The sequence below is a fragment of the Aptenodytes patagonicus genome, unplaced genomic scaffold (genome assembly GCF_965638725.1).
Source record: "Aptenodytes patagonicus unplaced genomic scaffold, bAptPat1.pri.cur scaffold_43, whole genome shotgun sequence".
NCBI classification, from domain to species: Eukaryota; Metazoa; Chordata; class Aves; order Sphenisciformes; family Spheniscidae; genus Aptenodytes; species Aptenodytes patagonicus.
Genome location: NW_027472001.1, coordinates 320,558 through 385,494, shown reverse-complemented (window position 1 = coordinate 385,494; position 64,937 = coordinate 320,558). Strand labels below are relative to the sequence as shown.

The 64,937-nt window shown below is 56.4% G+C and overlaps 2 protein-coding genes and 1 long non-coding RNA gene across 3 annotated transcripts in view; 1 reads left to right on the top strand and 2 right to left on the bottom strand.

Annotated features, from left to right (window-relative positions):
* Nucleotides 1-16,877: 16,877 nt before the first annotated feature.
* Nucleotides 16,878-35,237, bottom strand: LOC143173256 (adenylate cyclase type 10-like). The gene is given in 26 exon segments (XM_076363469.1): nt 16,878-17,122; nt 17,807-17,985; nt 18,144-18,251; nt 18,645-18,853; nt 19,632-19,970; nt 20,654-20,908; nt 21,898-22,014; nt 22,874-23,010; nt 23,641-23,924; nt 24,361-24,447; nt 24,996-25,188; nt 25,906-26,059; nt 27,529-27,581; nt 28,444-28,633; nt 28,937-29,013; nt 29,660-29,781; nt 29,896-30,087; nt 30,657-30,745; nt 31,063-31,156; nt 31,588-31,793; nt 32,557-32,700; nt 33,330-33,368; nt 34,233-34,337; nt 34,607-34,763; nt 34,765-34,881; nt 35,085-35,237. Coding segments are annotated over 26 exon segments (3,978 nt in total). The 3' UTR covers nt 16,878-16,944.
* Nucleotides 35,238-38,304: 3,067 nt separating this feature from the next.
* Nucleotides 38,305-39,944, top strand: LOC143173292 (uncharacterized). The gene is made up of 3 exons (XR_012997522.1): nt 38,305-38,366; nt 39,637-39,739; nt 39,842-39,944. It is a non-coding gene; the product is annotated as an uncharacterized LOC143173292 (long non-coding RNA).
* A 15,750-nt stretch (nt 39,945-55,694) lies between these two features.
* The window catches only part of LOC143173255 (adenylate cyclase type 10-like), an 18,383-nt gene continuing 9,140 nt past the window's right edge, over nt 55,695-64,937 (bottom strand). Inside the window, 12 exon segments of the mRNA XM_076363468.1 lie at nt 55,695-55,939; nt 56,620-56,798; nt 56,957-57,064; nt 57,459-57,667; nt 58,456-58,794; nt 59,478-59,732; nt 60,722-60,838; nt 61,698-61,834; nt 62,473-62,756; nt 63,193-63,279; nt 63,828-64,020; nt 64,738-64,891. Of these exon segments, the coding sequence (XP_076219583.1) occupies nt 55,762-55,939; nt 56,620-56,798; nt 56,957-57,064; nt 57,459-57,667; nt 58,456-58,794; nt 59,478-59,732; nt 60,722-60,838; nt 61,698-61,834; nt 62,473-62,756; nt 63,193-63,279; nt 63,828-64,020; nt 64,738-64,891 (2,240 nt within the window). The 3' untranslated portion in view covers nt 55,695-55,761.

The window sequence follows — 64,937 nt, the reverse complement described above, 5'->3', positions numbered from 1 at the left end:
GGAGCTTTTGGTATGGATTGACTTCTGGGAAGTAAGACCTGAGTTCCTGTGCACTCTCATACGCAGTGCTGCCTCCCAAAGTAGGCCGGCCCTCTTCCACTTCTGCTCCTTCCACGCTCGTATGGAACAAGGAAATGCAGGAGTGTGCAGATTCAGTAATTTGCTGGCAACGGGTGTTCGCTGGGGAGGCCTGGCGTAAGGCGTGGCCCAACGGGGCCGTGAGGTCTCAGAGCCCGTGGCCGCAGCAGCAGCAGCACGGTGTGAGAGTTGGGGGGCCGTGGTCCTCACCCGCCTCCTCCTCTTCCTCCTCCTGGTGGCCCTGCAAGCCCAGGACACCCAGGCTGCTCTGAGACGAGCACAGGGAGCAGGTAGGCGGGCAGGGGGACAGCACCCAGCCCCAAGCAGTGCGGCGTGGCACCCACCGCACCTCAGCGGGGTGGCAGTGGGGCCAGGGCTAGGGCTGGGTCCGGGAGAGCAGCTGAGCCGGGCTGGGCCAGGCAAGCCAGGCAGGCACCATGGTGCGGGCAGGGGGGGCAGACACCCCGCGGGGAGGTGTGGAGGGTCTGCGGCCACTTTGGGGGTGTTTTCCGGGCAGGCGAGGGGGCCGGGAGCAGTGGTGCGGGGTGAGAGACCTGGGCACTGAGTCCCTGTGGCTTTCAGCCTCGGGGACGTCCCGGAGCGGCGTGCTCAGATGATGTCTGCTCGGGAAAACAGGAGCGTTTCTGCTCTAGTCCTGCAGCCCTGCTCCCCTTGGACGAACTGCAGGTCCCTGGCCCACAGGAACACGCAGGGGTAGCACTGGTGCAGCCTTTCACGGGCTCTTGTCCACGAGAAGCGTAGACAATTGCTTTTTCCTCCAGTTCTTTAGCGTGGGCTTCCTCTGTGCGCATGGAAGCTTCTCTGATCTGTGCTTGATTCCAGATGATGGCATTGGCAGTGCTTATCGAGCTTCTCAGCTGGATCCTGCTTATGGGGAGGCGATCCTTGGGGGCGTCCCAGAGGTAAGTTATCAATGTCTGTCTGCTTGAGGGAATAAACACTTATGTTTCAATAGGTTATTCATGTGCAATTTTACCTAAGATCCTCTTAAGGCCTTCCAAGAGCTTTTTGTGCCTTGCGGGCGTTGCCCAGATGAGTCATGAATATTTCTTTGCCTGAAGACCTGCTAGGTCTCAGAGAAAAGGTCACCCATGTTCCTTTTTAGCTGTGGGAACCAACACCTTGGTATGTGTGCCATGTCATTACCTCACCCCCTTCCAGTCACTGCAGGTGACTCAGGAAGAAGCAGATCAGAACATGCAGTGGAAACTCTCCTCACCTGTGTTTGATTACGTGTGTTTGGTTCCTGCAGTCCTTGTTGATCAAGCCACTCAGTGGAATCCTGTTCCTGAGCCCGGGTGGTATCCCGGAGGTAAGTATTCAGTCTTCATTTGTTACTGGCCTTTTGTCTTTGTTAATACTTGGTTTCTTATTTGTTAATCTTTTGTTGTGATAGTTCAGCCTTCCAGTGGCCAGCAGGCTCTTCTCTACAAGAGTGGTGAATGATCATTTTTTCCTCTGGTGCTCCATGCTCCCGCTGTAGTGTGGGCTTCCTGTTGTGTGGGTGAGAGGTCTCCTGGTAAGAAGGCCCTGAGAGGCCCTGTGTTTGTCCGTCTGGTCCTTGAGGGGTGTTGCACGTGGCCTGGAGACAGTAGTTTGAAAGCTGCCAGGTCCCAGCCAAGAGGTCACAAGGCCCCTCTGAGCTTTGGAAATCTCAGCCTGCATCTGGGTCCCGTGTTGTTGCCTGCCCCGCTTCCAGTCACAGCAGGTCACTAAGGAAGAGGTAGATCACAACACGCAATGGAAACGTCTTCCATCTCTGCTTGATTAGAGCTGGCCCTGTAGACAACGGCTACTTGACTTCTCAACTTGAGCCTGTCCGTGAGCCTCAGGGCGATCCCACAGGTAAGTCCCTTGAACGAATGAGCACTTACGTTTTAATTTTCTGTTCACGTGAAATTTAACTTACTACTTTCTTGGCTGATGCTCGGGCACGCAGAAGAGCAGAGAGGGAATGGGTCAGGCTCAGTGATGTGCCCCAGGGGGCTCTGCCTTGTGAAGCTGTCTTTGCCAGCTGCTCCGCCCCTGTGCTGCTTCCAGTGCTGACTGCGAAGCCAGCAGGCATGTTGGGGTTGAGCTTAGAGCTGGTGCGAGCTCCAGGGAGTCCTTTCTCCCGACAGCTCCGTGCCTGGTTAGTGGCCACGGCAGGCACCTGGTAAATGTTTGCAAGATGCTCCTGAGTGGCACGTCGTGGCTTTCTACTTCCTTTGAGAGCTGCCAGCTCAAAGCCCAAATGTCAGGCAGGCGCCTCTGCAGGTGTGAGAGTGTCACACGCCTGCATGTGTGTGCCATGTCATTACGTGACCCCCGTCTATGTTCCGCTATTCAGTTATGACGGTGTAGATCGGAACATGTGATGTTAACTTCTCAGGGGTGTTTGGTTGCAGATGTGGCCACAGGGAGGGCTTTTCCAGCTCCTTGGCTGGATCCCGGGCTGGATCCCAGCTGGCAGCCCAAGAGCGAGTAGTCAGTCTTTATTGACTTCACAGAACAAGCACTCCTTTTCAATATTTTGTTCATGTGACATTTGCCCTCATACTTTCTGTTGATGTCCTCGAAGAGGAAAGTATAAAGCTCCTATAGGGAAGTATTCCCAAAAGATATCTCAAGTTCCAAAGGAAATCCTGAAAGACTTGGAGAAAGCAGCCCCTGGTTGGTACGTTTCACGCTGTTAACCGTACGACTTTGGAAGCTGAAGTTTCAGATGCGTTTGTGGACGTGCTGTAGCCTACGCAGCAGGAAGGGATGAGTCAGAGCCTGGCTGCAGTGCCACTCGATTTCACAACTGGAGTGGGCTGGTGAGCCCCAGAGATGGTCCAGCACAGCGTCTGCTACCAGTTGTGGTTCAAGCTGAGTGCCAGGGGCAGCTGCTGCCCCAGTGGTAGCATTACTGGTCAGAGCTGCTTTGTGCAGACGCTGGTCTCCAGATGTCCGGAACCGGCGTGTGCTGCGTTTGTGTTCAGCTCGTGCACAGCCCGGCTTGCAGCTGGGCAAGTTGAAGGCAGGAATGACATCCCCAGAAATCTTGGCTGCCCTTTCCTAATGTTGGAAATCGGGTGCAGATGCTGATTCTGCAGGCATTTCTGTTTGTGATGGACTTTCAGCCTGCAGACTGATAGCTGTGGTGGCACGAGTATGACTCTTGGTGGTGCTCCCGGAGTGCGTGAGGGACTTGCGGAGGAGCTAATTGCTCACGAGGCATGAGAGGGCCAGCACGCTGCCAGTCGCTGGAGGGGAGAGGGCCCTTGGGCAGTGGAGAGCCTGCGCAGGCAGATTTCAGTGGCTGGGACCGGCAGGCTTTGCCTGCGCTGCAAGCGGGATTGATACCCCGGCTGGGATCAGAGCAGCCCAGGCTTCACAGCCTGGTCCGGCCTCGTTGCTGTCCTTGATGTCTGTGGACTCTCGGTGACACCGCGGGCTCAGGGGCGGGCCGGAGCTGGACACCCAGCTTGAGGCTGGCCTTGGGTGGTTCGTTTGGTTAACTCAGTCTTGGGTGGTTTAGCTCCCCGTTTCTAATTACATTTCAGAAAACTTGGCTGTGGTTTTCTTCTTGTTTTGGGGGACAGTGGGCTCTTCACTGCCGCTTGTGAAAGTGCCCGGAAGATGGTTGCAAGAGCTTGGGGTTCAGTCCACCGTGTCTGTCTGTAATCCTTCTTGTGTGATGGAGTTGGCAGGGTGGGATGTGCTTCTCAGAAGGGCTCTTTCCCCAGCTGAACTGGCTGCGGCTTTTTCCCATCCTCTTTGAAGGATGTAATTTAGCATCATTTTGCAGTTTGCCAAAAATGCACTACATGTAACGTGAACAGGAAGGTCCCATGCAATTTCCTGGTTTCCCAGCAGGTCAGGTTTTGCTGTCTGTACTGGTAAAGTGGAAAGCATCACGTGCTTAATTTTTTCACGATGAATGACACATTGTTTGGACTAGATGCACCCAGGCTTTGTTTTTAAGCTTTATTATTGTCTTTGGAGAGTATCGCCCCCTGAAGGTATCGTGTTCCTGCTGAGGAACGGTTCCTTCTCCTTAAACTGTCCCGCTTTCTTTCTAAAGAGACGGACCGTGAGACCGTGCAGAAGGAGGCCTTTCGGAAGGGAAGCAGTCACACAGTGCCAGTCTCAGATGAAGAAAGAGAGGCAATGCAAGAAACCGGCACGCCAGGTAATTGCTGTCCCGTGGTCACCCGGTATCACCAGTCAGAATCACTGTGTGCCTGCAGGCTCTTCCCCCGGAGCCCGCTCTTGCACATCATGCCAGCAGCCAAAGCTGGAAGTGTTAGTGCAGAGAAGGTGTTGTCAGCGAAGCCAGGAGCTGCTCTCTGAGGACGACTGTTGTCTCTGGCGTGTGGAGGTTTTTGCCAGCAGCGTGCCAGAGAGACAGTCGTAGACCTCTCTGGATGCGGTTAGCGATTGCTCACCTCCCACCACACCCAGTTCCTAGGAATCTGGGAACTTTGCCCTTTTGGGAATGAGGCCATCTGAGGGCTACAGCCCAGCCCTGTGCCGTGCTGTCCCGGGGCCAGCCTTCCCCCAACGTGTGCATCGGGGCTGGGGGTGACGAGCAAGCGGCACCGCAGGAGCCAGGCAATAGCCCGTGGGCTGGATCCCATCTTTTGGCCTCAGAGACATCCTGGAGGGGAGTGCTTGGGAGATTTCCGCTTGGGAGAACAGGAGCATTTCTGCTCTGTCCCTGCAGTGCTCTCCTTGGATGAACCGCAGCTCCCCAGCACGCAGCCCTGGCCTGCAGCCCGGAGGAACAGCCAGGGGTAGCGCTGGTGCAGCTGCTCACTGGCATGCGGGCTCTTCTCCCCGAGAAGTTTAAACAATCCTTCTAAGGTGCTAAGACACCAGAGCCAGAGGCACCAACCACTGACAAATAAACTCTCCGGGGCATGTGAAGTAGTACCCTGTGAGATTATCTGTAGCGCAGAGCACAGTAACGTGTGGCATTGCCTCTTCTCCTCCTCCAGGGGCGGAGGCTGGGAAAAAGGCTGAGGCTGCTGATCACGAAGAGCTGCGCAAGTACTATATCCCGGGGACTGCAGCAGCCTTGGGTGTGCTGCTGCCTGGGACAGTGGTGTCTTGCATAGTCATTTCACGGCGGAGGAAGAGAGACCCGTGAGTTGGCTTTTCCCCAGAGTGAGTTATTGCTGCAGTTGGCAATGAAGTATTTGCAGTTAGAGTATCCTGGAGTGCCAAGGCAGCTGCTGGCAGTACTCTGCTGAGATTTCTGCTGTACCATTTTTTAACTGGCCTCCTAATTGCTATCAACGAGTAGTCTTTTCTGAAACCCCTTTGTCCAGAAGGACCCAGAGAGATGAAGAAGCACTGGGACAAGCCGATACTGACTCTGCCTGGAAAAGTGACGATCGAGCTAATGATAAAGGCAAAGCAGAGTCAGGAGAAGGAACAAGAAAGGGTGAGATTGCCCAAGAAAATGAGATTTTCAACAACAGCTCCAGCCCATCCCCGTGGACCTTTGCAGCAGAGCTCGCCCAGCTGTACAGGAACGTGAGCGCAGACGCCTCGCCTCTGCCCACTTGTCCCAGCTGCTCTCTCACTGACGATGCCTCTTCACTGGACACCTGGATTTCTCTGGACTCACCTCAGCCTCACCCCTTCCGGCGTCCCTGTTACCAGGACCAACAGGGGTACTGTACGTCAGAAGATGATGCTTTTTTAGAATAAATAATACATTCAAGGTCAGGTTGGACGGGGCTCTGAGCAACCTGATCTAGTTGAAGATGTCCCTGCCCGCGGCAGGGGGGTTGGACTAGATGACCTTTAGAGGTCCCTTCCAACCCAAACTATTCTACGATTCTATGAAATTGTGCGCAAATGTGAAGGATCACCAAGAAGGGGGAGGAAACCACAGCCAGAACTGCAACCGACCCAAATCCAGGAGAACCCCCCCCTGCCCGCGTGGGACATCGGTTTAGAGCAACGAAGATTAACACACCACTGACCATAAGTCTGCACCACCTGCACGGGACAAGCATGTGCTGGTCCTGCACGGGACAAGTACATACCAATTATGTGAGCAATAGTAATTGATTAGCCCACCCCTTCACGTAAGTAATTGGATTGGTCTACACAACTGTACTGTAACATCTGTAAACCCTGCTTTCTTCCGTATTGGGGTCCCCCATGCATTAGGCTGGGGCACTGCTATGCACATCGCTAAAATATTAAAGAGTAAATTCCCTTGGTAATTCTATGCTAAGCATCCTTGCCTCCCTCCTCGGCCAGCGAAGAACTGGCTTTTACACCACCCAACTGCTTGGACACTCATGGAAACACCAGCTCTTTGCTCCTTGACATACTGACGCTTGTGCTGCTTTCTCCTGATGCAAAAGTACAGGTGAGCACAGCAGCCAAACATGAGCAGCCTTCACTGATGCTTACTGCATCACTGACTGCTTACAGCCTGACCTCGGTGCCGGGGAAGATTATGGAGCGGCTCATCTTGAGGGCGCTCACAAGGCATGAGCGGGACAACCAGGGGATCCGGCCTAGCCAGCACGGGTTCATGAGAGGCAGGTCCTGCTTGACCAACCTGATCTCCTTCTATGACCAGGTGACCCGCCTAGTGGATGAGGGAAAGGCTGTGGATGTGGTCTACCTGGACTTCAGCAAGGCCTTTGACACTGTCTCCCACAGCATTCTCCTCGAGAAGCTGGCGGCTCACGGCTTAGACAGGTGGACTCTGCGCTGGGTCAAAAACTGGCTGGACGGCCGGGCCCAGAGAGTTGTGGTGAATGGAGTTACATCCAGTTGGCGGCCGGTCACAAGCGGTGTTCCCCAGGGCTCAGTACTGGGGCCGGTCTTGTTTAATATCTTTATTGATGATCTGGATGAGGGGATTGAGTGCACCCTCAGTAAGTTTGCAGACGACACCAAGTTGGGTGGGAGTGTTGATCTGCTCGAGGGTAGGAAGGCTCTGCAGAGGGACCTGGACAGGCTGGATGGATGGGCCCAGGCCAACTGTATGAGGTTCAACAAGGCCAAGTGCCGGGTCCTGCACTTCGGCCACAACAACCCCATGCAGCGCTACAGGCTTGGGGAAGAGTGGCTGGAAAGCTGCCTGGCGGAAAAGGACCTGGGGGTGCTGGTCGACAGCCGGCTGAACATGAGCCGGCAGTGTGCCCAGGCGGCCAAGAAGGCCAATGGCATCCTGGCCTGTATCAGAAATAGTGTGGCCAGTAGGAGTAGGGAAGTGATCGTGCCCCTGTACTCGGCACTGGTGAGGCCACACCTCGAATACTGTGTTCAGTTTTGGGCCCCTCACTACAAGAAGGACGTTGAGGTGCTGGAGCGTGTCCAGAGAAGGGCAACGAGGCTGGTGAGGGGTCTGGAGCACAAGTCTTATGAGGAGCGGCTGAGGGAACTGGGGTTGTTTAGCCTGGAGAAAAGGAGGCTGAGGGGAGACCTCATCGCTCTCTACAACCGCCTGAAAGGAGGTTGTAGCGAGGTGGGTGTTGGTCTTTTCTCCGAAGTAACAAGCGATAGGACGAGAGGAAATGGCCTCAAGTTGCGGCAGGGGAGGTTTAGATTGGATGTAAGGAAAAATTTCTTTACTGAAAGAGTGGTGAAACATTGGAACAGGCTGCCCAGGGAAGTGGTGGAGTCCCCATCCCTGGAGGTATTTAAAAGACGTGTAGATGAGGCGCTTAGGGACATGGTTTAGTGGGCCTGGTGGTGTTGGGTTGACGGTTGGACTCGATGATCTTAGAGGTCTCTTCCAACCTCAATGATTCTATGATTCTATGATTCTATGATTCTATCCTACTATGCTATTACTGGCATCAGAGAAGTGTCCAAAATACTGCCCATTTGCTTCCTTTAATTTTGTAAGCTGTGTGCTCTGTGAGCCAATCCCAGCTGCAAGCCCCAAAATGTTGATCTTTTCCGCAAAGCGAGGAGGGAAATTAATGATCTGGCTTGCAGCTTCCAGCCTTGAAGTAATGGTGTAGGACATGCTGACCCGCCTTGCACGGGCCTGACTCCCAGGAAGAAGGCAATATTATTACATTCCAGTTTGATCTTGACTGCTGTTAATCGATGTGAGAGCTCTGTCCCTTCACTCTGCTTGAGCTGCTAACTAACCCCATCAAGCTCTGGCTGCTGGTTACAGGTGACTTGGCGGGGATAATTACACTAACAAGACGGTCAGACTCTGAAGGGGCATGGCACAACTTCAGAAATGTTTGCAAGCCTTCCGAATACCAGACACTGGAGTCCAAACCCAAAGCAAGTCCATGAGCCGTGACCGCTTGCCTAAGTTTGGCAAAATCTGTTTTAACCAAACCAAGTTGCTGGGCTGGAGTCTGAGCTGTCCCATGGGGATGAGCAAGGGCAAGCCAAATTCCCTCGCTGGCTGAAATAGCCTCAGCAAGGCTCTCTCTAACGGTACCACTCTACCAGTCACGGTCTCGGTATGGGTGTGACTGTCTGTAATGGTATCGCTGTCTCTGTCCTGGTACCAGGATCTGTCACGGTATCGGTGATGGCATCTGTAAAGGCCTTGGTCTCTGTATCGGTATGTGTAATGTTATCGATGTCTGTAACGGGATCAGTATCTGCAGTGGCATCTGCAACAGTTTCTTCAACTGCAGTGGTACCTGCAGCTGCAGTGTGACTTGCTTTGCCAATGGCATCTGCAAAGGTATCAGGAGTGGTACGGGCATCTGAAATGGTGCCTGCAGTGGTATTTGAACCTGCGATGCCATCTGCAAAGGTTTCTGCGTCTGGAAAGCTATGTGTGCAACTCTACTGTTGGCTGCAGGTCTCCAATGCAGCCATCACTGCGGAGGCAGGTACCATTGTGGATAACATTGCCAATGCTGTTGCAGATGCTGATGCCATTGCAGATAGCAGCGCTGGTGCCAGTACTCCCTGTGTCTTCAATGGCATGTGCAGCACTACCTGGGTGTGTAACGGCTCCTCCCTCTGTAATGGTACCCCTATCAGGAATGAGATCAGTGTCTGTATTTATAGGTGTAATGGAACGTGTACTCGTGTCTGTGGCTCGTCTTGTGTCTGTAATTGTAGGTGTAATTCTGTCTGTGACTGTACTGGTCTCTCTTATGGTGGGTGTATTGTGTCTGTACCTGCCATTGCGTCTGCCATTGCACCTGGCATTGTATCTGCAATTGAATGGGTGTCTTTCAAATGGTATTCTGTCCGTGGGTGTATCTGCAATGGCATTGTCAATGAAATCTGCAATGGCCTCTGCATCTGCAACGCTGCCTGCAGCTGCAAAGATACCTGCATCTGCAAAGGTCTCTGCACCTGACTTTGCCTCAGCAATGGCGTCTGCAGTGATTTCTCCAATGGTAGCTGCAGCTGCAGCAGAATCTGCAGCTGCAGCGTCTGAAATGGCGTCTGTATCTGCAATTGCATTGGTTTGGTGTCTGCATCTTCATCATTGTCAGGAACGGCATGCACATGCCATTTCAGATGCAGATGCTACTGCAGATGCCGTGGCAGATGCCATAGGAGATGCAGGTGCCATTGAAGGTACGATGGCAGATGCAGATACAATTTCAGATGCAATGAAAGGTCTCGGTATCGGTGTCTCTGCCTCTGTTGGTATCGGTGTCTGTAACGGTATCTATATGGGTACCTGCATGTCTAATTGTACCTGTATCTGCGTCCGTACTGGTATCTGTATGTGTACCTTCACACACTGCATGTGGAGCAGTACCTGTTTGTTTAACGGCACCTCTACTGGTAATGGTGTCACAAGCGGTAGCTGTAGTTGTAGGTGTAATGGAATGTGTGCTTGTGCCTGTGACTGTACTTGGCTCTGCAATTGTACATATAATTGTATCCTTATCTGTAATTGTGTCTGCAACTGTACGTGTAATAACTGGTGTGGCTGTTCATGTGCCTGCAGTTGTGCATGTTACGGTGTCTGTGGCTCTAACTGTATCTGTCATTCTATAGGGTTTATGCCTGTATCTGCAATTGAATGTGTGTGTGTCTTTAATTGTAACGGTGCCTCTGTGTGCTGGTTTGAGCTGGGATAGAGTTAAAGTTCTTCACGGCAGCTTGTACGGTGCTATGTTTTGGATTTGTTATTACAACAGTGAATAACACAGGGACGTGTTAGTTACTGCTGAACAGTTCTTAGACGGCAGCAAGGCCTTTTCTGCTTCTCCCAGTGCCCCGCCAGCGGGCAGGCTGGGGGTGCACAAGAAGTTGGGAGGGGACACAGCTGGGACCGCTGACCCCAGCTGACCAAAGGGGTATTCCACACCATATGATGTTGTGCTCAGCAATAAAATCGGGGTGGGGTGGGGTGGGGTGGGGTGGGGTGGGTGGGGAGGGGATATTTGCGGGGGGCTGCTGTTTCTCAGGAACTGGCTGGGCATCAGTTGGTTGGTGGTGAGCAACTGGGGTTTTTTGCGTCACGTACTTTTCTTGGTTTTGTTTTTCTTTGTTGTTTCCCGCCCCCCGCCCCTCCCCCCCCCCCCCCTTTTAATTAAACTGTCCTCATCTCAAGTCACAAGTTTTTGCACTTTTACCCTTCCGATTCTCTCCCCATCCCACTGCGGGTTGGCAAGCGATTGAGCAGCTATGTGGTGCTCAGCTGCCTACCGCAGTTAAAGCCAACGTGGGGCTCAAAGGGTCTGGAGTAACAAAAGATTTGACCAGAGCCTATTGCAGGGAACCTATAATGATTACATCTGTTTAACAGTTGCTGGTCGTGATGTTGACTTACCTGTTCCCGACATCGGTTATCTGATCCGTGCCATGCTCCCTTCTTTGCTGTGCTGTGTAGCACTTGGCGGTGTTTTACCTGGGAGAATGACGATAAAAGCAGTGGCCTTGAGCCTAATTTGGTATGTGGGCCCTGCACTGATGCCTTCCCTGTATTTTGGGAACCATCTGATGGAGACCATTAACACTTACTTACACTTTGTCCTTTTTCTCCTCCGAGAGCCAGTCGGTGGAAGAAACACAGAATGGCACCTTCCCCTTTTTCTCCTGTGGAGTAGATGTTTTCTCTCTTGTTACAATAGCTCTTCAGTATCTTGAACAGCCTTGGGTAACCACAATACTCCTGTTGGTACTTCCCCAGACTATTGTTTCTGCTTTTGCAAAGGTTAACCAACTCTTTAAAAAGATCAGCACAGGGATATGACGCAAGGCGGTGTGGTTATGGGTGGCAAGGTGTGTGGGAGAATATGGGCAGGTACCCGGAAGGGTTGTCACCGCCGGTGGCCTGGGACTTCACCCCCGAACAAGTGTGGGATCCTGATGAAGTGACAGAATGTTTGAAAAAAGGGTATCCTGGCCCTGGCTATGCCAAAGAGACACAAATTGTTGCAGTGTGCTGGGGCAATCCAGTGTGCTGGAGGGAATCAGCTGAGGCGGAGGTGATCTGCAGCAACCTGGTGTCTTGGGTTTACGTAGCAAGGTTTTGGTAGCGGGTGGGGGCAGGGTGGGGGTGCAGGGCTGGCTTCTATGAGAAGACACCAGGAGCTGCCCCCGTGTCGGACAGAGCCAGTTCCAGTCGGCTCCAAGCTGGAGCCCCAGCTGGCCAAAACTGAGCCCGCCAGCGATGCTGGTAGCGCCTCTGTGATAACGTATTTAAGAAAGGGTAAAAAATGCTGGGCGGCAGCTGTTAGAAAAGAGTGAGAATATGTGAGAGAAACAACTCTGCAGACACCAAGGTCAATGAAGAAGGAGGAGGAGGAGGAGGAGGAGGAGGAGGAGGTGCTGCAGGCACCGGAGCAGAGACTCCCCTGCAGCCCGTCATGAAGACCATGATGACACAGGTTGTCCCCATGCAGCCCACGGAGGTTAACGGTGGAGCAGATATCCACCCTGCAGCCTGTGGAGGACCCCACGCCAAAGCAGGTGGATGTGCCCTGAAGGAAGCTGCAGCCCATAGAGAGCCCATGCTGGAGCAGGCTCCTGGCAGGAGCAGGTTTTCTGGCAGGACCTGTGGCCCCGCGGGGGACCCCCACTGGAGCAGTCTGTTCCTGAAGGACTGCACCCTGTGGCAAGGACCCTTCCTGGAGCAGTTCTTGAAGAACTGTAGCCCACGAGCAGGACCCACCCTGGAGAAGTTCGGGCCTGTTTCCTGTGGGAGGGATGCCATACTGGAGCAGGGGAAGAGCGTGAGGAGGAAGGAGCGGCAGGGTCAAAGCATTATGAACTGACCGCAACCCCCACTCCCTGTCCCCTTGCACCGCTCGGAGGTAGAAGAGTCGGGAGTGAAGTTGAGCCTGGGAAGACGGTAGGGGTGGGAGGAAGGCGTTTTAAGATGTGTTCGTGTTTCTCATTATCCTACTCTGTTTAATTTGCAATAAATTGAATTTCCCTAAGTCGAGTCTGTCTTGCCCGTGACTGTAATTGGTGTGATCTCTCTGTCCTTACCGCGACCCATGAGCTTTTCACCACATTTTCTCCCCCTGTCCGGCTGATGGCGCGGGAGTGATAGAGCAGCTTGGTGGATAGCTAGCGGCTAGCCAAGGTCAACCCACCACAGCATGAAGCGGCACTAATTCTACCCTCTGGAGGATCTCTGTAACTCTTCACAGTTGCAGCACAACTGTGGAGAGGATCTGAAACCACCTCCCGATGACTGGATGCATCTGAAGAGTCTTGAGGCATCCTTCAGGTGATCTACACTCAAATCATAGAATCATAGAGTCATAGAATCATTGAGTCTGTAGGACTCATGCTGTAGGATATCTTTAGTCTCAGAGACGACTGCTGCTTGACATGTTTGTTACGGTTTAAACTTTGATAGAGAGTTATTGTTGGCCTGGCTTGCACTTCTGGCCCTTTAATTCCTTTTAAGTCTTGGAGCTTGGGTGTGTGACACAGCCTTTGAAGGAAGAAACACAGAAACATAGGCAGACAGGGACGAAGAGGACTTACCAGGGCATCCAGAGAGATGGATGTTACGGTCCTTATGATGGACCACCAGTGCAAGTAAATGCCTCGTGGAGTTGATGTCCTCAGGACTCGGTCATGGTCAGGCGGGAGGCAAGTAGTCTGCTCAGGTTCACACGTATCCCACGTAGGCATTTTAGTCTGACCAACTCCCCCACGCTTCATAAAACAGAAAGAACTGTCATTTCTAGGACATGAATCACCCTGTTTTCAGAGAAAGGATTAAAACCCAAAGGGAAAAACCTTCCTTCACCGACAGGTCCACGATACCCGGTTGGGAGACTCGCCAGATGGCTCAATGGGTGTATTGGGTTTGCGTGGCAAGGTTTTGGTAGCGGGGGGAGCTACAGGGGTGGCTTCTGTGAGAAGCTGCTAGAAGCTTCCCCTGTGTCCGACAGAGCCAATGCCAGCCGGCTCCAGGACGGACCTGCCACTGACCAAATCTGAGCCAATCAGCGACGGTGGTAGCGCTTCTGTGATAACATATTTAAGAACGGGAAAAAACTGCTGCGCAACAGCAGCCGGGAGGGACTCGAGTGAGACTATGTGAGAGAAACAACCCTGCAGGCACCAAGGTCAGTGCAGAAGGAGGGGGAGGAGGTGCTCCAGGCACCGGAGCAGAGATACCGCTGCAGCCCGTGGTGAAGACCATGGTGAGGCAGGTTGTCCCCATGGAGGTTAACGGTGGAGCAGATATCCACCTGCAGCCTGCGGAGGACCCCCACACTGGAGCAGGTGGGTGCCCGAAGGAGGCTGTGACCCCGTGGGAAGCCTGCGCTGGAGCAGGCTCCTGGCAGGACCTGTGGACCTGCGGAGAGAGGAACCCACAATGGAGCAGGTTTGCTGGCAGGACTTGTGACCCCGTGGGGGGACCCCCGCTGGAGCAGCCCGTTCCTGAAGGACTGCGCCCCGTGGGAAGGACAAGTGAAAAGGACCCACGCTGGAGCGGTTTGTGAAGAACGGCAGCCTGTGGGAAGGCCCCACATTGGAGCAGTTCGTGGAGGACTGTCTCCCGTGGGAGGGATGTGGCAGGGGAAGAGCGTGAGGAGGAAGGAGCGGCAGAGACAACGCGTGATGAACTGACTGCAACCCCCATTCCCCGTCCCCCTGCGCCGCTCGGGGCGGGGACAAGGTAGAGGAAATCGGGCGTGAAGTTGAGCCTGGGAAGACGGGAGGGGTGGGGGGGAGGTGTTTTAAGATTTGGTTTTATTTCTCATTACCCGACTCTGATTTGAATGGTAATAAATTAATTTAGTTTCCCCAAGTCGAGTCTGTTTTGCCCGTGACGGTAATTGATGAGTGATCTCCCTGTCCTTATCTCGACCCAGGAGCCTTTTGTTGTATTTCCTCTCCCCCGCCCAGCTGAGGAGGGGGAGTGATAGAGCGGCTGTGGTGGGCACCTTGGCATCCAGCCAGGGTCAACCCACTACAGCCATGACCAGGGAACCAGCATCAGAGAGGGCCCCACGAGGTGAGGGCGCTGCGCTGCACACGGCCCTGCGGGGGCGTGGGGGAGGGCCTCTGCTGCACACGGCCCTGTCCTGGGATGGGGCAGGGCGGAGCAGTCTCTCTCTCTCTCTCTCCCTCCCCTGTGGGCAGCCCCCACAGGGCCCCGCCCTCCCGAGGTGACAGACAGGTGTGCAGCAGGGCATGCCCCATGGGTGGTGGTTGAGGGCGGGGCCGCGCCCTGGGGGGCGTGGCCACAGTGTCCCATTGCTGCGGCCACAGGGAGCCCTCACGGCCTGGAACAGGGCCTGGAGCACGGGGCAACGCCATGGGCTCAGCCTGGGGGACTGTTCCCCCCCCAAAGATACAACAAAATGAGGTGGAATCACCACAATAATCCAGCCGGCCCGTTATTGCAGTTAAGCTAAGCCGCTCATTTCGAGAAGAGACAGCTGCCTGCTGCCAGTCTGAGCCCATTACAACATCGCCACCTCTTGCTCCCCTCCAGATTTTGTTTTGCCCAGCACCAGCGAGGGGTGGACCCACCACCAGCACAAAGGCAGGAAGCCCCACTGCCTCCGCTAGATCGAAACCGTACAAGAATAACAGCTGGCCTACAAAGATTCGCTTCCCATGTGCGAGGGCTTGGATGTCAAGGGGGAGCCTATCCAGAAGCGCGTCTACCTGGGTCTGCGTCCTCTGCAAGCCCACTGCAAAAATCTCGACTGAACGCTCCTCCCGGCTCTGGCTTGACTCAGTACCAACTTTCAGTCTCTTCACATCCATGCGGCCACGCACCCAGAGTTTAACAGAAGCTTTGGAGTTTGTTTTGCTTCCAGCTACTGAGACAGGCAAAGATCAATGGGAAAAATTTGAGAACTGCTCTGAGGTGGGTGGTTTGCAAGGGTGGGCTTCAGAGAGAGACCAGGCACAGCGTAGCTGGAAACAGAAGCCGAGCAGAAATTAAAGAAGAAAGAATGGGTGAGAGGAAAAAGAGGGAGGAAGAAGAAGAAGCGGCTATGGACAAATAGATATGATTATTTTATTTCATTTTATTTTACTTTTCCACCAAGCCTTTATGTTACTCTCAGGCGTTTGCAGGTGTCCGTTTGCAATATATATACCATTGTGAAAGGACGGAAAAGATGGTGGAGTTTGCAAGGAGCTAGTCTGAGGCCAGCAGTGCACGCCAGTGCCGGTGAAAACCTGCACCGTTCAAACAGCCAGCTGGACATCTATTTCCATACTCTGTAAGACAGAAACGTAAGGAGGAAGGCAGTTGTTTGCGGCACAGCCACAGCCTTCCTAGCTGAAGGCATAACTGGCCACTGTAGTAGATGCCACACATACTGACGGTCCCAGCTGGCAGCAGGGAGGCCGTTACCTGCAGCCAGAGGGACCCCAGTCCTGCTTAACACCTGTGTGACGAAATGGAAGCTTCTGGGCCAGAAGGCGTGGCACAGCTGTAAGCTCAGCATGCCCGATGTTTCTGTGGTGGCCGTGGAACTTGTGTGCTAAGGAGGGTGCCAGAGGAAAATCTGCATATGCAGAGCTCCTGCAGGCAACTGGAAGCTCCTTGAATGAAGCCCCTGCCATCCTGCCGTTCCCGAACCGAGCTGCAATTCGCCAGTGAGCTCCTGCCCATCTCAGTGAGCACAGCGGCAGCTATGCCCGCAATTTTGAGGTCTGCCACAAACCTACAGGTGCCTCAGTGCGAAGCGCGGAAGGTAACCTCCGGGTGCAAACCCTTCTCCTGCCCAAGCCCTTGGTAGGCAGCCAGAGGGGACGAGCCCGAGGAATTCTGCCACTAGAAGGAGTGCTGCCAGCTGGCCGGGAGGGAGGAGCGGATGTATGACCTGCCTGCGTGCTGTGTCCCCACATTGTTCCCCAGTGTCTGCGGCGCTGCTTATACACCGTAATTGTAGAGTTTTGCTGCAGACGCTGACTTGGGGGCAATGCTAGGCAGAAGGGCGTGTTGTTTCCAGTCCCCCGACGGGTTCAGACAAGGCAAAACCTTTGGCGATAGCTGTCCCAAGTCCCCTCGGCGTCTGGGGCTTTTCCTGTCACCCCCTGCCTTTTTATACAGGTTTCTCCTCCCCTTTAGCTGGGGAAAGATAGGGAGCAGCAGTCGCTGGCTGACCGTACGTGGGTGGTGAGGAACAAGAGCAACAGAGAGGGCTTCTGGTTTTAACGTGACCTAAAATCAGAAGCGTCTTCAATCACGAGTCTGCACCGGGACCTGCAAGAGAGCTGTAGCCATCACTGCTGGAGCAACAGTAGCCCTCCACAGCAACGAAAGACAGCGTCTCTTTCCGTGCCTCAGAAAGAAAGGCCCAACAACAAAGGCCATCACTGCTGGAGCAACAGTAGCCCTCCACAGCAACGAAAGACAGTGTCTCTTTCCGTGCCTCAGAAAGAAAGGCCCAACAACAAAGGTCATCATGGAGGAGATGTGTAATTAGCTGACTTCAGCTCCACCCTTCTGGTTTAAGTCTATCTGTGGCGGGAGTCTGCTGCCCGATAGGAGTCTGCCGCCCTGTCCGTGTTGGCCTTCATGCGCGCTGCCAGGCGGGAGAACGTCCGTCCGCTGGAAGTGCCCTCCAGGCTGAAGAGGTGCTCCAGTAAGGAAAGGCAGCAGCTCTGCCGCAGCAGCCAGGCTAGCCTCTTCCTCCTGCCACACAAGAGAAACTGCTGGGCCCAGAGGCTCTAGCTGTACAGTGCTAAATCGGACAGGGCCGGGGGAAAGCAGGGCGGCGGACAAGCCAGTTACACCTCCTTGGAGGAAAGGGAGCTGATGGAGAGAGGGCTGCCAGAGCGGAAGGGGGCAAAGAAGTGCTGCCGGGGGAAGCTGACCGCTCGAGAGGGCACGTTGGCACTACAGCGCCGGGGGGGGGGGGGGCCAAGCAAAGCCGGGAACCATCAGGAAAAGGGGTATCGGCCCCTGAGCTTCCTGATTCTCACACCTCACCTCCACCTACTGCTCCTTCCCCATGTCCCGGTCCTGCCTCCAGACCCCTGCCCCTCTTCAGCCTCTACTCCCTCTTTACAGCGCTCTCTTCCCAGTCACCACCAACCCCCTGCCGCAGCCAACACGTGTCAGCAGCCACATCCCCGGCTGCAAGCTGCTTTTTACCAAAAGGCGTGCTTTGTTCCCATGACTGCGCAGGGAGGGGAGGGAGCGTGGGGCTCTGTCGTTGCCTGTTTTACCCGCACATCGGTCCTTAACGCTTCGGTCCTGCTAAGGCCTATGTGTCAGGTTAGGTGTGGCCTCAAGTCTAGGCAGGTCTGGGCCCAGATGCCTGGGACCAGGTAGGAAATGGCTCTTCCTTCCCGGGTTCTCAGTTCTGCTTCTTACCGGGCCTCCTGCGGAAGGGAGGATGCTCTTCTGGCAACATAAGCGGCACACTGAAACTTTTCCAGCTGCGGCTTGACAAAGGCTCCAACGGAGGTCCGGGGAAACTGCCTTTTGAGCAGGCTCAGCGCCTTCCTGATCATTTTCTTTGCCAGCTTCAGGCGTCCCATATGACAGCAGACCTGCACAGGAAAAGGGAATCATCCCGATATGGAGTAGTTGCCCAAGAGACTGCAGGAATCTGCCAGTGGCTGGAGATGCCAGGGATATCCACTGCAACTGGGGAAGGCATCCAGCTGCGTCCCCCAGGCGGTCCCTCCAGACCTCCCCGTCTCTTTACCTCCCCTTTGAGGCTGAAGAAGGTGGCCTCTTCAAAGCGGGCTATCACATTCACTTTCTTCTCTACCGAGCTCCTCAGGACCTCCGCTTCGTTCAGCTTCATGAGGGCCTTTGCGCAAGCACACAGAGAGCAGGTGAGCGTGGGTGCAGAGCCCATGGCCAGCCTTGTCCTCCCCCGTTGCCTCTGGCATCTGTCTTAAGAGAGCCTGCTTCTCTCCCTGGTGATGCCCGCTCAAACACAGTCACCCTGGCTCAGAGCACAGGCACCAGTGATCCTTCAGACCGCCTCCCTGCTAATGCTCCTCGTGCTAAGGGCACAGTGCCCTGTGTCTCTTGCCGCAGAAGAGGCAAACCGGAGGAAGAAGTCAGGGTCTGACCCAGCATTTCCCTTCCAAGGCCCCGCGAAGGCATGCCCTCTTGCAACGGGGAAGTTGTCCTGCCCAGAGCCAGGCGACTGAGAGGACTCCGTGCACAGTGGGTCCTGGCAAGCAGGGCAACTCACCATGTAGCTGTTGGAGACATGCAGGTAGGCAGCCGCGCACTCCAGAAGGTAGTAAAAGGCTCTGGCAGCATCGCCCATTGCCATGTAGTGGCGAGCCAAAGGCACAAGCACCGATTCCACGATGGCTTTGCATTCACATGTGCCGTTGTGCTTCCCGTCGGTCTTGCTGGGCAGCTCAGTTGTCTCTTCGCTCTTTGCCAGAAACCGCCCTGCCACACTAGTCAGAGGACAGTTCCCAGGGGAAGAAGAGAGCACAGAATACACGGGCATCACCTATACTGGTCCTTCTCCCCACAGAGACGGCATCAAAAGCCCTTTGTTCAAAGCAGAGCACGAGGCCACGGGCAGGCAGGACTCATACAGGTGCTTTGTAGGTAGGGAGAAAAAGACAAGCTGGGCTTTCTGTCACCTCCCACAGGCAAAGCACTCGAGTCCCTCTCCCCTGCAGAGTTTGCAGCGCTACTCTGGAGGAACTGCAAAGCAAGGGCTGCTCCAGTGGAGGGTGACGATCACTCTGAGCCCACAGGCTTCCTCAAGCACTCTCTCATCGCCGTGGCCATTTCCTCCCAGCTCCCACCGCACAGAAAGCCTCTCCCCTAAGCTAGAGTCACAACCGGCAGCCAAATGCTGCCGCTTCCTTTGTCTCCTCTGGAGACCCTGAGCTCACTGGCTTCAAAAATAATCAAAACCTTGTCTGCTCACCCAAAATCCTCCTCCCTGAAAGCCTGCTGCTGCTGCAGAGCATCTGCAGCATCTGGAAAGAAAACAGGGGGTTAGACACCTCCTCGCGTACCCCGGGGGTAAGAGCTGCTCTTCCCAGCGGGCTTGCAAGGATCCTTGCAAGGGTCCCAACAGACTGAGGAAAGTCTGCAGTGGTCGTCCTCACCTCCTGGGCTCATCCCTAGCAGATCTACTCCCACCCGATCCCCAGCACACACCCCTGGCCTCCAGGAGGGCCCGGGCTGCAGAGCATGGTACACAGCATACCCTCAGTGCCGTGGGTCCTAGCCCTCTTCAGCTGTTCTCCTGCAAGCACCAAGGCCTCCCAGCTGCGGGAGTCGCCCTGGGCAGCAGGGCCATGAGGGCTCCCTCCGTCCTGGGTGCTGGTGACGGCGAAGCGGTGGAAGGCAACAAAGTCCCCTTGGCTGCAGCTCTTGCATTTGTGCGCGTGCTGCTCCAGGAAGGCGGCACACTTGCAGTGCAAGGCGACCCGCTGTCTCTCGGGCCACAGCTCATAGGCAGCCTCTCGCAGCAGCAGGACACAGAAGGCCAGGACGCCAGACTGCTGCTCCACAGTCGTCTTGCTCAGAGAGGGCCTCTCCACACCTGCAAGGCAAAGGGCCTTTGCGGCAGCCCGAGCTGGGGCCAGGGCTCAGGGCCGTCCCAGCCGGGGTATGAAAGTCATGCACATCCTCGGCAGAGAACCAGCGCTGCTGCACACCGAGCCTTGCAGCACGGGGAGAAAGGGCCCGCTCGCCTTGCTGACGCTAGCACAGCCCTGGGGACACAGTGCTCAGCTGCACTCCAGGCAGGAGCTGGGGATGTTGCCGCCAGCCGAAGCAAGCCCCGGCCAGCGCTTTCTCCCCGCTCTTGGCAAGGCGGTTCCCAGCCTCCTGAGCTTCCCGCCCTGGGCCACAGGGGAATCAAAGCCGAGTAAAAGCCTGTCAAAGGCCCCGGGGCACTCTGGAGGGCATCTTTGATCTGGACGCTGCAGGCGGCTGGGAGAGGATGTCAGGGATTCCACAAGCCCTCCCATGCCTGCGCTGTGAGCAGTGCTTGGAGGCAGGGGAGCAGAGGCACTTGGGACGGCTGGTGCGGACTTCCCTCCGGTGCAAAGCTAGTGTGCTTTGAGATTGACTTGTAAGATCTTTGAACAACCCATCCCGAACAGCCATGCCTGCCTGAGCTCCACCCACCCATCACTGGCGGGGGGAAGCGCACCATGCCCTGGGGAGCCCCGCCGGGACACAGCTGGGAGCTCCCTTGTCCGCCTTACTGCTACCACTTACCGCACTCTGCCCGCAGAGAGGTGGCTGGCCCCTTGGTAGGATCTTGGACATCTTCTGGCACCTCTGTGCTTTTCAGCCGCTTAAGGATGTTGTCGCTCACCAACGTGTTCAACAAGCAGTTCATCTTGGGCCTGACGCCAGTGGGAAGGATGTGCGACAGCAGCTGGGTGGTAAACACTGGCCCGATGACAGCTGCAAACTTCAAAACCATCTGCTTCAGCGGCTTTATCCGGTCCAGCTGAGCCAGCGCAATCTCTGTCAAAAAGCAGCAACACGTCTCTCTCTTGCCTGTTCCCCATGCTGAGGCTGGAGAGGCTGGGAAGTTTCAACACATGAAACGGGGTCGACTTTGGCCTCCTCTCCTCGGGACTGCACCTGCTGGGCAATCGCAACCCAGGGTAGGCGTCTTCAAAATGGCTCCGCTCCTGTTGGAATCGCAGGCCACAAGGCCTGGGGAAGAGCAAGACGCTCAAACGCACGCTCCTCCACCAAGGGTGAGGAGGGCAGGATCCAGCAGGTACACGCATCCCATGATGCGCCCTACCAGATCTGGAGTAGTGCGCAGAGAGAACAGAGAACTTTCCCCACATCAGAGGTGGACTCAGAGCTCCCCACAACAGTTGTCTTAACTTGGCCAGACGATACTATTCCTTTCTTTTGGTTGTCGTCTTTTTTTTTTGGACAAAACAACTTTTTAGCATGACGCTTCTCCAAGGTTCATACAAATGGCTATGGCTAGAGAGGAGAGACACTCATTGACAGTTCCCCCATCCAGCTCCCCTGGCTACGGGGGAATTTCCGTGGCAATCCACAGAAAAAAAACGGGTTTGGTTTGGATTAAGTGCCCTGAGACCAGCGCTAGCTGGGGAACTTAAAAAGAGAATAGCGAGGTAGAAGCCACGTTCAAAGTCGAGTCAGAGGCAAGTCAAAGATTTTTCCCAGCAAAGGCTTTGCTTCTGTGAGAAAAGGGAGCCATTTTAGTGCTGCACCAGTAAGCTTTTCTCTCCTACCCGCTGTTGGAAAGCAGGCAGCACGCTCACGGCTGGTCCACGCCCAGGAGGGGAAAAGGGCTGCCCGCAACCCCAGGCCTGTTCCTGGTTGGACTGGAGCCACCTTCCCAGCAGAGCCCCCAAGCTGAGAGGGTGACTCTGCAGCACACAGATGCCCAGCCTCCCTCTAGCCGATGCCCCGGGAAGGGGCCCCAGCACAGCCGCGAGCCGGCAGAGCGGCGCTCGGCCCCTCACCTTTCAAGCTGGCGGGCAGCATGGTGTTCTCCAGGTTCACGTCTGGTCTGATGATGCAGACCCTGCCATCATTCCCCGCGCTGGAGCTCGAGGTTGCTGCGAGGGCTGAAGCCTCGACTGCAGAAGCTGGGTGGAGCAGGAGAGCACGAATAAGGCAATTTGCAAAGTGACTTGCAGCTTGCAAACATTTCAAACTTCACCTGAGATGGGACAAGTCCCACCTTACACGGGCCAGTGTGGGCGCGCTGACCTGCCTGCGCTGAACGTGGGTCATTAAGCAGAGCAAAACAGTTTCCTTGCACAGCCCTCCCAAAGATGTTCTGCCTTCAGACCAGCTTTCCCAAACAGTCCCTCAGTCAAAGCTTCCAGACTTCCCAGGGGGCGACTGAACGCCCTGGGACAGAAAGCAGCAGCATTGCTGCCTTCAACAGCGCTACGTCCGCAGCCAGGGAAATTGCCGGTGGTCATGCAAAACGGAGCGTCAGTCCTGGCTGTTCCCAAGGCCACGGCACTCTGGCTGGCATTGCTCTCTCGGTGGCATTACCACCGTTTTCTTCCGTTACCAGCACCCTTGTGGGGATTTATGGTTTTGGATTCAAGTTTCCCGGGCCTGTCCCTCACCCCAAGCTGGGGTTTGTTCTCAAGCGAGCTGGCGTTTGGGCAAGGTAAATTACGTGCCCATTAGAATGCCTAAGGAACACCAGAAACACATGTGCTCCGGAACAATTTCCCCTCTGGTTTAGCCCCCCAACCCCCGCCCCAAGAATTTAGGCCCCTCCAAGCCACCAGAACTCGCTAGCCCCTGCTTTGGCTGTCCCAACAGCGAGGCACACAGGAGCCCACAACCTCCGCCAGACCAACTTCTGCACTGCTGCAAGATCTGACTCTGCCCAGATCCATGGGGGAACGACAGGGCAAGACTGTGCTGCAGACAACGCGCCACAGCGACTCTCTAGTCAGCAGCAAAGGTGCTTACTGATCAGGTTCTCCCAGTTGTCCTCTGCTTTTTCACCCCGCCTCCGGTTGCGGAACAAGAGCATGTCGTTGCAACAAAGGCAGCGCAGCAGCTCCTCGCAGTAATAGGGGACCCCCAAGCTTCTTTGGATCAGGAACCTGGACAGGAGCAGACCCGGCAGTGACCCCCACAAGGAAAGTAAGGTGAAACACAGTTCAGGTGGGCGGCGAGTAACTCGGGCATAGCAGGGTAGCCAGCATCTTCGTCACAGCTACACCTCACTTTTGAAAGGGACGGTCCTCCCGCTGGCTTGAGCTTTTGGGCCCCCCTGAACCCCCAGCCTTCACGGAAGTCCATCGGAAAAGAATTGCGGACAATGCCCAAAGCACAGAGCAGCAAGCCCTGCCTTTCCTCTCCTCGGGAGCCTAGATCCTCTCTGGCAGCAGGGCAGACCTCTGCCCCGGGGAATCTCCCCCACAGCCTGGCCACCTAGACCAAGGCCTTTTCACACCCCAGCCACGCTTGGGCTTGGGACTCTTCCTCCCTTCCTCCCTTCCTCCCTGTGCAACAGCGAAGGGCTGACACCTCCCACGCTCTGTGCCGAGGGAGTTGCCCACTCTCGGCTCCCACCTGCCAGGGCGAGGCATAAAAAGCAACCCGCGCCCAGTACTTGCTAGAGGCACTGATGCTTCTAGCGGCCCTGCGCTCCCTTTCCTGGGGAGGTGAGTCCCTTCCATGGTCTGCATAGGTTCAAGCCCTCAGGAAGAGCTCCCCTGCTTCGAACTTACCTCGCTAGATCCCTGGAGATGCTGACCACTCCAAGGCCCTGGCAGACTTTCTGCACCATGGCTGAAGGTTTCAGCTCGTCCAGGTGAAGACAGGTGATCTGCTGGGATGTTGTGTTCTCTGCTGCGGCTTTGCAAAAGCTCTCTGTTCGCGCGTAGCCTGGAGCTAAGCTCATGACCGTGAAGAGGGAGACGTCTTGGAGCAGGGGTGACATGATACTCCAGGAGGCAGGGTCGATGAAATGGGCATTGTCGATGACAAATATGCCAAATTCTGCTCCAATGGCCTGAAAAAAAGCAGGGTGTTCTGAGGGCAGTCCGGTGGATTCTCAAGTGTCTTCCGGGGAGGAGATTTAGCCTCTGTCTCTTGAGAGGATGCTCTGATGTCTCTCCCCAACCACTTCCCTGCTCAGAAGCTTACTGACTCTTAATTTCTTGGAGACTTTAAGGTCACACCTAACATCACTTGCCCTGCAGAAGGAGGGAGCTTGGGCAAGGGAATGCAGAAGACATCGTTCCTCCTCCAGGGCACACCTTGCGGGAGGAAAGTTATTGGGTGTGCTTGTGGGGCTGCGGGGAGGAGGTGGGGGGTTTCTCAGGCCCTGAATGGCGATAACCCAGATGCCTGGTCCTCTCACCCGCTCACACGCTGTGGTGCAGAGCCCACAGCCGGCAGGGTTGTTTTCCTTCTCCGACCCAGGAGGAAGGAGGAGAAATGCTCACCTTCTCTAGCACTTTTGCCCAAGTCGAGTGCAATTCCGTTTTCCTTTGACTTTCAGGCATCTCGCGAACCTTGTCCGAAACGGGAAACTGGCCAGAAAAGGAGTCAGGGAGAAAGATCACTCCGGGGCTAGGGCACACCTACCCACCGAGCAAGACCACAGAGCAAACCGCCTCTGCTGGCCTCAGCACCTTCCCTCTCCCCAACACAGGCGCAAGGAGCCACAGGGGGGACTTCACCTGGAGCCTAAAGCGAAGGCCCTCTGCTGAGGGTCTCTGGCAGAGCTGGGGCTTGGGGGTGGGCCGAAGAGCTGGCTCTCTGGCTGTGGGAATCTTGGGCTGACTGGAGCAGAGCACTCACACAGCAGTGACCTCAGCACGAGGTCAGCACCAGCCTCTCTCCAATGCCACTTCCAGGGTGCCGAACAAGGCACCGGGCACTGCCAGATGCAGCACGGGACATGATCTCACCACAGTCAGGGAGCCCCCCGGGCCCAGGAATGGGAAACGTGTGCTAGGACCCTTGCGATTCCCACCCCTGAGCTAAGGCACTCCCAGCAGCGTGCCCACCCGACGCCAGACCCAGAAAAGCTCGTGAGAAGGCCTTCTCCAGGGCCAGAGAGGCCTCTCGCGCTCACCTTGACAAGGAAAACGTCATTGAGGAGGCAATAGCTGCTCTCTTCGATTGTCCCTCGGAGCTTTGTCTGCAGCATGCACTGCCTGTCACTGCACAGTTCACAGTCCTGGAGGCCCAGGGCCCTGGCCGTCAGCGTACGGATGGCAGAGAAGGACTGCCTCACGTTGACCTCTAGCAGTTCCATGGCAACTACCCTGCCGTGCAAAAGCAAAAGGGACTGAGATCCCCAACAGCCCAAGCCTTCTAAGACAAAAGGGGTGGAGATGCCCTTGGGGGGAGCTCTTCAGCCACCCATCTCAAAGTGCTTCCCAGAGAAGGCCAAGCTTTTCACTCCTCCTACGAGAAAGGGCACAGAGGGGCACTTGCTGCCAAGCCACTGGGAGAGCCAGGTCCAGGCCCTGTGTCTCCGCAGCGCCAGCCCAGGTCTCGTTACGTCCCCCCTGCAGAGGAACTCACGGGGCTAAGAGGCAAGGATGGAGCAAGCGGTGAGTTTGCCTTTGGGCTCCAGACCTTAGCAGTCTGCCTCCCAGACCACGGGAAGGCTTTTCTGCCCCAGTGCTCCTTCTGGGAAACACGCAGAGGGCAAGCAGGGCTTCTGAGACAGGCCGCCCTGCTGTCTGTTGGGTCTGGAGTCAGATGAAAAGCACTGAGCTTGAGCTCTTTCCTTCTGTCTGTGCCTGGCCCAGAGGTGAAGGAGGAAAGGCCATGGCTCAAGAAGCCACCTCCAACTCCCCAAAGAGGCAGAGGCGGGAGCAGAGCACGCAGGAGCTCCTAGCGAGTGTCTCCAGGAGGCTTTTTCGGGAGGCTGCAGCCCAAGGGCCAGGCGCACTGGCAGAGGGGCTGGAGTGTTCCATGGCTGCCAGGGGACGGGCAGGGGCAGTGTCCCAAAGCTGCAGGTCAAAAACCTGTACCTGTGGCCAGCAGCCTGGCCTAAATAGGCCAGTTCAGTAAGTAAGTGGCTCTTTCCGGAGCCCATCGGGCCCTCAAATGCCAGGATGTGCCTTTCTCCTAAAGCCTTATAGGCTTTCAAGCAGCTGACAAAGAGGTCAATCTCCTTCTCCCGACCTGGGAAGACAAACAAGAAAACGAGCTGCTGGCGCGTGCTGAAAAGCAAAGAGCCGTCCCTTTTGCTGGCACCCTCCACCACAGCTTCCCTCCCCGCCACTACATCCGCCAGCCTGCCTGCACCCAGGCCTCCTTCCCGCCCGCTCATCCCAGCTTTTGCACCTCTGCCTTCCTCAGAGCAGTAGTGGGCCCGCCTGCCCCACCGCGCGGCTCCCATGCCCTCTTCCCTGCCCCGCACCCCTCCCCTCCCACAGGCACAGAGATTCAGCCGGCCCCATGCAACTCCCCACAGTGATCCAGCACAAGACTGGAAGGGATGATTTGAGTCGCTGCAGGCAGCTATGTCCCAAAGAGGCTCAAAGCATCTCCTTGCTGTACCACGAGCCACAGAGCGCTTCCCGGGAGTTAAGGCAGCGTCTTCAGGCCTGTACTGGTTTTGGCTGGGCTAGAGTTAATGTTCTTCAGGAATAGCTCGTATGGTGTTGTGTTTTGGATTTGCGACCAAACATTGGTGTCGATAACACAACGATGTTTTAGTTATTGCTGAAGAATGCTTGCACGGCGTCCAGGCCTTTTCCATTTCTCACGCCGCCCCGCCAGCGAGCAGGCTGGGGGTGCACAAGAAGCTGAGAGGGGGCACAGCTGCGCCAGCTGACCCCAACTGACCACAGGCCTATTGCCATACCATATGATGCTGTGCTCAGCAAGGAAAGCTGGGGAAAAAAGGAGGAAGGGGGGACATTCGGAGTTATGGCGCTTGTCTTCCCAAGTCACCATTACATATGATGAAGCCCTGCTTTCCTGGGAATGGCTAGACACCTGCCTGCCGATGGGAAGCAGTGAACGAGTGCCCGATTCTGCCTTGCGCACGTGCGCAGCTTTTGCTTTACCTGTTAAGCTGCCTGTATCTCAGCCCACCAGTGTTCTCACTTTTACCCTTCCGATTCTCTTCCCCATCCCACTGTGGGGAGCGAGCGGCTCTGTGGGGCTGAGCTGCCTACCAGGCCTAACCCATAACAAGGCCCAAAGCATCCGGCAAGACACCGAGTGATTAAAGGCATCCCGTGTGTCCTGGCATTTCCACATCTACACCCAGATGCTGCCAAGAAAGGAACGCTGAGGATTACCAGGGGGAGAACCTACCACCCAAACTCTCTGTCAGTCTGGCAGAAGGAAATCTCTTTCCTGATCCCAAAGACAGGGATCAGTTTAGCCCCCAGGGGGTGAGCAGCTCCATAGCTGAAAGGAACCTTCCTACCAGGTCTGGAGCACGGCAGGGAGCACCAGGCGCCTCACCCTGCTTTCCACCCCAAAGATATCAGCCAAGTAGTGACCAAGACAGGCGGCACTTCCTTAGGGCTGCTGCAGGCAACACCGTCCCTGGCAAAAGCTTCTCCCTTCCCAGCGTGGCACTAAAAGTTACCAAGGGGAAGAAACGGCTTCAGAAGAGCAAGGCGTTCTCCACCTACCCAGCAATGGGACGTACTCGGACCTCTTCTTGGTAAGAGCCATGCCAAATATGCTAGAAACAGGGGAACAGAAAACACAAGTCAATTAGCTGGTGAGAAGCCAAGGGACGTAGAGAAGCAGCCTGGCAGGGAGGGGCAGGACGTGCTGCTCCTCGGGTACCTGCTTTTCTTTCGAGCAGCGTGTTAGCCCCTGCACGCTCCCCTAGCCAACGTTCGAGCTGCACGCTAGGACAGCTGCAAGCATAAAGAAGCCCAATGGCCACGGCGCGGCAGGAGAACGTATCGAGAGTCCATCACCAGAGGCCATACCCAGAGAAATCGGAGACACGCGAGAGAAGCCAGGGTGTGCTGTTGGCTAGCAGACATTTACCACGTTGGCCAAGAAAAACAAGTGCCTTGGAAAGGAGGACTTGTGTCACTGAACGGGTTGGGATGCCAAGCACCTGGCACCTTTGGCTCAAGTCTTCCCGTAGTTTCAAAGAGACGGCAATGTTAACATTCAAACCCTCATCCAAAGAGGGGGTCAACTCCTGGCCCGGGGGAAGAGCTGAGATTTCAGCAGGAAGACATGAGGAAGAGTGTCCCGATGGTCCACGTTTCCCCATGGGAACCGGACTGGCCCAAAGCTTCCTGCTCAGAAGCAGCTGGGACAAAAACCTCCTTGGGTCAGCGTTACCAGGGCATGGGCTGGAGCAAGCACAGCACGGAAAGCACAGTCGAAAGCCATTTGGACAGAGCCAGCAGGAGACAGCAGGGGAGAAAGGCAAAAAGCCTCCCACGCGAGGGCTTCCGACCCTCTCAGCCACAGGGAAGGGAGACCAGCTTGGTCTCTCTCTGCAGAACTCCTCTTTGCTGGCCAAGGCTGCACCCTCGGTGCCACCGTCCCCTCATCCAGCCCTCTCAGAGGACACTCACCTCTCCTCGGGGATCCCCACATATTGGTAGACAGTGCCAGGATGCCTAAGGCCTTTCATCTCTCTCGCCGGCAGCTCCCTGAAGTAGTAAGGGGGCAGCCGAGAGGTGGCGTAGGTCACTGCATCACAGGACACCAGCCCGGGGTAGTGCACCATCATCCGGGCTGCCAAATTCACCTTCTGGCCAATGACTGCCAGAGAGAGAAAGAGAGAGCACGCATTGGTGTGCCGGTGCCACCAGCCCCACGGCACCCTTCCAGGCCAATGGCTGCCTCACCTCCGGCACAGGCCAACCCCACGGCGGGGTCAGGAGAACTCAGGGGAACAACCGGCCACGGAGCCCATTCTCCCGCCCCAGGCCAGGACCAGAGCTGCCTGGGCCGTTCCTGACGGGCTGCTGGGCAAGCCCTCTCCCAGCCCACCTTCCTCTTCCAGACTGCTATGCTTAAGCAGGCCCACGACAGCCTCCCGCACCTCAGACACACGCCTCGTACCTGTGTATTCATATCTCACAGGGTGGCCAGTGAGTCCGCAGAACACCGTCCCGCTGGTAACTGCAACAGACACTGCCCTGGCACACGGGGAAAGAGTGCGGCTTCAGCAGCGCCCCTTCATGAAGCCCGCCCGGCTTCATCCCTTCCCGCACCTCCCCTCGGCGCTAGCCTGGGCCACCTGCCATCCTGCCCTGCCAGCACGGGTCTCGGGGACTTGGAGAGTTCAGGGGCGCAACATACCCGGGTTGCAAGGGACAAGGGACAGGGGTAGAGCGCATGCAGCAAGTTTTGGACACTTCCCCTGAGGCCACATTCCCTGAGCTGCGACCTGCAGAAGGCCACAGCCCTCTCGTGAGCAAAGAGGGAGGGAGGGAGGAAGGCGCCCACGATGGCACCGCCTGCCATGACAGCATCTTGAGATCAGGTGGCTGGGCCCCATCCCTGGTCATGGGCCAGTCGCCCAGAAGGGCCTGCCTCTGACACCAAGGAGCCTCTCGCCCTTGCGAGGGCTCGTTCCAGCGCGGTGGCTAGCAGGGTGTGCTCGGAGGGACTCGGCCTGGCTGCCATGGGCTAAGCCCAGGGGTCACCTGCCACCTCTCAGGGCACTGCCTCCTTCCTGCCAGGGACAAGGGAGGGCAAGCTGGAAGGCACGTCTCTTCCTGGTAAGCCCCCTTGCGCCGTCCCAGCCAGCATGCACCCCCCTCACCCCCGCCACACACTCACTCTCTTTCCCCGAGCATTGTGGAGCACGAGTTGAAGATCTGAATAGCACTCTGCAAGGCGTGAAGGCTCTCGTAGGGCAGCTTTTCTCCAGCGAGTCCAAACACACAGAGGAACGTGCAGCCCTGCCAAGGACAGATGCAGCACATCTTGCTACAATGCCTAAGAGGGAGTCTCTCCCTCTTGCTCACTGCCCACCCTCTCAGCGTGGGGGGAGGCGATTGCTCCCCCACACTCACTTTATCAAACCGGAGGACTTTGTTGAGTTCGCCCTTGTGAGGACAGAGGATTTCTCGCATCATCCTGCTGGCATTGCGGAGGATCGTGTAGACTTCCACTGTGGTTTTATCCTCAGCCAGCCGCAGCTGGATGAAGAGGCTGGTGACTGGCCGTAGCTCAGAGAAGAGGTCCAGCGGCACGCTGTCATCAAGCTGGAAGACAAGAGCACGACGGCTTCACCAGCCTGCTCTCCTGGGGGCTTACTGCCCACACCAGATACCGAGGGACGGCAGGCGTACTGGCAATAGCAGGTACTACCGGAGGAAGGGATAAAGCCTCCCCTCAGTGCAAACGGCCGGCAGGCTGCCCAGCCTGCGGCAGGCAGATGCCGAATCATAACACAAATGACAAAGGAGAGAAAGGTGCTCCGGTAACACCCCATCTTGGGACAGGTATGGGCATGAGGGCCGACCCTCAGGGATGCTCTAGGGACTTCAGTGGAATCTCCCCTTTATGCCACCATCATGTCCGCAGCACCTCCAGCACCATACCCACGGAAAAGACAGAGAGACAGAAGTCCGCCTCCCGCCACCCGTGTCTCTCTGAGGACAACGCACACAATGGTGCAGCACCGGTGCTCCTTGGCTCAGTTTCCCCGCGTTGTTGTCTCAGGGTGCATTTTCTTTTGTTTGTCTGTCTTCGTGAAGACTCCATCTCTGCAATGCACCACTTCTTCTACCCTCCAAAAATGCAGCCCCCAGCAGTGGCGGCCTGGCCGTACCTTCCTGAGAGCAGCTTCTGGTATGTACTGCCTAAGCACCTCCTCCGCATCATAATCATTGGGCAAGAGAAAAGCAGGCCTCATGGCACCTGAGGAGAGAAAATGCAGCTGGTCGCTGGGAGGATGGGACTACGAGGTGTTGGAAAGCAGGGGCTGGCGCTGGAAACGGGGGAGAAAGAGTCTTCTGCGTTTGCTCATGTTGCCACCTCCAGATGCTCGGGGCAGAGCTGTCCCCTGGAAGGAGGAGGCAGCAGCAGCGACTGCCCCAGCTGAGGCACAGGAGGGCCAAAAGCAGGAGTGCTATCCGAAAGGGGGGAGAGGGCGGAGGTGGTTCCTCTCTGGCCCCTGAAGCAGCCAGGCCCCACCTTTCCGGGCAATCACAGAACAAGGTGAAGTTGGCACCCACCTTCCCCTTCCAAGCCGTGGCTCACTGAGCGTTGTACAAGCTTGCGTAAAGCGTCTTGGCATTCTGACCAAGACATCCAATCCATGCCTGTAACCTGGAGACACACAGAATGAAAGCACTGCCACTGGCCTCCCCAGGAGTCCAGGGGACAGAGCCTGCCCTCCACCGTCACTGCCCAGAAAAGGGCACAACAAGCCCACCTGGCTGGATGGGACACAAGTACTTCCTCAGAAGCACCGGAGCTGGGCAGGTATCACCCAAGCATCCCCCAGCTGTCAACAACAGCTCCATGACCCACAGAGGACATTGCTGGTGGGGCCAAAACCCTTCCAGTGCCTCCCGACCCCTCAAACCAAGCGAGCCCAGCCCACCGTTACCCCCGAGATGGAAGGACAAGAGCTTCAGCTGCCTGCCCGCTTTCACAGCTACAGCTCTCTCCACATTCCTCGGCCTTCTGACACCTCCCTCATTCATGCCCAGGTCCGGGCCCTCGGAATCGCTCTAGAGGCCGTCCCATCCACCTACCTTCACAGCTCTTTTGCCTGCAAGACGCTTGGTCCTGAGCCGGTGCTGCTCACAGAGCTCCCAGGAGGTGGCTGAGAGGATAACTTCACCTGCATTCGCAAGCTGTTCAGCCTCACAAACTTCACCCAGGGCCTGGCCGCAGATCAAGAAGTACTGCCGCCTCTTGTCTCCGACAGTCAGGAGGCTCATGGACCCTGCAGAGATCCCTGGTGAGAGAGAGAGAGAGAGAGGGAGAAGCAGAACTGACACAGGGAACATTTTGAGCTCTACAGTCCCCAGCATCTCCGCTGGTCAGAAGCTAATCTGAAGCCCAGTGGGGAGACGGGCTTTATGGAAGGGGAGGGCGTCCTCCGTCCTACTCGGGGGGATACTGACACAGGTCCCTGAAACGGGTGTCTAGAAAGAGACAAGCAAAGGTGACATTGACAATGTGTTGAGAGTGCCGGGCATCTTGCCCAGCTGCCTGCCCCAGAAGCCCAGCAAACCAGCGGGCTTGATCACCGCCTGCTCCGTTTACGTGCAGGCAGGTTGGAGCTGTCTGCTTGAGAAAACACAACAGCCTGCCAAAGCCCTTCTCACAGCCGCATGCAAAGCAGTTCCCCTTTGCTCTTTGTGAAAGGCAGGGGAGAATCCAGCAGGGGAAAGGATGCAAAGCCGCCCCCACCTGAAAAAAAGGAAAGGAGAACTACCTCCCGCAGACGTCTGTGCTAAAGCAGGCATTCAAAGACCCTAATACTTGATCTGACACCCGCTCTGCCTTTAAGCTTCCTCTGCATCTGCAAACGCACGCAAAGCCAGCAGTCCTGGTCTCCCATCCCCACTCCGACTACAGCTGGCCCCTTGAATGCTCGCAGGACATGCTTTCCTTTGGCACTAGCCCCAGTAGGGATCCCCGCGTTCCCTGCCCGTGAGAAGCACCCTATGGCACGGGAGAGTGCCACGGATCTGCGCCTGGCACAGCGCCCGTACCTATCTTCAGTTGGACCTTCTGACCCACGTGCGTGTCACGACTCCCACACTTCTTCTGGATCTGCCAGCTACATTGCAGCACCAGGCTGATGGTCTTAGCCAGCTCCTGGGGTCCTGTTCTCCACAGCACCAGCACAGCATCCCCTGGGGAAAGCGAGGGGAAGGTAAAGGCTCTGCTGAGACCTGACTCTCCCCGACCTACGCTCAGTGGCAGGGACAGCAGAAACCGGCCAATGTGCTGAGGAAGATGGGCTTGTGGGAGGGCATGGTCCTCCAGGACGATGGCACCGGGACACCTCTCCTCTCCCGGGCCAGCCACAGCAGCAGCCAGCCGGCAGCGGTGGCACCCCCTGCCCCAAGCGCTCCTCTGCAGCTGCAGCACACCAGGGAATCCTCCCCGCCTCGCAGCCTGGCAGCCCGAGCTCCGCCACCACCAGGGCCTCCCTGCCCCTCACCACCACCCCAACACACACCTTTGGGCTGCGCTTTCTAGGCGGTCTCCTCCTCTCAGCGCTTCTTTGCCCCCACCCCCAGCCCAGGGCCCTACAAGTGGGGGCAGAGTGAGGGGAGCCACAGCCCTTGCCAAAGCCAAACCGCAGGCAGGCCCGGGGGGAAAGAGAAGCCTGGAGAAAGGGCGGGGTGCATGCCTGGCCAGAAAGCTGGCTCAAGGTGCTGCACAGAGCCTCCTGAGAAGGAGAGCAGAGCAAATGGCCGCCACAACAGTTAAATGCTGCAGATGACTAGACGTGGGCATCGTCGTCCTAAGTACGTACCAGCAAACTTCAAGATGTCTCCTCCAAAAATCAGCATCTCTGTGGACAGAGGGAAGGAAAGGAAGAGTCATGTGGACACCTTCTTCCAGAAGCCACGGAGCAAGCCCCTCTGCCCAGAGAGGAGCACTAAGGAGGGAGACTCCGCAACCTCCCTGGGCAACCTGTGCCAGCGCTCAGTCACTCTCACAGTCAAAGCGTTTCCTGACGTACAGAGGGAACCTCCTGTGATTCAGTGCGTGCCCGTGGCGTGGCCTCTGGTCCCGACACTGGGCACCGCTGGAAAGAGCCTGGCTCTGTCCTCTTTGCACCCTCCCTTCAGGTTTTAGGCACATTACTAAGATCCCCCCTGAGCCTTCTCTTCTCTCGGCTAAACGGTCCCAGCTCTCTCAGCCTTTCCTCACAGGAGAGATGCTCCACACCCTTCATCATCCCTGAGGACTCTCTTGCTTTGCTCTACAAGTGCTGCCAAAGGGGTGGCCACAATGTGCTCACGGTCAGCTCGGAAGGGTCAAGATGTGCCCTGTGAAAAGGGGCTCGTGAGGGTCTCGCACACGCACACACACGTCAGTGCCAGCACCCTCAGGTCACTCTCGCGCTGGCACTTGCTGGATGCCCTCAGCCTGCTCTGGGCCCTAACGCATCACTGAGCCGGGTGTTCACGCCAGAGACACAGAGGTGGCTGCTGAGAAAGCGGGTGCCTCCTCAGCCACAGTGGGGAGCAGAAAGGACCTGCGCTGGTCCTGACTCGCCAGGAGACCCTGGCTGCTCTTCCTGTTCCTCCGGGCCACAGAAAGCTCCAGCCCTTCAAAGGAGGCAGGACCAGGCTGCCCAGCAGGTCTGCCTCCACCCTCCATGAGCAGCCTCACGGCCCGATGCCAGACAGTCCTGCAGCATGGCTCTTACCCTCCAAAATGTCACACAGGTAGTAATTGAGGGTTTGCGCCAGCTCATCGGTGCCTCTGTCTGCGCCGCTCCTCTGGATGAATTTCTCCGTCAGAGCAGTGAAACCTGTAACACGGGCACCCAGAAGTCAGGAAATGCCCACGTGGGCCAAAGGACCTGGCAGCCAGTTCCACGCTGCCTGGCCCGAGAGCCTGTAGGTCACACCTTCCCATGCCCCGGCTCAGTGCTGGTGGCAGCTGTGGTTGACCACCCAAGATAACCCATCCCGCTCTCTTTGGGCATCCCAGCAGTGACAAGATGGCCACTCTGCCTGAGGGGCAGGGGCGGGGCTCCAAAGGGCCCGGTGTGTCCCAAAACGGCTCGTGTCACCCCACCTGAAATATCTGCAAAGAGCAACACTCCGTGGACAGTCTGACTGTCGCTCTTGGGGGAGACCTCAGCAAGGAGTCTGGGGAGGAAAACTGCTGCTTTCTCCAGGCCTGAGTGGTGATGTTTCCTCTCCCAGGCAGAAGCCATTGTCAGCGCCCTGTGGCACACGGGGTACCTCAGGAGAAGATGGCCGTGCCCCGCTGGGAGGAGGACGAGGACCTCACCGCACAGTGCGAGTTGCACAGTGAGCCCGGGGCCTCTGTGCGGGACGACTGGCCCTCTGCCCTCACGGGAGTGCTCACAGTCACCCAGCAGTGGCCTCCTCTCTAGCTCATCGCTTACCCGTCAGCTGTCCTCAAGCGACACAATCAGCTAACAGTGACATCCTCCATATGTCATCGCCTGCTGAGCAGCTGCCACCGTGACCCAGGCTCCCTCCTTGACGCTGAGCCACCGACTCAGAGGCGGCCAGCGCCACCCCACTTCTTCGAGGACAGTGCCGAAGGGAGGCTCCTGCAGCGACCTGTTGCTGAATTTCCAGCTGCTTCCCCCGTTCCCAAGGACCAGCTGCCGCCGGCACACACAGCTCTTTGCTACCACTGGTCCTTCCCCTGCAGCTACACAGCCTGTCGCCATCTTCCCAGCAGGCTCGCTCCCTTCTTGCTCCCTTGATCCCTCCCCAAGCCCCCCGCTGCCCCAGCTCAGACAGGGGAGCCCTCCAGCTCTCCCATCCCTCCATCCACACAGTGCCTGTCATGGACGGTGGCCTGCCTCTGGCAGAGACAGCGGCTCCTGAGCTGCCCTCTTCCCTGGGCTGTGCGAGAGCTCCAGCACGTGGAGCCAGGCCTCTCATCCCTGGCGGCAGCCGGGGTTTCCCAATGGAAAGGGAGGCCAGGGCACATACCTAGGCTGCCCCACAGCTGCCAGGTGGCAGAGCGGAAGCCATCAGAGAGACCGTGGTGGAGCAGCAATCAAGCCTCACGCAGCTGCACGACCGCGTTCTCGGTTGTGCCGAAGCACTAGGCCCAAGTGCCACCACTCTCCCAGGGCGATGCCAGAGGAGGCAGGGGTCATTCGCAGCGAGTCAGCAGGAGGTGCTGCGCCTCCTGGGACTGGCACGAGAGCTGTGCAGCCTCTCGTGTGGCGAGGAAACCTCCCCGGGCTGGGAACCCTGGCTCACAAACAGCCCTCCTCCACCGGGCTCCACGGTCCCGTCAGCTGTCGCCATGGGCCAGGCAGCGTGCTACCGGAGAAGCACGAGCACTGCCAAGAGCAGGACTGTGAAGGGGAGGAGGGCTACCAGCCAGCACCACCAGGTCCCGCGGAGGCCAAAGCTCTTCTTCTCCCTGTTCAGTCAAAGCAAGGGGTGGATGAGATTGGGTGCCAGGGAGACAGTGATGCTGGGGGGGACAGTGGTCTGCGCAGCCCCCTCAGTGCCCCTCTGACTTGGCCTCTGCCTTGGGAAGTGAATGGGGAAGCGAGCACCAGACCCGGGAAGGGGCTTCAGGCCAGCCCGTGCCATCCTGCTGCTGACGGCTCACAGCCGAGCACATGATGCTGGAAACCTGCCTGCCGCCTTCTCTCCCTTCCTCAGCACTACAGGAGAGGTTGTCTTCTCGCCTGCATAAGCCTTCCCTGAAAGACCAGTACCAAAAAAGGGTCTTAAAAGCAAGCAGAAGTGACTCGTGCAAAACACTTACACCCGGTGCCTGCCCGTGACATTCCGACACGCACAAAAAAAAGCCAGGAAGGTTTCTGTGTGCCTGCCTGCCCAGCTCTCACACCAGAGAGCTGGGACAGAAGGGCCTGGGAGCTGCTGCTGCAGCAAAAGGAAGGGACAGAGCTCTCTCTTCTGGAGACAGGAGGTGGAGAGGGACCAGGGACGCTTGCTGGGCCATATCTGAAGAGCATGCGGCAGCATGCAGGCGGCCAGCCAACAGTCCCTCCTGTGAGGAGCAGCAAGGGCTGGCTGGTCCCTAGGGGAAGGGGAGCGGGGAGTTGCCCAGCGCAGGCAGTGCCCTCACCACCGGCCTGCACCAAGGCCTACTGTTGCTCCAGCAGTGATGGCCTTTGTTGTCGGGCCTTTCTTTCTGAGGCACGGAAAGAGACGCTGTCTTTCGTTGCTGTGGAGGGCTACTGTTGCTCCAGCAGTGATGGCTACAGCTCTCTTGCAGGTCCCGGTGCGGACTCGTGATTGAAGACGCTTCTGATTTTAGGTCACGTTAAAACCAGAGGCCCTCTCTGTTGCTCTTGTTCCTCACCACCCACGTACGGTCAGCCAGCGACTGCTGCTCCCTATCTTTCCCCAGCTAAAGGGGAGGAGAAACCTGTATAAAAAGGCAGGGGGTGACAGGAAAAGCCCCAGACGCCGAGGGGACTTGGGACAGCTATCGCCAAAGGTTTTGCCTTGTCTGAACCCGTCGGGGGACTGGAAACAACACGCCCTTCTGCCTAGCATTGCCCCCAAGTCAGCGTCTGCAGCAAAACTCTACAATTACGGTGTATAAGCAGCGCCGCAGACACTGGGGAACAATGTGGGGACACAGCACGCAGGCAGGTCATACATCCGCTCCTCCCTCCCGGCCAGCTGGCAGCACTCCTTCTAGTGGCAGAATTCCTCGGGCTCGTCCCCTCTGGCTGCCTACCAAGGGCTTGGGCAGGAGAAGGGTTTGCACCCGGAGGTTACCTTCCGCGCTTCGCACTGAGGCACCTGTAGGTTTGTGGCAGACCTCAAAATTGCGGGCATAGCTGCCGCTGTGCTCACTGAGATGGGCAGGAGCTCACTGGCGAATTCTCCCCTCTGGGCCTCCGTCCTGCTCCCCATCGCCTTTTGCTCTTCCTCCGTCTCCATCCTGGAGGCCATCGCTGTTCTGTCCTTCTCCGCCTCCTTGTCCTCATCCACATCCCTCTGTTTCTCAGTCTCTCTGGATTGTTTCCCATCCTTCTCTTGCTCTCTGTCCCGCTCTCTGTCTCTGCCTCTCCCTTTCTCTCTCCCCTCTGCCCCTCTGTCCTGCTCCCTGCCCCATCTCTCTCACTCCGCTCTCCTCGTGCCTTTTCCCTCTCTCTGACCCCTGGCCCGCTCCCTCACCCTGCCTGTGACAGTCCGTCCCTCTGTCCTCCTTCCTGCCCTTCTTCTTCTCTGTCCCCCTCTCCTGCTGCTTACCACCACTTTTATTCCTGCACCCTCCTGTCCCCTCCCCCTCCATCTCCTCCCCGCTCTATCCCTCTGCCCGCTCCTCACCAGTAGTTTGCCTTTCTCCACTCCCTGCCCAGCTCCCCCTGCTCTCCCCGTCCCTCTGTCCTGCTCCCGTCCCTCTGTCCTGCTCCTGTCCCTCTGTCCGTCTCCCGTCCCTCTCCGGGCACCCCACCGCCCTGCCCCACCCCTCTCTGCCGCTCTGTCCCTCTCTCCTCCTCCTCCCTGCTCCACCAGGGCTCCAGGGCCTGGGCAGCCCCGCGGAGGTGGCAGCCATGGGGCCTGCGGGGGGGCGGGGCCCAGCCGGGGGACGGTGTCCCCGCAGGGTCAGGCAGCAGGAAGGCGTGCCCCGCGGCATGCCGGGAGCTGTAGTCCTGGGGCACGGGGCTGCCGGGCGACCATGTTCCGTCCCGGGGCATGCCGGGAGCTGTAGTCCTGGGGCACGGGGCTGCCGGGCGACCATGTTCCGTCCCGGGGCATGCCGGGAGCTGTCATTCCCCCCGCCTCAGCTTCCCGGCAGCCCTGTTGGTGACGGGAGGTGCAGTCTGTGCTCCAGCAGTGGCCCAGCTGAGGTGAGGGCTGGGGCCACCGGTGAGGTGACCGAGGCCCTTGTGCGGGTGCGGGGATGTCTGCTGCCCGCTGGCTGCCCGGGGATGGTGGGGGAGCTCCAAACTGCCCGGTACGACGGGCTCCCGGTCAGCTGGAGCCGGGCCCAGCCGGGGCAGCCCTGGGAGTGACCCGAGAACTGTGGCGGGGAAGGAGACGGAGACAGACCGCCGCCCCCCCAGGCACAGGCACCGGGCTCCCCGACTCCCAGAGCCGCCCCAGCCCCGCTCGCCCCCTGCAGCTGCCCCGGCCGTCTCTCTGTCCCGCTGCCCGTCACAGTTTGTTTTCTTCCAGTGCTGTCCTGCTCCCCGTTCCTTTTTTCTCTCTCTGTCACTCTGGCCTGCTCCCCGTGTCAATTCTTTAATGCCGCCATCTCAGTCCTGCAGCACATCGCTATTTTTTTTCCCTCTTCCATCCCTTTGTCCTGCTCCCTGCCCCTGTCCCTGTCTCTCTTTCCTTTTGTTCTGCTGCCCATCTCTGTGCTCCAGCCCATTGCCATTTTTTTCCCCCTTCTCGGTCTCCTTGTCCGAATCTGACCCTCTCTTTATTTCTCAGTCCCTTTGTCCTGCTCTCTGTCCTTCTTTGTCACTCTTCACCTGTATGCCCCACTCCCTGTCCCTGTCTTTCTCTATCCCCCCTTCCTTCTGCTTCTCCTTCCCGCCGCCCCCCCATGCCTCTGTCCTGCTCCCCGACCGTACCTTTTCTTCCTCCATCTCTCTGCAGGGCTCCTCATCCCGATTTCTCTTGATTTCTCCATCTCTCTAGCCTTTTCCCTGTACCTGTCTTTCTCTCTCGGCTCCCCTGTCTCCTCTCTCGCCTTATTTTTCTCTTTCTAGTCCTCTGTCCTTCTCCCCATCAGCTTAAACGGAATGAGCAGGTGTCCCTGTGCTCTGGTGTTTACCTTGCATTGCCCTAGGGAAGATGTGTGTTTTTAGGGCTAGGGCTCATTTGGAAGCTGATCTCCTTATGGAGACGGCGGAGCTCGGCATAGTTAAAGCAGAGGTTATTCTCAGCTGGTGCTCTGTGCCTCTTGTTGAAATTTCGAGCAGGCTGTGGGCCTTATTTTGAAGGAAGGTTTCTTGTTCTGCGCTTACTGCTCCTCGGGATGCTGCACAGGAGTGGTGTTGGGGTCTGCAGGGACAGGTGGGACCTGCTGTGATTCCTCGTAAACGTGAACTGGGCTTGTCCTAATGTACTCGAATAAACCAGACTAACTGCATATGGTTTTCTTCGCAGACCCAATTCCAACCAACGTGCTCGGCGCTAATGAACAAGAGACCGTGCGCTACTTTTCCAGACGTCACTGGCTGCAAGTTAGCTGAGCGCATCACTTACTCAGGTAACGGTGCAGTTGGTCTGTGATCAGGGATGCGTACCTGCACGACAGTGCCTTCATGAATGTTCTCTGGTCTTGCCGCTTCAAAGCCCTTCCTTCTTCCAGAAACTTCAAGATGGCATTTCTTATTCTGGGCTTCGGGCTGGAGTTGGACCTACTGTTGAATGGCTGATATAACGGGCTCAATAAAATGTGAATGAGAACCCCGCTTTGTTGTTGTTGTTGTTTTCTAACAGTGTCAGAACTTTGGTAAGCAAGAGGAAGAGTGGTTGAAAGAGTCTGTTCTTTGAGAGTAACGTATTCCCGTGGCGTGCCCATCTTTGCATGGTGAAGGTTTCCTCCCTGCAGTATGGTTTTGCTGGGCTGCGAGGCTGTTTGGGAGTAGCAGAAGTAAGAAGTTTCATCTTTCAAGGTAACGAAGCTGTAGCAAAACTAGCAGGAAAAGCTAGTTTCTTCCTAGAGTGCTGTCTGAGAAAAACAGTAGCAAGTAGAGGCCCTTGCAATTGGCTTTTTTATGCAATCTTCCTACGGAGCTTTTGGTATGGATTGACTTCTGGGAAGTAAGACCTGAGTTCCTGTGCACTCTCATACGCAGTGCTGCCTCCCAAAATAGGCCGGCCCTCTTCCACTTCTGCTCCTTCCACGCTCGTATGGAACAAGGAAATGCAGGAGTGTGCAGATTCAGTAATTTGCTGGCAACGGGTGTTCGCTGGGGAGGCCTGGCGTAAGGCGTGGCCCAACGGGGCCGTGAGGTCTCAGAGCCCGTGGCCGCAGCAGCAGCAGCACGGTGTGAGAGTTGGGGGGCCGTGGTCCTCACCCGCCTCCTCCTCTTCCTCCTCCTGGTGGCCCTGCAAGCCCAGGACACCCAGGCTGCTCTGAGACGAGCACAGGGAGCAGGTAGGCGGGCAGGGGGACAGCACCCAGCCCCAAGCAGTGCGGCGTGGCACCCACCGCACCTCAGCGGGGTGGCAGTGGGGCCAGGGCTAGGGCTGGGTCCGGGAGAGCAGCTGAGCCGGGCTGGGCCAGGCAAGCCAGGCAGGCACCATGGTGCGGGCAGGGGGGGCAGACACCCCGCGGGGAGGTGTGGAGGGTCTGCGGCCACTTTGGGGGTGTTTTCCGGGCAGGCGAGGGGGCCGGGAGCAGTGGTGCGGGGTGAGAGACCTGGGCACTGAGTCCCTGTGGCTTTCAGCCTCGGGGACGTCCCGGAGCGGCGTGCTCAGATGATGTCTGCTCGGGAAAACAGGAGCGTTTCTGCTCTAGTCCTGCAGCCCTGCTCCCCTTGGACGAACTGCAGGTCCCTGGCCCACAGGAACACGCAGGGGTAGCACTGGTGCAGCCTTTCACGGGCTCTTGTCCACGAGAAGCGTAGACAATTGCTTTTTCCTCCAGTTCTTTAGCGTGGGCTTCCTCTGTGCGCATGGAAGCTTCTCTGATCTGTGCTTGATTCCAGATGATGGCATTGGCAGTGCTTATCGAGCTTCTCAGCTGGATCCTGCTTATGGGGAGGCGATCCTTGGGGGCGTCCCAGAGGTAAGTTATCAATGTCTGTCTGCTTGAGGGAATAAACACTTATGTTTCAATAGGTTATTCATGTGCAATTTTACCTAAGATCCTCTTAAGGCCTTCCAAGAGCTTTTTGTGCCTTGCGGGCGTTGCCCAGATGAGTCATGAATATTTCTTTGCCTGAAGACCTGCTAGGTCTCAGAGAAAAGGTCACCCATGTTCCTTTTTAGCTGTGGGAACCAACACCTTGGTATGTGTGCCATGTCATTACCTCACCCCCTTCCAGTCACTGCAGGTGACTCAGGAAGAAGCAGATCAGAACATGCAGTGGAAACTCTCCTCACCTGTGTTTGATTACGTGTGTTTGGTTCCTGCAGTCCTTGTTGATCAAGCCACTCAGTGGAATCCTGTTCCTGAGCCCGGGTGGTATCCCGGAGGTAAGTATTCAGTCTTCATTTGTTACTGGCCTTTTGTCTTTGTTAATATTTGGTTTCTTATTTGTTAATCTTTTGTTGTGATAGTTCAGCCTTCCAGTGGCCAGCAGGCTCTTCTCTACAAGAGTGGTGAATGATCATTTTTTCCTCTGGTGCTCCATGCTCCCGCTGTAGTGTGGGCTTCCTGTTGTGTGGGTGAGAGGTCTCCTGGTAAGAAGGCCCTGAGAGGCCCTGTGTTTGTCCGTCTGGTCCTTGAGGGGTGTTGCACGTGGCCTGGAGACAGTAGTTTGAAAGCTGCCAGGTCCCAGCCAAGAGGTCACAAGGCCCCTCTGAGCTTTGGAAATCTCAGCCTGCATCTGTGTCCCGTGTTGTTGCCTGCCCCGCTTCCAGTCACAGCAGGTCACTAAGGAAGAGGTAGATCACAACACGCAATGGAAGCGTCTTCCATCTCTGCTTGATTAGAGCTGGCCCTGTAGACAACGGCTACTTGACTTCTCAACTTGAGCCTGTCCGTGAGCCTCAGGGCGATCCCACAGGTAAGTCCCTTGAACGAATGAGCACTTACGTTTTAATTTTCTGTTCACGTGAAATTTAACTTACTACTTTCTTGGCTGATGCTCGGGCACGCAGAAGAGCAGAGAGGGAAAGGGTCAGGCTCAGTGATGTGCCCCAGGGGGCTCTGCCTTGTGAAGCTGTCTTTGCCAGCTGCTCCGCCCCTGTGCTGCTTCCAGTGCTGACTGCGAAGCCAGCAGGCATGTTGGGGTTGAGCTTAGAGCTGGTGCGAGCTCCAGGGAGTCCTTTCTCCCGACAGCTCCGTGCCTGGTTAGTGGCCACGGCAGGCACCTGGTAAATGTTTGCAAGATGCTCCTGAGTGGCACGTCGTGGCTTTCTACTTCCTTTGAGAGCTGCCAGCTCAAAGCCCAAATGTCAGGCAGGCGCCTCTGCAGGTGTGAGAATGTCACACGCCTGCATGTGTGTGCCATGTCATTACGTGACCCCCGTCTATGTTCCGCTATTCAGTTATGACGGTGTAGATCGGAACATGTGATGTTAACTTCTCATGGGTGTTTGGTTGCAGATGTGGCCACAGGGAGGGCTTTTCCAGCTCCTTGGCTGGATCCCGGGCTGGATCCCAGCTGGCAGCCCAAGAGCGAGTAGTCAGTCTTTATTGACTTCACAGAACAAGCACTCCTTTTCAATATTTTGTTCATGTGACATTTGCCCTCATACTTTCTGTTGATGTCCTCGAAGAGGAAAGTATAAAGCTCGTATAGGGAAGTATTCCCAAAAGATATCTCAAGTTCCAAAGGAAATCCTGAAAGACTTGGAGAAAGCAGCCCCTGGTTGGTACGTTTCACGCTGTTAACCGTACGACTTTGGAAGCTGAAGTTTCAGATGCGTTTGTGGACGTGCTGTAGCCTACGCAGCAGGAAGGGATGAGTCAGAGCCTGGCTGCAGTGCCACTCGATTTCACAACTGGAGTGGGCTGGTGAGCCCCAGAGATGGTCCAGCACAGCGTCTGCTACCAGTTGTGGTTCAAGCTGAGTGCCAGGGGCAGCTGCTGCCCCAGTGGTAGCATTACTGGTCAGAGCTGCTTTGTGCAGACGCTGGTCTCCAGATGTCCGGAACCGGCGTGTGCTGCGTTTGTGTTCAGCTCGTGCACAGCCCGGCTTGCAGCTGGGCAAGTTGAAGGCAGGAATGACATCCCCAGAAATCTTGGCTGCCCTTTCCTAATGTTGGAAATCGGGTGCAGATGCTGATTCTGCAGGCATTTCTGTTTGTGATGGACTTTCAGCCTGCAGACTGATAGCTGTGGTGGCACGAGTATGACTCTTGGTGGTGCTCCCGGAGTGCGTGAGGGACTTGCGGAGGAGCTAATTGCTCACGAGGCATGAGAGGGCCAGCACGCTGCCAGTCGCTGGAGGGGAGAGGGCCCTTGGGCAGTGGAGAGCCTGCGCAGGCAGATTTCAGTGGCTGGGACCGGCAGGCTTTGCCTGCGCTGCAGGCGGGATTGATACCCCGGCTGGGATCAGAGCAGCCCAGGCTTCACAGCCTGGTCCGGCCTCGTTGCTGTCCTTGATGTCTGTGGACTCTCGGTGACACCTCGGGCTCAGGGGCGGGCCGGAGCTGGACACCCAGCTTGAGGCTGGCCTTGGGTGGTTCGTTTGGTTAACTCAGTCTTGGGTGGTTTAGCTCCCCGTTTCTAATTACATTTCAGAAAACTTGGCTGTGGTTTTCTTCTTGTTTTGGGGGACAGTGGGCTCTTCACTGCCGCTTGTGAAAGTGCCCGGAAGATGGTTGCAAGAGCTTGGGGTTCAGTCCACCGTGTCTGTCTGTAATCCTTCTTGTGTGATGGAGTTGGCAGGGTGGGATGTGCTTCTCAGAAGGGCTCTTTCCCCAGCTGAACTGGCTGCGGCTTTTTCCCATCCTCTTTGAAGGATGTAATTTAGCATCATTTTGCAGTTTGCCAAAAATGCACTACATGTAACGTGAACAGGAAGGTCCCATGCAATTTCCTGGTTTCCCAGCAGGTCAGGTTTTGCTGTCTGTACTGGTAAAGTGGAAAGCGTCACGTGCTTAATTTTTTCACGATGAATGGCACATTGTTTGGACTAGATGCACCCAGGCTTTGTTTTTAAGCTTTATTATTGTCTTTGGAGAGTATCGCCCCCTGAAGGTATCGTGTTCCTGCTGAGGAACGGTTCCTTCTCCTTAAACTGTCCCGCTTTCTTTCTAAAGAGACGGACCGTGAGACCGTGCAGAAGGAGGCCTTTCGGAAGGGAAGCAGTCACACAGTGCCAGTCTCAGATGAAGAAAGAGAGGCAATGCAAGAAACCGGCACGCCAGGTAATTGCTGTCCCGTGGTCACCCGGTATCACCAGTCAGAATCACTGTGTGCCTGCAGGCTCTTCCCCCGGAGCCCGCTCTTGCACATCATGCCAGCAGCCAAAGCTGGAAGTGTTAGTGCAGAGAAGGTGTTGTCAGCGAAGCCAGGAGCTGCTCTCTGAGGACGACTGTTGTCTCTGGCGTGTGGAGGTTATTGCCAGCAGCGTGCCAGAGAGACAGTCGTAGACCTCTCTGGATGCGGTTAGCGATTGCTCACCTCCCACCACACCCAGTTCCTAGGAATCTGGGAACTTTGCCCTTTTGGGAATGAGGCCATCTGAGGGCTACAGCCCAGCCCTGTGCCGTGCTGTCCCGGGGCCAGCCTTCCCCCAACGTGTGCATCGGGGCTGGGGGTGACGAGCAAGCGGCACCGCAGGAGCCAGGCAATAGCCCGTGGGCTGGATCCCATCTTTCGGCCTCAGAGACGTCCTGGAGGGGAGTGCTTGGGAGATTTCCGCTTGGGAGAACAGGAGCATTTCTGCTCTGTCCCTGCAGTGCTCTCCTTGGATGAACCGCAGCTCCCCAGCACGCAGCCCTGGCCTGCAGCCCGGAGGAACAGCCAGGGGTAGCGCTGGTGCAGCTGCTCACTGGCATGCGGGCTCTTCTCCCCGAGAAGTTTAAACAATCCTTCTAAGGTGCTAAGACACCAGAGCCAGAGGCACCAACCACTGACAAATAAACTCTCCGGGGCATGTGAAGTAGTACCCTGTGAGATTATCTGTAGCGCAGAGCACAGTAACGTGTGGCATTGCCTCTTCTCCTCCTCCAGGGGCGGATGCTGGGAAAAAGGCTGAGGCTGCTGATCACGAAGAGCTGCGCAAGTACTATATCCCGGGGACTGCAGCAGCCTTGGGTGTGCTGCTGCCTGGGACAGTGGTGTCTTGCATAGTCATTTCACGGCGGAGGAAGAGAGACCCGTGAGTTGGCTTTTCCCCAGAGTGAGTTATTGCTGCAGTTGGCAATGAAGTATTTGCAGTTAGAGTATCCTGGAGTGCCAAGGCAGCTGCTGGCAGTACTCTGCTGAGATTTCTGCTGTACCATTTTTTAACTGGCCTCCTAATTGCTATCAACGAGTAGGCTTTTCTGAAACCCCTTTGTCCAGAAGGACCCAGAGAGATGAAGAAGCACTGGGACAAGCCGATACTGACTCTGCCTGGAAAAGTGACGATCGAGCTAATGATAAAGGCAAAGCAGAGTCAGGAGAAGGAACAAGAAAGGGTGAGATTGCCCAAGAAAATGAGATTTTCAACAACAGCTCCAGCCCATCCCCGTGGACCTTTGCAGCAGAGCTCGCCCAGCTGTACAGGAACGTGAGCGCAGACGCCTCGCCTCTGCCCACTTGTCCCAGCTGCTCTCTCATTGACGATGCCTCTTCACTGGACACCTGGATTTCTCTGGACTCACCTCAGCCTCACCCCTTCCGGCGTCCCTGTTACCAGGACCAACAGGGGTACTGTACGTCAGAAGATGATGCTTTTTTAGAATAAATAATACATTCCAGGTCAGGTTGGACGGGGCTCTGAGCAACCTGATCTAGTTGAAGATGTCCCTGCCCGCGGCAGGGGGGTTGGACTAGATGACCTTTAGAGGTCCCTTCCAACCCTAACTATTCTACGATTCTATGAAATTGTGCGCAAATGTGAAGGATCACCAAGAAGGGGGAGGAAACCACAGCCAGAACTGCAACCGACCCAAATCCAGGAGAACCCCCCCCTGCCCGCGTGGGACATCGGTTTAGAGCAACGAAGATTAACACACCACTGACCATAAGTCTGCACCACCTGCACGGGACAAGCATGTGCTGGTCCTGCACGGGACAAGTACATACCAATTATGTGAGCAATAGTAATTGATTAGCCCACCCCTTCACGTAAGTAATTGGATTGGTCTACACAACTGTACTGTAACATCTGTAAACCCTGCTTTCTTCCGTATTGGGGTCCCCCATGCATTAGGCTGGGGCACTGCTATGCACATCGCTAAAATATTAAAGAGTAAATTCCCTTGGTAATTCTATGCTAAGCATCCTTGCCTCCCTCCTCGGCCAGCGAAGAACTGGCTTTTACACCACCCAACTGCTTGGACACTCATGGAAACACCAGCTCTTTGCTCCTTGACATACTGACGCTTGTGCTGCTTTCTCCTGATGCAAAAGTACAGGTGAGCACAGCAGCCAAACATGAGCAGCCTTCACTGATGCTTACTGCATCCTACTGTGCTATTACTGGCATCAGAGAAGTGTCCAAAATACTGCCCATTTGCTTCCTTTAATTTTGTAAGCTGTGTGCTCTGTGAGCCAATCCCAGCTGCAAGCCCCAAAATGTTGATCTTTTCCGCAAAGCGAGGAGGGAAATTAATGATCTGGCTTGCAGCTTCCAGCCTTGAAGTAATGGTGTAGGACATGCTGACCCGCCTTGCACGGGCCTGACTCCCAGGAAGAAGGCAATATTATTACATTCCAGTTTGATCTTGACTGCTGTTAATCGATGTGAGAGCTCTGTCCCTTCACTCTGCTTGAGCTGCTAACTAACCCCATCAAGCTCTGGCTGCTGGTTACAGGTGACTTGGCGGGGATAATTACACTAACAAGACGGTCAGACTCTGAAGGGGCATGGCACAACTTCAGAAATGTTTGCAAGCCTTCCGAATACCAGACACTGGAGTCCAAACCCAAAGCAAGTCCATGAGCCGTGACCGCTTGCCTAAGTTTGGCAAAATCTGTTTTAACCAAACCAAGTTGCTGGGCTGGAGTCTGAGCTGTCCCATGGGGATGAGCAAGGGCAAGCCAAATTCCCTCGCTGGCTGAAATAGCCTCAGCAAGGCTCTCTCTAACGGTACCACTCTACCAGTCACGGTCTCGGTATGGGTGTGACTGTCTGTAATGGTATCGCTGTCTCTGTCCTGGTACCAGGATCTGTCACGGTATCGGTGATGGCATCTGTAAAGGCCTTGGTCTCTGTATCGGTATGTGTAATGTTATCGATGTCTGTAACGGGATCAGTATCTGCAGTGGCATCTGCAACAGTTTCTTCAACTGCAGTGGTACCTGCAGCTGCAGTGTGACTTGCTTTGCCAATGGCATCTGCAAAGGTATCAGGAGTGGTACGGGCATCTGAAATGGTGCCTGCAGTGGTATTTGAACCTGCGATGCCATCTGCAAAGGTTTCTGCGTCTGGAAAGCTATGTGTGCAACTCTACTGTTGGCTGCAGGTCTCCAATGCAGCCATCACTGCGGAGGCAGGTACCATTGTGGATAACATTGCCAATGCTGTTGCAGATGCTGATGCCATTGCAGATAGCAGCGCTGGTGCCAGTACTCCCTGTGTCTTCAATGGCATGTGCAGCACTACCTGGGTGTGTAACGGCTCCTCCCTCTGTAATGGTACCCCTATCAGGAATGAGATCAGTGTCTGTATTTATAGGTGTAATGGAACGTGTACTCGTGTCTGTGGCTCGTCTTGTGTCTGTAATTGTAGGTGTAATTCTGTCTGTGACTGTACTGGTCTCTCTTATGGTGGGTGTATTGTGTCTGTACCTGCCATTGCGTCTGCCATTGCACCTGGCATTGTATCTGCAATTGAATGGGTGTCTTTCAAATGGTATTCTGTCCGTGGGTGTATCTGCAATGGCATTGTCAATGAAATCTGCAATGGCCTCTGCATCTGCAACGCTGCCTGCAGCTGCAAAGATACCTGCATCTGCAAAGGTCTCTGCACCTGACTTTGCCTCAGCAATGGCGTCTGCAGTGATTTCTCCAATGGTAGCTGCAGCTGCAGCAGAATCTGCAGCTGCAGCGTCTGAAATGGCGTCTGTATCTGCAATTGCATTGGTTTGGTGTCTGCATCTTCATCATTGTCAGGAACGGCATGCACATGCCATTTCAGATGCAGATGCTACTGCAGATGCCGTGGCAGATGCCATAGGAGATGCAGGTGCCATTGAAGGTACGATGGCAGATGCAGATACAATTTCAGATGCAATGAAAGGTCTCGGTATCGGTGTCTCTGCCTCTGTTGGTATCGGTGTCTGTAACGGTATCTATATGGGTACCTGCATGTCTAATTGTACCTGTATCTGCGTCCGTACTGGTATCTGTATGTGTACCTTCACACACTGCATGTGGAGCAGTACCTGTTTGTTTAACGGCACCTCTACTGGTAACGGTGTCACAAGCGGTAGCTGTAGTTGTAGGTGTAATGGAATGTGTGCTTGTGCCTGTGACTGTACTTGGCTCTGCAGTTGTACATATAATTGTATCCTTATCTGTAATTGTGTCTGCAACTGTACGTGTAATAACTGGTGTGGCTGTTCATGTGCCTGCAGTTGTGCATGTTACGGTGTCTGTGGCTCTAACTGTATCTGTCATTCTATAGGGTTTATGCCTGTATCTGCAATTGAATGTGTGTGTGTCTTTAATTGTAACGGTGCCTCTGTGTGCTGGTTTGAGCTGGGATAGAGTTAAAGTTCTTCACGGCAGCTTGTACGGTGCTATGTTTTGGATTTGTTATTACAACAGTGAATAACACAGGGACGTGTTAGTTACTGCTGAACAGTTCTTAGACGGCAGCAAGGCCTTTTCTGCTTCTCCCAGTGCCCCGCCAGCGGGCAGGCTGGGGGTGCACAAGAAGTTGGGAGGGGACACAGCTGGGACCGCTGACCCCAGCTGACCAAAGGGGTATTCCACACCATATGATGTTGTGCTCAGCAATAAAATCGGGGTGGGGTGGGGTGGGGTGGGGTGGGTGGGGAGGGGATATTTGCGGGGGGCTGCTGTTTCTCAGGAACTGGCTGGGCATCAGTTGGTTGGTGGTGAGCAACTGGGGTTTTTTGCGTCACGTACTTTTCTTGGTTTTGTTTTTCTTTGTTGTTTCCCGCCCCCCGCCCCTCCCCCCCCCCTTTTAATTAAACTGTCCTCATCTCAAGTCACAAGTTTTTGCACTTTTACCCTTCCGATTCTCTCCCCATCCCACTGCGGGTTGGCAAGCGATTGAGCAGCTATGTGGTGCTCAGCTGCCTACCGCAGTTAAAGCCAACGTGGGGCTCAAAGGGTCTGGAGTAACAAAAGATTTGACCAGAGCCTATTGCAGGGAACCTATAATGATTACATCTGTTTAACAGTTGCTGGTCGTGATGTTGACTTACCTGTTCCCGACATCGGTTATCTGATCCGTGCCATGCTCCCTTCTTTGCTGTGCTGTGTAGCACTTGGCGGTGTTTTACCTGGGAGAATGACGATAAAAGCAGTGGCCTTGAGCCTAATTTGGTATGTGGGCCCTGCACTGATGCCTTCCCTGTATTTTGGGAACCATCTGATGGAGACCATTAACACTTACTTACACTTTGTCCTTTTTCTCCTCCGAGAGCCAGTCGGTGGAAGAAACACAGAATGGCACCTTCCCCTTTTTCTCCTGTGGAGTAGATGTTTTCTCTCTTGTTACAATAGCTCTTCAGTATCTTGAACAGCCTTGGGTAACCACAATACTCCTGTTGGTACTTCCCCAGACTATTGTTTCTGCTTTTGCAAAGGTTAACCAACTCTTTAAAAAGATCAGCACAGGGATATGACGCAAGGCGGTGTGGTTATGGGTGGCAAGGTGTGTGGGAGAATATGGGCAGGTACCCGGAAGGGTTGTCACCGCCGGTGGCCTGGGACTTCACCCCCGAACAAGTATGGGATCCTGATGAAGTGACAGAATGTTTGAAAAAAGGGTATCCTGGCCCTGGCTATGCCAAAGAGACACAAATTGTTGCAGTGTGCTGGGGCAATCCAGTGTGCTGGAGGGAATCAGCTGAGGTGGAGGTGATCTGCAGCAACCTGGCGTCTTGGGTTTACGTAGCAAGGTTTTGGTAGCGGGTGGGGGCAGGGTGGGGGTGCAGGGCTGGCTTCTATGAGAAGACACCAGGAGCTGCCCCCGTGTCGGACAGAGCCAGTTCCAGTCGGCTCCAAGCTGGAGCCCCAGCTGGCCAAAACTGAGCCCGCCAGCGATGCTGGTAGCGCCTCTGTGATGATGTATTTAAGAAAGGGTAAAAAATGCTGGGCGGCAGCTGTTAGAAAAGAGTGAGAATATGTGAGAGAAACAACTCTGCAGACACCAAGGTCAATGAAGAAGGAGGAGGAGGAGGAGGAGGAGGAGGAGGAGGAGGAGGAGCTGCAGGCACCGGAGCAGAGACTCCCCTGCAGCCCGTCATGAAGACCATGATGACACAGGTTGTCCCCATGCAGCCCACGGAGGTTAACGGTGGAGCAGATATCCACCCTGCAGCCTGTGGAGGACCCCACGCCAAAGCAGGTGGATGTGCCCTGAAGGAAGCTGCAGCCCATAGAGAGCCCATGCTGGAGCAGGCTCCTGGCAGGAGCAGGTTTTCTGGCAGGACCTGTGGCCCCGCGGGGGACCCCCACTGGAGCAGTCTGTTCCTGAAGGACTGCACCCTGTGGCAAGGACCCTTCCTGGAGCAGTTCTTGAAGAACTGTAGCCCACGAGCAGGACCCACCCTGGAGAAGTTCGGGCCTGTTTCCTGTGGGAGGGATGCCATACTGGAGCAGGGGAAGAGCGTGAGGAGGAAGGAGCGGCAGGGTCAAAGCATTATGAACTGACCGCAACCCCCACTCCCTGTCCCCTTGCACCGCTCGGAGGTAGAAGAGTCGGGAGTGAAGTTGAGCCTGGGAAGACGGTAGGGGTGGGAGGAAGGCGTTTTAAGATGTGTTCGTGTTTCTCATTATCCTACTCTGTTTAATTTGCAATAAATTGAATTGCCCTAAGTCGAGTCTGTCTTGCCCGTGACTGTAATTGGTGTGATCTCTCTGTCCTTACCGCGACCCATGAGCTTTTCACCACATTTTCTCCCCCTGTCCGGCTGATGGCGCGGGAGTGATAGAGCAGCTTGGTGGATAGCTAGCGGCTAGCCAAGGTCAACCCACCACAGCATGAAGCGGCACTAATTCTACCCTCTGGAGGATCACTGTAACTCTTCACAGTTGCAGCACAACTGTGGAGAGGATCTGAAACCACCTCCCGATGACTGGATGCATCTGAAGAGTCTTGAGGCATCCTTCAGGTGATCTACACTCAAATCATAGAATCATAGAGTCATAGAATCATTGAGTCTGTAGGACTCATGCTGTAGGATATCTTTAGTCTCAGAGACGACTGCTGCTTGACATGTTTGTTACGGTTTAAACTTTGATAGAGAGTTATTGTTGGCCTGGCTTGCACTTCTGGCCCTTTAATTCCTTTTAAGTCTTGGAGCTTGGGTGTGTGACACAGCCTTTGAAGGAAGAAACACAGAAACATAGGCAGACAGGGACGAAGAGGACTTACCAGGGCATCCAGAGAGATGGATGTTACGGTCCTTATGATGGACCACCAGTGCAAGTAAATGCCTCGTGGAGTTGATGTCCTCAGGACTCGGTCATGGTCAGGCGGGAGGCAAGTAGTCTGCTCAGGTTCACACGTATCCCACGTAGGCATTTTAGTCTGACCAACTCCCCCACGCTTCATAAAACAGAAAGAACTGTCATTTCTAGGACATGAATCACCCTGTTTTCAGAGAAAGGATTAAAACCCAAAGGGAAAAACCTTCCTTCACCGACAGGTCCACGATACCCGGTTGGGAGACTCGCCAGATGGGTCAATGGGTGTATTGGGTTTGCGTGGCAAGGTTTTGGTAGCGGGGGGAGCTACAGGGGTGGCTTCTGTGAGAAGCTGCTAGAAGCTTCCCCTGTGTCCGACAGAGCCAATGCCAGCCGGCTCCAGGACGGACCTGCCACTGACCAAATCTGAGCCAATCAGCGACGGTGGTAGCGCTTCTGTGATAACATATTTAAGAACGGGAAAAAACTGCTGCGCAACAGCAGCCGGGAGGGACTCGAGTGAGACTGTGTGAGAGAAACAACCCTGCAGGCACCAAGGTCAGTGCAGAAGGAGGGGGAGGAGGTGCTCCAGGCACCGGAGCAGAGATACCGCTGCAGCCCGTGGTGAAGACCATGGTGAGGCAGGTTGTCCCCATGGAGGTTAACGGTGGAGCAGATATCCACCTGCAGCCTGCGGAGGACCCCCACACTGGAGCAGGTGGGTGCCCGAAGGAGGCTGTGACCCCGTGGGAAGCCTGCGCTGGAGCAGGCTCCTGGCAGGACCTGTGGACCTGCGGAGAGAGGAACCCACAATGGAGCAGGTTTGCTGGCAGGACTTGTGACCCCGTGGGGGGACCCCCGCTGGAGCAGCCCGTTCCTGAAGGACTGCGCCCCGTGGGAAGGACAAGTGAAAAGGACCCACGCTGGAGCGGTTTGTGAAGAACGGCAGCCTGTGGGAAGGCCCCACATTGGAGCAGTTCGTGGAGGACTGTCTCCCGTGGGAGGGATGTGGCAGGGGAAGAGCGTGAGGAGGAAGGAGCGGCAGAGACAACGCGTGATGAACTGACTGCAACCCCCATTCCCCGTCCCCCTGCGCCGCTCGGGGCGGGGACAAGGTAGAGGAAATCGGGCGTGAAGTTGAGCCTGGGAAGACGGGAGGGGTGGGGGGGAGGTGTTTTAAGATTTGGTTTTATTTCTCATTACCCGACTCTGATTTGAATGGTAATAAATTAATTTAGTTTCCCCAAGTCGAGTCTGTTTTGCCCGTGACGGTAATTGATGAGTGATCTCCCTGTCCTTATCTCGACCCAGGAGCCTTTTGTTGTATTTCCTCTCCCCCGCCCAGCTGAGGAGGGGGAGTGATAGAGCGGCTTTGGTGGGCACCTTGGCATCCAGCCAGGGTCAACCCACTACAGCCATGACCAGGGAACCAGCATCAGAGAGGGCCCCACGAGGTGAGGGCGCTGCGCTGCACACGGCCCTGCGGGGGCGTGGGGGAGGGCCTCTGCTGCACACGGCCCTGTCCTGGGATGGGGCAGGGCGGAGCAGTCTCTCTCTCTCTCTCTCTCCCTCCCCTGTGGGCAGCCCCCACAGGGCCCCGCCCTCCCGAGGTGACAGACAGGTGTGCAGCAGGGCATGCCCCATGGGTGGTGGTTGAGGGCGGGGCCGCGCCCTGGGGGGCGTGGCCACAGTGTCCCATTGCTGCGGCCACAGGGAGCCCTCACGGCCTGGAACAGGGCCTGGAGCACGGGGCAACGCCATGGGCTCAGCCTGGGGGACTGTTCCCCCCCCAAAGATACAACAAAATGAGGTGGAATCACCACAATAATCCAGCCGGCCCGTTATTGCAGTTAAGCTAAGCCGCTCATTTCGAGAAGAGACAGCTGCCTGCTGCCAGTCTGAGCCCATTACAACATCGCCACCTCTTGCTCCCCTCCAGATTTTGTTTTGCCCAGCACCAGCGAGGGGTGGACCCACCACCAGCACAAAGGCAGGAAGCCCCACTGCCTCCGCTAGATCGAAACCGTACAAGAATAACAGCTGGCCTACAAAGATTCGCTTCCCATGTGCGAGGGCTTGGATGTCAAGGGGGAGCCTATCCAGAAGCGCGTCTACCTGGGTCTGCGTCCTCTGCAAGCCCACTGCAAAAATCTCGACTGAACGCTCCTCCCGGCTCTGGCTTGACTCAGTACCAACTTTCAGTCTCTTCACATCCATGCGGCCACGCACCCAGAGTTTAACAGAAGCTTTGGAGTTTGTTTTGCTTCCAGCTACTGAGACAGGCAAAGATCAATGGGAAAAATTTGAGAACTGCTCTGAGGTGGGTGGTTTGCAAGGGTGGGCTTCAGAGAGAGACCAGGCACAGCGTAGCTGGAAACAGAAGCCGAGCAGAAATTAAAGAAGAAAGAATGGGTGAGAGGAAAAAGAGGGAGGAAGAAGAAGAAGCGGCTATGGACAAATAGATATGATTATTTTATTTCATTTTATTTTACTTTTCCACCAAGCCTTTATGTTACTCTCAGGCGTTTGCAGGTGTCCGTTTGCAATATATATACCATTGTGAAAGGACGGAAAAGATGGTGGAGTTTGCAAGGAGCTAGTCTGAGGCCAGCAGTGCACGCCAGTGCCGGTGAAAACCTGCACCGTTCAAACAGCCAGCTGGACATCTATTTCCATACTCTGTAAGACAGAAACGTAAGGAGGAAGGCAGTTGTTTGCGGCACAGCCACAGCCTTCCTAGCTGAAGGCATAACTGGCCACTGTAGTAGATGCCACACATACTGACGGTCCCAGCTGGCAGCAGGGAGGCCGTTACCTGCAGCCAGAGGGACCCCAGTCCTGCTTAACACCTGTGTGACGAAATGGAAGCTTCTGGGCCAGAAGGCGTGGCACAGCTGTAAGCTCAGCATGCCCGATGTTTCTGTGGTGGCCGTGGAACTTGTGTGCTAAGGAGGGTGCCAGAGGAAAATCTGCATATGCAGAGCTCCTGCAGGCAACTGGAAGCTCCTTGAATGAAGCCCCTGCCATCCTGCCGTTCCCGAACCGAGCTGCAATTCGCCAGTGAGCTCCTGCCCATCTCAGTGAGCACAGCGGCAGCTATGCCCGCAATTTTGAGGTCTGCCACAAACCTACAGGTGCCTCAGTGCGAAGCGCGGAAGGTAACCTCCGGGTGCAAACCCTTCTCCTGCCCAAGCCCTTGGTAGGCAGCCAGAGGGGACGAGCCCGAGGAATTCTGCCACTAGAAGGAGTGCTGCCAGCTGGCCGGGAGGGAGGAGCGGATGTATGACCTGCCTGCGTGCTGTGTCCCCACATTGTTCCCCAGTGTCTGCGGCGCTGCTTATACACCGTAATTGTAGAGTTTTGCTGCAGACGCTGACTTGGGGGCAATGCTAGGCAGAAGGGCGTGTTGTTTCCAGTCCCCCGACGGGTTCAGACAAGGCAAAACCTTTGGCGATAGCTGTCCCAAGTCCCCTCGGCGTCTGGGGCTTTTCCTGTCACCCCCTGCCTTTTTATACAGGTTTCTCCTCCCCTTTAGCTGGGGAAAGATAGGGAGCAGCAGTCGCTGGCTGACCGTACGTGGGTGGTGAGGAACAAGAGCAACAGAGAGGGCCTCTGGTTTTAGAGGGCCTCTGGTTTTAACGTGACCTAAAATCAGAAGCGTCTTCAATCACGAGTCCGCACCGGGACCTGCAAGAGAGCTGTAGCCATCACTGCTGGAGCAACAGTAGCCCTCCACAGCAACGAAAGACAGCGTCTCTTTCCGTGCCTCAGAAAGAAAGGCCCAACAACAAAGGTCATCATGGAGGAGATGTGTAATTAGCTGACTTCAGCTCCACCCTTCTGGTTTAAGTCTATCTGTGGCGGGAGTCTGCTGCCCGATAGGAGTCTGCCGCCCTGTCCGTGTTGGCCTTCATGCGCGCTGCCAGGCGGGAGAACGTCCGTCCGCTGGAAGTGCCCTCCAGGCTGAAGAGGTGCTCCAGTAAGGAAAGGCAGCAGCTCTGCCGCAGCAGCCAGGCTAGCCTCTTCCTCCTGCCACACAAGAGAAACTGCTGGGCCCAGAGGCTCTAGCTGTACAGTGCTAAATCGGACAGGGCCGGGGGAAAGCAGGGCGGTGGACAAGCCAGTTACACCTCCTCGGAGGAAAGGGAGCTGATGGAGAGAGGGCTGCCAGAGCGGAAGGGGGCAAAGAAGTGCTGCCGGGGGAAGCTGACCGCTCGAGAGGGCACGTTGGCACTACAGCGCCGGGGGGGGGGGCAAGCAAAGCCGGGAACCAGCAGGAAAAGGGGTATCGGCCCCTGAGCTTCCTGATTCTCACACCTCACCTCCACCTACTGCTCCTTCCCCATGTCCCGGTCCTGCCTGCAGACCCCTGCCCCTCTTCAGCCTCTACTCCCTCTTTACAGCGCTCTCTTCCCAGTCACCACCAACCCCCTGCCGCAGCCAACACGTGTCAGCAGCCACATCCCCGGCTGCAAGCTGCTTTTTACCAAAAGGCGTGCTTTGTTCCCATGACTGCGCAGGGAGGGGAGGGAGCGTGGGGCTCTGTCGTTGCCTGTTTTACCCGCACATCGGTCCTTAACGCCTCGGTCCTGCTAAGGCCTATGTGTCAGGTTAGGTGTGGCCTCAAGTCTAGGCAGGTCTGGGCCCAGATGCCTGGGACCAGGTAGGAAATGGCTCTTCCTTCCCGGGTTCTCAGTTCTGCTTCTTACCGGGCCTCCTGCGGAAGGGAGGATGCTCTTCTGGCAACATAAGCGGCACACTGAAACTTTTCCAGCTGCGGCTTGACAAAGGCTCCAACGGAGGTCCGGGGAAACTGCCTTTTGAGCAGGCTCAGCGCCTTCCTGATCATTTTCTTTGCCAGCTTCAGGCGTCCCATGTGACAGCAGACCTGCACAGGAAAAGGGAATCATCCCGATATGGAGTAGTTGCCCAAGAGACTGCAGGAATCTGCCAGTGGCTGGAGATGCCAGGGATATCCACTGCAACTGGGGAAGGCATCCAGCTGCGTCCCCCAGGCGGTCCCTCCAGACCTCCCCGTCTCTTTACCTCCCCTTTGAGGCTGAAGAAGGTGGCCTCTTCAAAGCGGGCTATCACATTCACTTTCTTCTCTACCGAGCTCCTCAGGACCTCCGCTTCGTTCAGCTTCATGAGGGCCTTTGCGCAAGCACACAGAGAGCAGGTGAGCGTGGGTGCAGAGCCCATGGCCAGCCTTGTCCTCCCCCGTTGCCTCTGGCATCTGTCTTAAGAGAGCCTGCTTCTCTCCCTGGTGATGCCCGCTCAAACACAGTCACCCTGGCTCAGAGCACAGGCACCAGTGATCCTTCAGACCGCCTCCCTGCTAATGCTCCTCGTGCTAAGGGCACAGTGCCCTGTGTCTCTTGCCGCAGAAGAGGCAAACCGGAGGAAGAAGTCAGGGTCTGACCCCAGCATTTCCCTTCCAAGGCCCCGCGAAGGCATGCCCTCTTGCAACGGGGAAGTTGTCCTGCCCAGAGCCAGGCGACTGAGAGGACTCCGTGCACAGTGGGTCCTGGCAAGCAGGGCAACTCACCATGTAGCTGTTGGAGACATGCAGGTAGGCAGCCGCGCACTCCAGAAGGTAGTAAAAGGCTCTGGCAGCATCGCCCATTGCCATGTAGTGGCGAGCCAAAGGCACAAGCACCGATTCCACGATGGCTTTGCATTCACATGTGCCGTTGTGCTTCCCGTCGGTCTTGCTGGGCAGCTCAGTTGTCTCTTCGCTCTTTGCCAGAAACCGCCCTGCCACACTAGTCAGAGGACAGTTCCCAGGGGAAGAAGAGAGCACAGAATACACGGGCATCACCTATACTGGTCCTTCTCCCCACAGAGACGGCATCAAAAGCCCTTTGTTCAAAGCAGAGCACGAGGCCACGGGCAGGCAGGACTCATACAGGTGCTTTGTAGGTAGGGAGAAAAAGACAAGCTGGGCTTTCTGTCACCTCCCACAGGCAAAGCACTCGAGTCCCTGGGGCGGCGTCTCCCCTGCAGAGTTTGCAGCGCTACTCTGGAGGAACTGCAAAGCAAGGGCTGCTCCAGTGGAGGGTGACGATCACTCTGAGCCCACGGGCTTCCTCAAGCACTCTCTCATCGCCGTGGCCATCTCCTCCCAGCTCCCACCGCACAGAAAGCCTCTCCCCTAAGCTAGAGTCACAACCGGCAGCCAAATGCTGCCGCTTCCTTTGTCTCCTCTGGAGACCCTGAGCTCACTGGCTTCAAAAATAATCAAAACCTTGTCTGCTCACCCAAAATCCTCCTCCCTGAAAGCCTGCTGCTGCTGCAGAGCATCTGCAGCATCTGGAAAGAAAACAGGGGGTTAGACACCTCCTCGCGTACCCCGGGGGTAAGAGCTGCTCTTCCCAGCGGGCTTGCAAGGATCCTTGCAAGGGTCCCAACAGACTGAGGAAAGTCTGCAGTGGTCGTCCTCACCTCCTGGGCTCATCCCTAGCAGATCTACTCCCACCCGATCCCCAGCACACACCCCTGGCCTCCAGGAGGGCCCGGGCTGCAGAGCATGGTACACAGCATACCCTCAGTGCCGTGGGTCCTAGCCCTCTTCAGCTGTTCTCCTGCAAGCACCAAGGCCTCCCAGCTGCGGGAGTCGCCCTGGGCAGCAGGGCCATGAGGGCTCCCTCCGTCCTGGGTGCTGGTGACGGCGAAGCGGTGGAAGGCAACAAAGTCCCCTTGGCTGCAGCTCTTGCATTTGTGCGCGTGCTGCTCCAGGAAGGCGGCACACTTGCAGTGCAAGGCGACCCGCTGTCTCTCGGGCCACAGCTCATAGGCAGCCTCTCGCAGCAGCAGGACACAGAAGGCCAGGACGCCAGACTGCTGCTCCACAGTCGTCTTGCTCAGAGAGGGCCTCTCCACACCTGCAAGGCAAAGGGCCTTTGCGGCAGCCCGAGCTGGGGCCAGGGCTCAGGGCCGTCCCAGCCGGGGTATGAAAGTCATGCACATCCTCGGCAGAGAACCAGCGCTGCTGCACACCGAGCCTTGCAGCACGGGGAGAAAGGGCCCGCTCGCCTTGCTGACGCTAGCACAGCCCTGGGGACACAGTGCTCAGCTGCACTCCAGGCAGGAGCTGGGGATGTTGCCGCCAGCCGAAGCAAGCCCCGGCCAGCGCTTTCTCCCCGCTCTTGGCAAGGCGGTTCCCAGCCTCCTGAGCTTCCCGCCCTGGGCCACAGGGGAATCAAAGCCGAGTAAAAGCCTGTCAAAGGCCCCGGGGCACTCTGGAGGGCATCTTTGATCTGGACGCTGCAGGCGGCTGGGAGAGGATGTCAGGGATTCCACAAGCCCTCCCATGCCTGCGCTGTGAGCAGTGCTTGGAGGCAGGGGAGCAGAGGCACTTGGGACGGCTGGTGCGGACTTCCCTCCGGTGCAAAGCTAGTGTGCTTTGAGATTGACTTGTAAGATCTTTGAACAACCCATCCCGAACAGCCATGCCTGCCTGAGCTCCACCCACCCATCACTGGCGGGGGGAAGCGCACCATGCCCTGGGGAGCCCCGCCGGGACACAGCTGGGAGCTCCCTTGTCTGCCTTACTGCTACCACTTACCGCGCTCTGCCCGCAGAGAGGTGGCTGGCCCCTTGGTAGGATCTTGGACATCTTCTGGCACCTCTGTGCTTTTCAGCCGCTTAAGGATGTTGTCGCTCACCAACGTGTTCAACAAGCAGTTCATCTTGGGCCTGACGCCAGTGGGAAGGATGTGCGACAGCAGCTGGGTGGTAAACACTGGCCCGATGACAGCTGCAAACTTCAAAACCATCTGCTTCAGCGGCTTTATCCGGTCCAGCTGAGCCAGCGCAATCTCTGTCAAAAAGCAGCAACACGTCTCTCTCTTGCCTGTTCCCCATGCTGAGGCTGGAGAGGCTGGGAAGTTTCAACACATGAAACGGGGTCGACTTTGGCCTCCTCTCCTCGGGACTGCACCTGCTGGGCAATCGCAACCCAGGGTAGGCGTCTTCAAAATGGCTCCGCTCCTGTTGGAATCGCAGGCCACAAGGCCTGGGGAAGAGCAAGACGCTCAAACGCACGCTCCTCCACCAAGGGTGAGGAGGGCAGGATCCAGCAGGTACACGCATCCCATGATGCGCCCTACCAGATCTGGAGTAGTGCGCAGAGAGAACAGAGAACTTTCCCCACATCAGAGGTGGACTCAGAGCTCCCCACAACAGTTGTCTTAACTTGGCCAGACGATACTATTCCTTTCTTTTGGTTGTCGTCTTTTTTTTTTGGACAAAACAACTTTTTAGCATGATGCTTCTCCAAGGTTCATACAAATGGCTATGGCTAGAGAGGAGAGACACTCATTGACAGTTCCCCCATCCAGCTCCCCTGGCTACGGGGGAATTTCCGTGGCAATCCACAGAAAAAAAACGGGTTTGGTTTGGATTAAGTGCCCTGAGACCAGCGCTAGCTGGGGAACTTAAAAAGAGAATAGCGAGGTAGAAGCCACGTTCAAAGTCGAGTCAGAGGCAAGTCAAAGATTTTTCCCAGCAAAGGCTTTGCTTCTGTGAGAAAAGGGAGCCATTTTAGTGCTGCACCAGTAAGCTTTTCTCTCCTACCCGCTGTTGGAAAGCAGGCAGCACGCTCACGGCTGGTCCACGCCCAGGAGGGGGAAAGGGCTGCCCGCAACCCCAGGCCTGTTCCTGGTTGGACTGGAGCCACCTTCCCAGCAGAGCCCCCAAGCTGAGAGGGTGACTCTGCAGCACACAGATGCCCAGCCTTCCTCTAGCCGATGCCCCGGGAAGGGGCCCCAGCACAGCCGCAAGCCGGCAGAGCGGCGCTCGGCCCCTCACCTTTCAAGCTGGCGGGCAGCATGGTGTTCTCCAGGTTCACGTCTGGTCTGATGATGCAGACCCTGCCATCATTCCCCGCGCTGGAGCTCGAGGTTGCTGCGAGGGCTGAAGCCTCGACTGCAGAAGCTGGGTGGAGCAGGAGAGCACGAATAAGGCAATTTGCAAAGTGACTTGCAGCTTGCAAACATTTCAAACTTCACCTGAGATGGGACAAGTCCCACCTTACACGGGCCAGTGTGGGCGCGCTGACCTGCCTGCGCTGAACGTGGGTCATTAAGCAGAGCAAAACAGTTTCCTTGCACAGCCCTCCCAAAGATGTTCTGCCTTCAGACCAGCTTTCCCAAACAGTCCCTCAGTCAAAGCTTCCAGACTTCCCAGGGGGCGACTGAACGCCCTGGGACAGAAAGCAGCAGCATTGCTGCCTTCAACAGCGCTACGTCCGCAGCCAGGGAAATTGCCGGTGGTCATGCAAAACGGAGCGTCAGTCCTGGCTGTTCCCAAGGCCACGGCACTCTGGCTGGCATTGCTCTCTCGGTGGCATTACCACCGTTTTCTTCCGTTACCAGCACCCTTGTGGGGATTTATGGTTTTGGATTCAAGTTTCCCGGGCCTGTCCCTCACCCCAAGCTGGGGTTTGTTCTCAAGCGAGCTGGCGTTTGGGCAAGGTAAATTACGTGCCCATTAGAATGCCTAAGGAACACCAGAAACACATGTGCTCCGGAACAATTTCCCCTCTGGTTTAGCCCCCCAACCCCCGCCCCAAGAATTTAGGCCCCTCCAAGCCACCAGAACTCGCTAGCCCCTGCTTTGGCTGTCCCAACTTCGAGGCACACAGGAGCCCACAACCTCCGCCAGACCAACTTCTGCACTGCTGCAAGATCTGACTCTGCCCAGATCCATGGGGGAACGACAGGGCAAGACTGTGCTGCAGACAACGCGCCACAGCGACTCTCTAGTCAGCAGCAAAGGTGCTTACTGATCAGGTTCTCCCAGTTGTCCTCTGCTTTTTCACCCCGCCTCCGGTTGCGGAACAAGAGCATGTCGTTGCAACAAAGGCAGCGCAGCAGCTCCTCGCAGTAATAGGGGACCCCCAAGCTTCTTTGGATCAGGAACCTGGACAGGAGCAGACCCGGCAGTGACCCCCACAAGGAAAGTAAGGTGAAACACAGTTCAGGTGGGCGGCGAGTAACTCGGGCATAGCAGGGTAGCCAGCATCTTCGTCACAGCTACACCTCACTTTTGAAAGGGACGGTCCTCCCGCTGGCTTGAGCTTTTGGGCCCCCCTGAACCCCCAGCCTTCACGGAAGTCCATCGGAAAAGAATTGCGGACAATGCCCAAAGCACAGAGCAGCAAGCCCTGCCTTTCCTCTCCTCGGGAGCCTAGATCCTCTCTGGCAGCAGGGCAGACCTCTGCCCCGGGGAATCTCCCCCACAGCCTGGCCACCTAGACCAAGGCCTTTTCACACCCCAGCCACGCTTGGGCTTGGGACTCTTCCTCCCTTCCTCCCTTCCTCCCTTCCTCCCTGTGCAACAGCGAAGGGCTGACACCTCCCACGCTCTGTGCCGAGGGAGTTGCCCACTCTCGGCTCCCACCTGCCAGGGCGAGGCATAAAAAGCAACCCGCGCCCAGTACTTGCTAGAGGCACTGATGCTTCTAGCGGCCCTGCGCTCCCTTTCCTGGGGAGGTGAGTCCCTTCCATGGTCTGCATAGGTTCAAGCCCTCAGGAAGAGCTCCCCTGCTTCGAACTTACCTCGCTAGATCCCTGGAGATGCTGACCACTCCAAGGCCCTGGCAGACTTTCTGCACCATGGCTGAAGGTTTCAGCTCGTCCAGGTGAAGACAGGTGATCTGCTGGGATGTTGTGTTCTCTGCTGCGGCTTTGCAAAAGCTCTCTGTTCGCGCGTAGCCTGGAGCTAAGCTCATGACCGTGAAGAGGGAGACGTCTTGGAGCAGGGGTGACATGATACTCCAGGAGGCAGGGTCGATGAAATGGGCATTGTCGATGACAAATATGCCAAATTCTGCTCCAATGGCCTGAAAAAAAGCAGGGTGTTCTGAGGGCAGTCCGGTGGATTCTCAAGTGTCTTCCGGGGAGGAGATTTAGCCTCTGTCTCTTGAGAGGATGCTCTGATGTCTCTCCCCAACCACTTCCCTGCTCAGAAGCTTACTGACTCTTAATTTCTTGGAGACTTTAAGGTCACACCTAACATCACTTGCCCTGCAGAAGGAGGGAGCTTGAGCAAGGGAATGCAGAAGACATCGTTCCTCCTCCAGGGCACACCTTGCGGGAGGAAAGTTATTGGGTGTGCTTGTGGGGCTGCGGGGAGGAGGTGGGGGGTTTCTCAGGCCCTGAATGGCGATAACCCAGATGCCTGGTCCTCTCACCCGCTCACACGCTGTGGTGCAGAGCCCACAGCCGGCAGGGTTGTTTTCCTTCTCTGACCCAGGAGGAAGGAGGAGAAATGCTCACCTTCTCTAGCACTTTTGCCCAAGTCGAGTGCAATTCCGTTTTCCTTTGACTTTCAGGCATCTCGCGAACCTTGTCCGAAACGGGAAACTGGCCAGAAAAGGAGTCAGGGAGAAAGATCACTCCGGGGCTAGGGCACACCTACCCACCGAGCAAGACCACAGAGCAAACCGCCTCTGCTGGCCTCCGCACCTTCCCTCTCCCCAACACAGGCGCAAGGAGCCACAGGGGGGACTTCACCTGGAGCCTAAAGCGAAGGCCCTCTGCTGAGGGTCTCTGGCAGAGCTGGGGCTTGGGGGTGGGCTGAAGAGCTGGCTCTCTGGCTGTGGGAATCTTGGGCTGACTGGAGCAGAGCACTCACACAGCAGTGACCTCAGCACGAGGTCAGCACCAGCCTCTCTCCAATGCCACTTCCAGGGTGCCGAACAAGGCACCGGGCACTGCCAGGTGCAGCACGGGACATGATCTCACCACAGTCAGGGAGCCCCCCGGGCCCAGGAATGGGAAACGTGTGCTAGGACCCTTGCGATTCCCACCCCTGAGCTAAGGCACTCCCAGCAGCGTGCCCACCCGACGCCAGACCCAGAAAAGCTCGTGAGAAGGCCTTCTCCAGGGCCAGAGAGGCCTCTCGCGCTCACCTTGACAAGGAAAACGTCATTGAGGAGGCAATAGCTGCTCTCTTCGATTGTCCCTCGGAGCTTTGTCTGCAGCATGCACTGCCTGTCACTGCACAGTTCACAGTCCTGGAGGCCCAGGGCCCTGGCCGTCAGCGTACGGATGGCAGAGAAGGACTGCCTCACGTTGACCTCTAGCAGTTCCATGGCAACTACCCTGCCGTGCAAAAGCAAAAGGGACTGAGATCCCCAACAGCCCAAGCCTTCTAAGACAAAAGGGGTGGAGATGCCCTTGGGGGGAGCTCTTCAGCCACCCATCTCAAAGTGCTTCCCAGAGAAGGCCAAGCTTTTCACTCCTCCTACGAGAAAGGGCACAGAGGGGCACTTGCTGCCAAGCCACTGGGAGAGCCAGGTCCAGGCCCTGTGTCTCCGCAGCGCCAGCCCAGGTCTCGTTACGTGCCCCCTGCAGAGGAACTCACGGGGCTAAGAGGCAAGGATGGAGCAAGCGGTGAGTTTGCCTTTGGGCTCCAGACCTTAGCAGTCTGCCTCCCAGACCACGGGAAGGCTTTTCTGCCCCAGTGCTCCTTCTGGGAAACACGCAGAGGGCAAGCAGGGCTTCTGAGACAGGCCGCCCTGCTGTCTCTTGGGTCTGGAGTCAGATGAAAAGCACTGAGCTTGAGCTCTTTCCTTCTGTCTGTGCCTGGCCCAGAGGTGAAGGAGGAAAGGCCATGGCTCAAGAAGCCACCTCCAACTCCCCAAAGAGGCAGAGGCGGGAGCAGAGCACGCAGGAGCTCCTAGCGAGTGTCTCCAGGAGGCTTTTTCGGGAGGCTGCAGCCCAAGGGCCAGGCGCACTGGCAGAGGGGCTGGAGTGTTCCATGGCTGCCAGGGGACGGGCAGGGGCAGTGTCCCAAAGCTGCAGGTCAAAAACCTGTACCTGTGGCCAGCAGCCTGGCCTAAATAGGCCAGTTCAGTAAGTAAGTGGCTCTTTCCGGAGCCCATCGGGCCCTCAAATGCCAGGATGTGCCTTTCTCCTAAAGCCTTATAGGCTTTCAAGCAGCTGACAAAGAGGTCAATCTCCTTCTCCCGACCTGGGAAGACAAACAAGAAAACGAGCTGCTGGCGCGTGCTGAAAAG